At 49.1% G+C, this 69,876-nt stretch overlaps 6 protein-coding genes and 1 pseudogene across 10 annotated transcripts in view; 3 read left to right on the top strand and 4 right to left on the bottom strand.

Moving 5' to 3' along the window:
• Positions 1-11,430: 11,430 nt before the first annotated feature.
• Positions 11,431-17,937, bottom strand: LOC119101541 (spore coat protein SP87-like). Its single transcript, XM_037224891.1, has 5 exons — positions 17,923-17,937; positions 16,820-17,061; positions 16,403-16,753; positions 12,161-12,385; positions 11,431-12,094 (listed from the first exon to the last, which is right to left on the bottom strand). The coding sequence occupies exons 1-5, from the start codon at positions 17,935-17,937 to the stop codon at positions 11,431-11,433; spliced, it is 1,497 nt and encodes a 498-aa protein (XP_037080786.1).
• Positions 17,938-21,460: 3,523 nt separating this feature from the next.
• On the bottom strand, positions 21,461-22,606 carry LOC119101531 (prespore protein Dp87). The gene is made up of 2 exons (XM_037224881.1): positions 22,281-22,606; positions 21,461-22,214 (listed from the first exon to the last, which is right to left on the bottom strand). The coding sequence occupies exons 1-2, from the start codon at positions 22,604-22,606 to the stop codon at positions 21,461-21,463; spliced, it is 1,080 nt and encodes a 359-aa protein (XP_037080776.1).
• Positions 22,607-32,301: 9,695 nt separating this feature from the next.
• Positions 32,302-33,898, bottom strand: LOC119101520 (putative spore coat protein DDB_G0283555). The gene is made up of 3 exons (XM_037224872.1): positions 33,651-33,898; positions 33,263-33,334; positions 32,302-32,821 (listed from the first exon to the last, which is right to left on the bottom strand). The coding sequence occupies exons 1-3, from the start codon at positions 33,896-33,898 to the stop codon at positions 32,302-32,304; spliced, it is 840 nt and encodes a 279-aa protein (XP_037080767.1).
• A 19,960-nt stretch (positions 33,899-53,858) lies between these two features.
• On the top strand, positions 53,859-57,329 carry LOC119110215 (G patch domain-containing protein 3). 3 transcript variants are annotated; one of them, XM_037233971.1, is made up of 3 exons: positions 53,859-54,013; positions 54,886-54,953; positions 55,602-57,329. In XM_037233971.1, the coding sequence occupies exon 3, from the start codon at positions 55,602-55,604 to the stop codon at positions 57,084-57,086; it is 1,485 nt and encodes a 494-aa protein (XP_037089866.1). In that variant the 5' UTR covers positions 53,859-54,013; positions 54,886-54,953; the 3' UTR covers positions 57,087-57,329. The 3 variants fall into 3 exon arrangements, with proteins under 3 accessions (XP_037089866.1, XP_037089857.1, XP_037089849.1); XM_037233962.1 differs by lacking the exon at positions 54,886-54,953; XM_037233954.1 differs by lacking the exon at positions 54,886-54,953 and having other exon boundaries at positions 53,859-54,074.
• Positions 57,330-58,834: 1,505 nt separating this feature from the next.
• Positions 58,835-64,371, top strand: LOC119104897 (uncharacterized). 3 transcript variants are annotated; one of them, XM_037228644.1, is made up of 4 exons: positions 58,835-58,924; positions 60,032-60,251; positions 62,693-62,965; positions 63,254-64,371. In XM_037228644.1, the coding sequence occupies exons 3-4, from the start codon at positions 62,912-62,914 to the stop codon at positions 63,941-63,943; spliced, it is 744 nt and encodes a 247-aa protein (XP_037084539.1). In that variant the 5' UTR covers positions 58,835-58,924; positions 60,032-60,251; positions 62,693-62,911; the 3' UTR covers positions 63,944-64,371. The 3 variants fall into 3 exon arrangements, with proteins under 3 accessions (XP_037084539.1, XP_037084547.1, XP_037084535.1); XM_037228652.1 differs by lacking the exon at positions 58,835-58,924 and having other exon boundaries at positions 59,878-60,251; positions 62,760-62,965; XM_037228640.1 differs by lacking the exon at positions 58,835-58,924 and having other exon boundaries at positions 59,878-60,251.
• A 1,732-nt stretch (positions 64,372-66,103) lies between these two features.
• On the bottom strand, positions 66,104-66,424 carry LOC119104889 (DNA-directed RNA polymerase II subunit RPB11-like; annotated as a pseudogene).
• A 407-nt stretch (positions 66,425-66,831) lies between these two features.
• The window catches only part of LOC119104867 (uncharacterized), a 6,521-nt gene continuing 3,476 nt past the window's right edge, over positions 66,832-69,876 (top strand). Inside the window, exons 1-4 of the mRNA XM_037228601.1 lie at positions 66,832-66,961; positions 68,501-68,727; positions 69,374-69,486; positions 69,838-69,876. The exon at positions 69,838-69,876 is cut by the window's right edge and continues 76 nt beyond it. Of these exons, the coding sequence (XP_037084496.1) occupies positions 66,879-66,961; positions 68,501-68,727; positions 69,374-69,486; positions 69,838-69,876 (462 nt within the window). The 5' untranslated portion in view covers positions 66,832-66,878. The remainder of the gene's footprint in view (positions 66,962-68,500; positions 68,728-69,373; positions 69,487-69,837) is intronic.

Here is a 69,876-nt window from a genome sequence, read left to right as displayed (position 1 = left end):
GATAATTTTGCTCCTGATATTTCTGTTATCTGAAGAAACTTGAGGACTAATTCCCGTCACTCCCGAAATGTTGGAGTGAAAAATTCAAGAAATGTCCTCTAAATACAAGTTACAGGATGAATATCACAATTTGAGCACTTATTTTAGCAGATTTAATTCAAATCAGCTGATAACAAAACTTTCCAAAAAGGTATCAGTCTTTATATGTATCCAAATGCTTTTGCTTTTTTGGTATCATACGAGTGTGATACCACTTTATTCCTCCTTCCTTTCCCATTGCCTTTAGAGGTGTCATCTGTTGCTTAAAATGTTGACCAATTTCTGTGCAAGATGCTCCAACTGCAAACTTGCACGTATCTTGTACACAAATTGGATTAATTCATCAGCCGCCCAAGCATGTTTGATTGCACCCAAGAGTGAACAATTCACAGGGAATGAAGGAGACAATTTAAAGCACGAAACTTATTTTTACCGCCATTTTTGCATTTTTAAACCTTCGGTTAACCGTTTTCTTGGTTCATGGCGGTGCTCAATAATGATAAATCTAAGCCTTTCGAGTGTCTAGCTCACCGGGCTACCTGACAAGGCTATCTTCATGCTACCATATAGAGCTTTGGGATTAACCTGGCGCAGCTAATACAGAAGTGTTTGATGGCGAAATTCTGCCCGCCGGATATGTTTACCATGCACACCTCTTATTTGTTTCGCATTTTAGTCTCGTAGGTTGGTGGTCGTTATTGATATTTATTTGGGGGGTGAGTTGGATCACTGTCTGGTTTATTTTGTTCCATATTCTTGAATATTTGCCCCAAATGCCATGAAGTGTTCCCTCATGGTCGCTTTGACCAGATGTTTTTGATAGTTGTCATGGTTTGCTGACTGGCAGATGACTGTACTGCATATATGCACTATATCTTTAACACAGGGATACTCCAAGCTGCATAGCAATTATGATATGAGGTTAATATCGGTATGTAGCAAATAGACCAACTCATTTAAAATGCGAGGCCAATATCTCAAACTTTGTCATTTAATATGAATAAACAAGCCTAAAAAGAGGCCTTTGATGAAGCTGAAAAGGAAATCGGCAAAACTGGTCATCTAAAAGCTACGTTTCTTTTGGAGAAGAGAGATTATTTTGTGGACCATACCCATTATTGTCCTTGACATAGGTTAACCATGGCAATCACAATAAGTTGTTCAAAGTGACTTAAAGTGTTTTGATTTGTGTGTTGTCAACTTTGTCTTATGTCAATAAGCATACACAAATGAAATGAATAAAAATGCAAGTTGAAACCAGCCAAAAATAAGCTTTATCATGTTTTATCACAAGTGCTGCTGTCAACAGTTAGGTGAGTTGGGACGGTGTTCAACATATGGGCTACTCTAAGTCAGGTTAAGTTGATAAAGCGCATGGCAAGTGGCAATAGGAATTGTGTTAGAATCAGTAACTCACAGCTGCTGCTGTGATACAAACAGGTTAGACAGGATGAGATGAAGTAAGGCCTCTTTAAGTTAGGCATAGTTAGGCTACTTTCATGGAAATAAGCATTGTGTTTTTTTTTGCAAGAAACGTAGACAAATGTTTGTTTTCCCTGACCCCATCTTGATAAAAGCCAGAGGTATGTGTATTGTGCTTGACTTGGTGATAACCTGATGGGCATTAGTCCAAGGCCTTTTTGTTCGAGCGCTTTATCCTTGTTGAATTTCTGTTGTTATTTTGTTCTTGACTTCCTTTGCTTTGTTTTGTGTTGAAAATGCTGTGGAAGGAAAGCGCAAAGTGCAGCATCAAGCTAATGGTGTTACTGAATATTTTATGTTCATTACACTGTAATGAAGTTGCGATGCTTTAATGTATCCTGTTTCACTTCAATGGCTTAAGATGTTAAGAAACAAAACAATCTTGTCAGGTTTATGATATTACATCCATGCTTTCTTGAAATAAATATATGTTTGCTGAGGCTTCAGTCACTAGCTCATCTGTTGTTAATTTAATTTTTCACTCCCACACGGGCTCTTTGCGATGGAATTTTTCACTCCCACTCTAGTTGAAAAGTAACTCTAGCTCACTAGGATTTTCGTGGAGGATAATTTTTTGCTCCGAGCTTTATAAAACTCGGAGGAGGAAAATCTGAGAAACATTCCCTCCGCTAAGCGAATTTTTTATAACACTGGCCTCTGGACGTAGGCTGATGAGGATTTTGAAAGTGAAATGATGGCTAACGGTGCGACATATTTTTTCATGCGTCTTCATTTCGTTGGCTGGGTTTCAAGAGATAATATTTGTCCAGCATTTAAGGCGGAAACAAATTCGGAAACCTGAAACCGCCAAAAGCAATGTGGCCAAAGCCATAAAACTGGAGAGTTTCCACTAAAAATTAAACCACAGAACGATGGTTCTTTTGTTACATATTCCTTACATGGGCCCTGCTCCTGTCCGCCGTGAGTGACCACTGTCCTGGCCCGGCTGTCTCCTGCATGACTGACTACGAAGTGATCGTGTGGATGCTTTGTTGCATGTTTCTGAACCAGCATTGCTACCAGTTGGTGTGAAAAACGTGGTGAACTCTTACAACAGAACCTTTTCCCGAATTGTCTTTCCGTACACCACAGCACCGCGTTATGAACTGGCCCAACGGACACTTAATTGCTCATCATTCAGTGTAGACGACTTGATCTGCAGGCAGGGCGTCGACGGTGCCTTGCCAAGGAGAGCACAGAGTTGACAACAAAACCCCTCATGGTGACACCCCCCCCCCCCCAAAAAAAAATCCCAGGACATAGCTTACTTGTTAACAGTGGACACAGCTGTCTTCGTTTCACTGCTGTTTTACCTTGCTACAAGAACAAAAACCAGAAGCTACGGTGAGATCAATATTTTGTGCATTTTGAAGTCAATAAGAAGCCAGATGTTAAACGGCTGCACGGATTAAATCACCGGCGCCCTTAATGCACAATGGTTTAGCGGACTCTTTCTTAGTTGAGAGAATTCGGAAGCTTTGTCAGATGTTTTGTTAAGGTTCTACACATTTTAAGAACATTGCGAAGGTACGATGCAGATCGATGTGTTTGATCGAAATTGGGAGATGAAAGTTTAAGTGTAGATCGAGTGGCGAATGATGTGTATTCACGTGGCCAAGCCATGCTTGTCTGGAAATGTTCAACATTCAGTGATAATCGATTGGCAATACAATTTATGTAACGTGGCCTTTCAACACGCGCGCTCGCAAACCTTAGCAACAAAAACTTCGACACCAGGCGCTTCAGTCTCCATAGTTAGTAGCAGTGGCCGACGCCGTTCGATTTTACGGAAGCTGCAACCCAGGTCATCGCTGTCCTTGCTCTCGAGACTGCGGACGGGCATGTTCAAACCTTTTGATGTAATTTGTTCCACTAGTGCATTTTGAAAAAAAATGAACGTTTTCAGGCAAACATCGGACGGCCTTGCGTTTTTTGCTGACTTCTTTCGACCCACTCGATTCGACAATAATGAGACCCCCACTCCACTCAGCAATGAGACTTCTTATTTTCTTGCGGCAAGGGGCCCCTTGAGTAGAACACTAGGGGCACATTTACGTTTCCGTTCAGGGGCTGAAGGGCCATTCCATCCCATCGCGAAGTGTTGTCTGGCTGTCATTCTTTGGGCATGGGGCGGGACCTCCTGGTCGATCCGGAGGCCATTGGGAGGACAGATCATGCCACATTGTTCCCTTCCCTGATATGGGAGGCCTTCTGGCCCGCGCAGTTGGCCCCAGATCAGCACAGGAACCCTCATTGACGCAACAACATTCCTGACCGCCGCAGGTGGTCTAATAATTGTCACATTGACCCCGGCTCCATGTTTTTCTGTGTTCTTCAGATATGTCGGGGACTCCTTGAACGTAGATTGTAGATGAAATGGGGTCCCAAATTTGTATTAACACGCCTAATCCATGTTCGTCTTAACACGCCCAAGATCGAGTCAGAATTGATTGCTGATACAGAACATTGTAATTTGGTTTTGGAAGTGCGCGTTCCCAAGTCATAGCAACAACAGCCTCGACGCCCGGCGTTGCAGTCTCCATGGACTGCACGGTGTCGATCCTACGGCTGTGACATTAAGTGATGGCCAGTGAGCAAACAAAAAAGATGCTGCATCTTGAGGAAGATATCTGGTGAACAAGGTAAATCGGAAGGTATGTTTAATGTAGTGCAAAAGTAAGATAACACAACCTTAATCTGAAAAGTAGAGGGACGGTAGCTAACACTGATTCTGCCTCCCCCCTCCACCTTGGAAAAAGGGGCCATGGCCCATGGCCACCTATTTCTACACCCATGCCACGGAGGTCAGAACTGTAAGTGGGCACCTTGTAGCAAGTCCCCCACCGATACATTCGTCAGATATCCACTTCAGTACTAAAGCTTCAACGCAAAGTGTAATATAATACAAGTGACGCTCGGTGAGGGTTCTAGTGCTAGCAGGTGCACAGCTACGTACGAGAAAATGCGTTCCTGTGGGGAGGAAAAATCCGGCCACATTAACGGATTTAGCTACAGGGCTTAGCGAAAAATTATAGGGGAAAATTACTCACCCTCCTTCAATTTTCTTTTTGCCCTTGAGTTTGGGCACAGCTCCCCATCTCCTGCAAAATAGTGCTGCTTTATTGAAGTAAAGATGTTCTGCGACGTGCGAGTGACACACGAAAAACTCAATCCTCAATCAAGGGCCGCAGCATATCTTTAGCTGTACGCTTTGCCATGACACTAGTTACATCGACAAGCACTTATTTAGTACTTGATATTGACAAGTACTTATTTAGACAAGCACGCTGTCTCAGCCAAAAGCAACCTCTTTCATTAGATCACTAATGGAATGCGCCGCAAAAAAGATGAGGATGAGTTTATTGTAACTGTGGTGTAGAAAATGTGTGTGCTTGTAACAGAATTCCCACATGGCTAGTTATCTTTAACGCGCTCGGGTCGGAGATCAATTTGACCCATCCCCCTCCCAAAGGTTTTCAAGTGATTTCTGGTTGGTGCAGCGCAGCCATTCTAACGTTGGTAGGTGCGCAGCTGTAGACGACAATCATACGTTTCGATGGTGAGGTAAACATCCGGCTATATCAACAACGACGTTTAGGCGTCGAGATGCCGCGCACAATTTTGCATAGCTGTAGACGACGCACAAACAAACTACATCTCATTAGATAGGTTGTGATAAAACGCGCATCCAAAATCACTCAAATCAAGAAACGTCAGATAACAAGTCTGCCAAAAAGGTGATTAAATTTGAATACAGTTTGCTCCGGCAAGAAACAGACTTGATGTGGCTAAGCTGGTTGATAGCTAAAATCGACGGCGTAAAGTGCGCATAATAGAAACCGCGGCGCAAAGTCAGGTGAAATACGCAACTAAATAATAAGCGCGATGCGGTAACAGGCCTCGAGCACCACGCTGGAGCAGCCACTGCTGGCTAGAGTCATCCGTCCGTTGCAGTCTCCGTGGGCGTCACCCCTGCGCATGGAGAGTCACAGGAGATTACAGAGCCCCGAGCATCATCACCAAACCAGACAGGTATCCATTGCCACAACTTCAGAGCCCGTCCATGTGCCTGCATGGGAACACCGTCTTAAGGGAGATCGACCTGCTGCTGGTTTACCACCAGGTCCCAATAAGTCAACAGGACACGGAGAAGACGGCCGCGACAATCCCGTTTGCCACGTCCGAGTACATGTACGTGCTACTAGGACTCCGGAACAGCAGGGTAACGTTCCAGCAGGTGATGAAGACATATTCAGGCGGGTCAGTTGTGTCCCTGTGTACCTAGAAGACATCTTGATATCCTCAGAGGATGAAAATCAGCATCGCTAAGTCCTGGAGACTGTGTTCCATTTTCTGCACCAGTACCGGCCCGCATCTCTCTCGACAAGTGTGATTTTGTTTGTGCCGAGGTGGACTTCTTGGGGCTACCAAGGACCTCCAGCCACCGGACACCATGGTCAATGAGATTTCAGACCTGGCAAAGCCGGCCGACTCTTCCAGTCTTCGCCGCTTCCCCGGCATGGCATGCTTGTACAGTCGGACGGTGCCACACTTCGCTGACCTCGTCCACCCACTGACAGCGCTGATCCGGCTGCGCCAGAATACCACCGACCTGCCGTGGACGGAGACGGAACTGGCTACCCTTGGAGCCACCCAGGTAGCCTTACAGGACGCCTGCAGCATCTGCCACCCGCTACCACCCTGTGACACATACCACCATACCTGTGACACTTTGAATGACGTCGTGAGAGCCAAGATGACTTTGAAATATCTCCCTCATACCTTTCCCAGGCGTCTAACTCACAAACTAGAGGGCCTTAAGCTGTGTTGGGTGGCCTCGGTGCTGCTGCGGCTGGCGCTGCTCAGCTGGGGCAGTCATGTAGCTGGTCTGCAGGAACGGCATCAACTCATCTGCTAGCTTCCATAGGTGATGCAGGGTGAGGTCCTGTTGCGCGGCAAGAACAGCACCTAGTGTGGCCGGCAAGGACTGAATTAGCTTTTGGCGGATGGGGGTCTTCCCTTTTTCCTAAATTGCTGGCCAGCTCCTGCAGCCCCTTCACATTGACGGATGGCCGACCTGTAAGCTTCACCTGTGAAATAAGCTGGTCGGAAAGCCCGTGCTTACATTTCTCGTACAGATCCATTGCTCCTTGCGAAGTGGTGAAGCTCTTAGAGAGCAGGAATACAGCGTCCAACTCTGTGATCGTGTTAGGTGGCAGGGAGGCAAGAACATTGTAAAATTTTGTGATGTCCGAGGTTATTCTTGATATGTGCAATTAAGTGTTCATAATTGTAAACCATCCCCGTATTGCACATTCCATTAATGCAAGCGGTTTGCTTGCCACGTGGTGGGCTGGTTCCACTGCTAAAACACCGGCACCCACAGACTTAGCTTCGTCATCAGTAATGACAAGCAAGGCACGGGTAAGTCAAACAGCAAACAAGGCAAGACGAAGATATGGCAGCAAAAATCAGGACAGATCACGGCGGAGTTATTAGTTTGTGGAGTTGCGTGCAAAAAAGGTTCAAACGGAGGGGCGACCTGATGATTTGGAGCAGGGACTTCGGGAGCAGTATGAAAATAAAGATGAGCAAAACGCAGGCACAAACCCGGAATAAGCACGGGGAACACATGGCTTCTTGATGTCGTTTCGATCAGCCAGGAAAACAAGTAAGGTCACTCTTGATTTTCATTAGGCTAGTTTTGACTCGTGTTGACATCGGGAAGCCAGTAACCAGAATGGATGTTTGCAACAGTATGGCAACAAATTAAAAGACTTCATAATTGGGCAAAACATGGTGTACAAGGCACATACGGATTGCATTGTTAACAAATAGGCTGCAGTAAAACACGCGTCCAAAATTTATCTCATCCAGAAACATAAGCCAAGAAGTCTGCCAAAACAGGTGAAGATTTAACATAAGTTACTCCGGCAACAGGCAGACTCGACACGACTTCGCTGATTGATAGCTACAATCAACGGCATAAGGTGCGCACAACAAACAAAAACCGCGGCGCAGTCAGGTGAAATGCGCAACCAAATGATGAGCGCGATGCAGTAACAAGTCCCGGGCTCCGCTCTGCTGCCCCTTTAGCGCGGAACGCGGAAAATGTAGGTGTCAGTTTTAGGTGCCGAGGGTTTTCAGAGATGGTTTCCGAAAAGCGCAGCAAAGCCCCGCCGAATTTCGCGCAGCTGTAGATGATGGAATAACGGATCGTTTGGTATAACAAGTCAGGGCGTTAATTCAGCGAAGACGATTTCTAGGGAACGTTCAATCCGATGTAACAACGAAGTGTTAAAAGGAGCAGCACATCTCTGAAGTGATTCATTAGGCAATACAGCAATTGAATGAATAAATTCCATCGACCCAGTGGCAGGTATAAAGGTCAGACTTAGGCCGAAAACCTCTTTTGTTACTCTAGAGCGTGCTTTATGGCATCGTTTCTGGTACTTATTTTATATTTATTGATAGCAGGAACTACATAGCATATCTTTCATAGGCTGCTTAAAGGTCGGGATAACTCACTGACTTTAAATGACACAATTTCGTTCTAAGAAACATTTGTCGAGGGGTAAAAAAGCCTCTGATTTACCGGATATGATCGGTGACAAAGGCTGTCACTTCTGCAAACCAATTGATGACGAAAGTGCAAAACCGGAAACGAATTCAACAGACAAGACAACATTTTAACAGATAATCCCAGCTCGGCAAAATTCAAGGCTTGGCATTGGTCTGTACTCGCTAACGCTTGCAGCGTGAGCACATGTCGAAATGTTGACGTTTCGCTGTACGAGCAAGTTGAGCCATAAAATGCCTGCCAAACGCAGTAGCTTGCATCAGGATAGTCTTAGCAGGCGCCAGAGACACACACTACAGCCTATACTAGTGCTGTGTGCTGACGTCACAGATCAGTGGTGGCACGGTGTTTTTCCAATCCCCCTTGGACCAGTACTTTTCAGATTTTTTCAGCCAGAAGTCATTCCGCATACTAAACAGTATAACATACTAAACAACCAAGCTTATTACTAGTGGTAAGAATCGTGCCTGGCCACAGCATCTTGCGACGAACGTGACCTGTTTGCTACGCAGCGTTTTATAGTGTTGTGCCATTTGAGACAGATGGGCTTTATTGCTCGCCACGCAGTGATGCGCTGGGTTCAGTGCGAGACTGTGGGCTGCTGGTAGTTGTGTTCAGATCGTGGGAAGCTGACAGGCTAGAAGAACGTAGCTTATTGTCAGTTTTTGAGGCAATAGCGTTAAAAAGCCTACCTATCTAGGATTGCTGTTTGTGGATATCAGGGCTGTAGCTTGTGAGGTAAACTGAGTTCGTTGCTGCGGCGCATGTCGGGGAATAATTCGGGGCTTCCTGCTACTGAGAGGAACGGCGGCTTTGGAGTAAGAGGCCGAGCACCGCTGATGTAGGCCTCGCACATCGCCCGTTGCACCTCAGACTTAGCGAACTGAATGTTGAACAGGCGTGACATCAAACGCTTTAAGTCGTCATGGCATTGCATATCAAGCTAAATAACGGTGCTAGATGTATTCAAAATGTCGTTTGCATCTGTTGATACCAATAGAGTACGGGCTTTTCTCTAAAGAGTTGGGATCATGTTAGAAAGCGCGAGTTCTGCATCGGCAATGACAATCAAAATGATGTAGGTCGCCAACGCTTTCAGCTGATCGTGCGGTGACGTCACGAGAACAAAAGTGGTCATTTTCAGGTGCTTGTAGAACCATGCTATTGGTTAATGTAAGGCCACAGGGACGCAGTTTTGTTAAGTGCGTAGGGGTGAAGGGTGGAAGGGGAAGAGGAGAGGGTGCAGGAAGAAAAAATTGGCTGAGCCTGCCCCGGAACTGCATTTAAAATAGTTTTCTGCCCAGATTTGACGCAATGTCTCGCAATTGGCAGCAAGGATGTAGCTCCTAGCAACTACTTTCTGGTAGCTGAATCTTAACTTATGATAAATGTAAAATAATGAGTGAAAAGTTTAACTATAACAGAAAACTTCATCCCTGTTTAGGAGGCACAATCCAGCCTCCCGTCCCCCACCTCAAACCGAATAGGAAACTACATGCCTTTAGGCTGGTAATGTTAAGTATGCCTTCATCTGATAATGTTAAGTATGCCTTCATCCGATAATGTTGTTAAGTAAGTCCCAGCCTCCATTCAGTGTTTGTTGGCCAGTAAACGAAACCTTAGTGCAAATGAACCCTCGAAAAAGTGTTTGATGGATATGCCGCGTTGCATTTAGTTTGGCTTTGCCTTTTGTGGTTCATTGCATTTAGAGATACATTGCAATGGTTTCTGAAAGATTTGTCCCTAGGGGACAATTAAGACGGCTCAAAATTTATTCGGTGACAGAAAAGGCACTTTTCGCTTACACCCTGCATTTGCCTAGTGTAATCTTTGACACTTATTCAAATGCAAAACTCAAAGCCGTCTTGCATCATTCTGTTGACCATGACCTCTGAAAAGCCAAACAAGGTCACTGACCCTAAGTGAGCACTATTCATTGTTTGCTTATGTGTGTCACTGGGGCTTTACGACGCACTTTTCATCCCGGGCTCACCGGCCATCAAGCCCAACAAACTGAACGAGTAAAGAAGCGGGCACTCAAACTCATTACCGAGTATGACAAGGGTTATCAAGGGCTTCTACAAATTCTGAAAGTGGAAACCCTTGCAGGAAGGTGGGAGAAGCTGTGTTTATGGTTTTGACAGCAAACTCTGAGATCTCCATGGAATTGAAACATGCTGCCACCAACAAGGAAGACGATTTCGGGAACGAGCTCCAGCTACAACGACACGCTGCAGACTGCAGACTTGCCGTGGCGCAAGATTGCGAATATCCTGTGCACCATCCATCACAACCCTCATAAGCGTGGATATTATTGCATTTAGTTAAGCGGCACACCCTCCACCACACTCACCACCGCACCCAATGAAGAGGTTTAATGCATGTTAAATGGTTACTCTGCTTACATACAATGTTTACCACCTGTGTGCTATATGAGCTGATGCTCGAAGCCGTGTTATTATTTTAAATCGTTCCTTCCTCTCCGTCTCAGTGGGAGATATTTCCATTTTGCAGATAATTTAGAACACCGTGCATAGAGGATCATGTTTCGAGACGTTCCGCGATATCAGTTGTTTCGAGCGACTAAAAAAGTTGCACAGATGCTTACAAAAATGTAGTGAGATTAAAACTGTTACCCGCAACTCTGTAAAATAAATTTTGCATGCAACTCAAATTGTTTTAAAGCATTACTAGCAACACATCTCTGTGAGAACAGTCGTTAAATTACTTGGATTTGATTTGTCACTCCGCTTTGATACTGTGCTGCGTTACGTGAAAGTATACACTGGTCTCTTGGGTATACGTGTCCAGAGCAGTATCGCCATGGAGCTGTCGTAACTGAAGCATTCGAATCAATCATGTTCAGTGATGCACTCACGTACGCTTTCACGTGGAATGGTCTATCTGGGGTCCCCTGCCAATTGAAGGCTTGTCTTTTCGGTCGTACTTTGCATCATGCGACCAGACTAGTAGATATGACCAACATAATGTAGAACATGTATTTCAACAATATCGTTGACAATGCATGACACGATAAAACACGTTCAACACAGATCACAAAAAGGACGATCAGCGCTCATCCTATGTCATTATTACGCTTGTTGCTGCATTCTGTCCACGATTTCCAACCACCGTTAAAATATTTGAATGTTACATCTACGAGTCCGTGGGTTTGTTAGTCGACCACCTGTTCCAGATGTTTCGTGTGAGTCCATCCCTGCTCGTCCAACCTGCTAGCTTACAACATAAGCCTGCAGCGGACCATGATGAGCAGGGGTCGACAGCGGACGTCCCAGGCGGTGATGAGCTGATGGCCGCCAGTACGGGCCTCAGTACATAATAAGCCCCAGCTCTGCGCCGGTGCCGAGCCGGACGCAGCGCGGCTGCGCGCCGGTGAGGAGGAGGCTTCGGGGGTCGTATGGGCCGATCATGTGGCAGACGCGACCCGGCGGGCACCTCAGGTTGCAGTTCCCGCACGTGGCTACGTCGCCCTGCACGGTGCACGAGTTTTCCGGGCAGCCGATGCTCTTGCAGGAGGCCACGCAGCGGGGCGCGGCGCCAGCCCTCGAGCAGGCCTGGCCACGCTGGCAGCGCGCGAGCCCGCAGAAGTCGTCGGGGATGTCCTGACAGCGTGCACGGCCACCCGAGACCGAGCATGTCTGACCAGCGCTGCACCGCAGCTCCGAGCCCGTCGCCGGCGGAGCGGTGACACAGCGCGCCTTCCCGTCCGACATGGAGCACTTCTGACCGCTGCTGCAGCGCAGTGTGGCGCAGGTCGGCTTGGGCGGGATCGGCGTGTAGCAGCGCGCCTCGCCGCTGCTCTCGGAACACTTCTGACCCAGGCCGCAGCTGAGCGTGGCGCAGGTCGGCTTGGGCGTGAAGCAGCGCGCCCCACCGCCGCTCTCAGTGCAGGCCTGGCCCCTACCGCACTTCAACGTGACGCAGGTTGGCTTGGGCGTGACGCAGCGCGCCTTGCCGCCCTCCTCCGAGCAGCTCTGGCCGCGGCCGCAGCGCAGAGTGCGGCAGGTGGGCGGCGGCGGCGGCGACGCCAGGCCGCACTTGGCACGACCTTCCTGCACGGAGCAGGCACGCAACTTGCCGCAGACCACGTCGTCGCAGGTGTACGACAACAGCCGCTCGCAGCGCGCCAGGTTGCGCTCGATGACGCAGCGCTGGTCCTCCCGGCACGAGGCGTTGGCGCACGTGGTCCTTTTCACGCATTTTGGCTCGCCGGCGTACATCTGACAGAGATAGTCAGAGCCGGAGCAGGCGAAGTTATCACAGCTGGGCGCACGGGCCGACTGCCGGGGGGCGGCCGTCCGCTGGCCGGCGGCGGCCGCCGCCAAGGCGGCTACCAGGAACACGCGAAGGGTAGAAGTGCTCATGGTGGCTGGGTAACAGCAGCGCGTGAGTGTGACAACGGCAGGCCGCGGACCGTTTATATAGTCCCCGTCCGATCCCCTGAACACGACGGACGCTGGTTTGGCACGGATGCGGCGAGGGCGCGGGTTCAGGTCCGCCGGGAAACAGGATGCGTCGGCCAGACCGAACTGCAGGTGTGGTGATAAGCAGCCTGGTAATGGTGCCGGTCCTGGCAACCCGAGCGGCAGCCGCTCGGGGCCAGTGGCTGGCTGTTGCAGAGTAGACAAATTGTTGGTCCAGATTTTTGGTGTATCTTAATGTCTAAATTAATTATATTTATAAATAAATGACCATAAATGATGAGGCTTAATTCTGCCTCCCCGCCCCCGGGTTTGCCGGCCGCGCCAACAGTTGTAGAAGGATAACTTTAAAATTTAGTGTTTTTCCTCACTTTTTATTGAGCACTGGGTCAAATTTGCATTGCTTAATCTTGACTTAATTCGGATCCAGGACATGTTTTGGGCCAAATTTTACCATTTTTACGCTTTCGCACGCACGTTATCTAATGTGAAATTACTCAAATGAACTCCTTTCTTGCGGAGTATTGATTTGGGGCATCTCGTGACGGTTGGAAACAGTCATCAAGCAACATAGCCGAAACAGATTGATACGACTGTTTGCTGCTGTTTTGGTTGCAGCAGCTGCTAAGGTTCATACTGCGTATGAGCAGCGATATTAGGTATACTTAATGAATAGATATACCAATTTTACAAGCGCGATGCCAGGGTAATGAAATGAGGAAGGCTATTTCCGAATGGAAATGCCCTACTGCAAACTGCAATAAGGCCAGAAACTTTTAAGATCAATATATCTGGTGGACCTGGACGCGTCATTAACTTCGCTTTGACAAAATACATAACACAGCATGACATACACATCATGCGTCGAATATCGCAAAATGCTAAACGTCGGGCAGACATTGCCGCGCAGCAAACGGAATTGATGCTTTCCCAAATTCTTACTAGGTGCATCCGCCACGGCAAAATTTTAACTTTTTAGTTCACAAACTTTTGGCCGGAATGTACAATGCACTGACAGCAATTAAATGTCTTTGGAGAGCAAATCGGTTGGTTGGTTCCCAAGGCATGACAGGAGCCGCCTGAGTGTTTCATTTTCGTGATCAGCTGTCCCGTGGTCTGACGAGCGGGTGCTCAGCGGCGCAGCATCCGGTGATCGGCCGGTCAGGAGAGTGGGGTTTGACGATCACTTGTTTAAGGGTGCAGGATATTATGGCCAGTTATTCAAAGGTGCGATATGACGGTCGAGTGTCACGAGGTGCAGAATATGACTCTTCATGTCAGGTGGGTGGCACTGACTTCCCCGCGGTGCTTCTTTAAAGTTACGTTGCAAACTTTGACAACTGGCTTTCTGAACTTAGCTGACTTTACTAGGATTCGATCCGACACAAACTGTCAGAATTCAATCTCCTGATATGCTCCAGAGGGGACTTCAGGGCCCGTCCTGCGAGATATGTCAGGGCGCATCAGGCCCCGATGAAGGTAAATGTTAGGGATTATCAAGCCCTATGCAGGGCAAATGCGGCCAATCCAACAAGTTTGGCAGCTTGCTGTTTACGTAGGCCAACCTAAAGGACTTAAGACACATTAAAAATACTGGCAGAGGCCAAAAGAGCCGCAGCAATGAAAAGCATGCAGACACCATACACTACATACATAATGAGTGTTTGAGCAGACTGTTCCAGACAGCTGTATTGGACTGCTGCGACGGTCATTTACCTATTTTGAAATCAACCGTTGGGCAATATGGTTAGTAAGACTTTCTGTGTGATGCATTTGGCACCACACAAAAACACTGATGATAGATCTTCCGAAAGGTATACTTTTTCATCCGTCAACGATACAAAAATGTCTGATGTTCATGACACCAAAGTCTTTGTGACCTCAGGATTTCTTCCTAAAATACACATGTTATTTTAAAGCAATACAACACCGAGACTTCTCAATGCATTTCACCTCATTTTTTCTTAACCTCAAGGCGCCTATGACAAGTTCATAACATATTATGCCTCAAAAAAGTCTACGCTTCGTCAGTCACCTTTAGTCATTTAAGGCAGAATCGTCTAAGTGGATTGCTAGATCTTGCCTGGTCAAGTGACGTAAATCTCAAACGAATGTAATTCAACCAGAATTCACCAAGAACGCGTGCAAATATGGCTTAAGCGACTTTCGCTTGCTTCGCTGCGGAGAGAGCCTACGCCGTTGTTGTCGGTGCTTAACATTAATGGATCAGCTGAACGCTTTGTCGCGCAGCGCTGTGCACGCCAGACATCAAACATATGCTATTTCATTTATGGCCTCCGCTTCTTTAGCTGGGTCAAAAGCGTTGACGCCGGCATCGCAACGCAACCACTCACATGACATTGGTTTTATGTTGGTTATCCACAGGGTGTCTTACTTCGTTTTTCTAAGACTTCAGTGGCTTTGTTCATTTGTAGTCCTCTGCTAGAAGAGACACTACATGCACCGTTGCCCAAGATTTGCAACGTGATTACGATGGCTTGGCTTTTGCACAACTTGTTTCTACTGCGCATACGAAAAAATGTCCGCTAAATGTCAAAGCACAGCCCATCTGGGCTTTGCTGTGAGTGACACCGATATCGGACAGGTGTGAAGTTATGTCCTGGGTGGTCACAAAGGTTAACCCCATCGTATTTGCGCATTTCACAGCAGTTTGTGCATCCGTCTATGCCTCTGACTGGCTAAATAAATCTGAAGAAACAGACGAACAGACAGCCGTACAGACAGATGGTCGGGAAGCAGTGAGTTTTGTGTTTACTGTACTTTTTATCAAAATCATAGAAAAGCTAAAATGTATATTCCACAACGACGACAGATCACAGACCGCCCAATGCTCTTGGAGACGTGCATTCAAATGACAGCAGGGTATATTACAGCTATGCGTGCGGAAATGACGTGGCAACAAATAGGTGCCACATATTGCGTAGTCTACAAGGCGCGTCGTGCGAAGTTTGAGCCAACAGCTGACCAGAAAGTAGATTAGCCAGATTTTCCACGATGCCGCGCCACGAGGCGAGGTAAGCTGGGTCGAGGCGAGGTGAGCTGGGTCGAGGCAGGGTGAGCTGGGTCGAGGCGGGGTGAGCTGGGTCGAGACGAGGTGAGCCGGGTCCCCTGCCAAATGAAGGCCTGTCTTTCCGGTCGTACTTTGCATCATGCGACCAGACAGTAGTAGATATGACCAACATAATGTAAAACATGTATTTCAACAATATCGTTGACAATGCATGACACGATAAAACACGTTCAACACAGATCACAAAAAGGACGATCAGCGCTCATCCTATGTCATTATTACGCTTGTTGCTGCATTCTGTCCATGGTTTCCAAACACCGCTGAAATATTTGGATGTTACATCTACGAGTCCGTGGGTTGTTAGTCGACCACCTGTTCCAGATGTTTCGTGTGAGTCCATCCCTGCTCGTCCAACCTGCTAGCTTACAACATAAGCCTGCAGCGGACCATGATGAGCAGGGGTCGACAGCAGACGTCTCAGGCCGTGATGAGCCGATGGCCGCCAGTAAGGGCCTCAGTACATAATAAGCCCCCGCTCCGCGCCGGTGCCGAGCCGGACGCAGCGCGGCTGCGCGCCGGTGAGGAGGAGGCTTCGGGGGTCGTATGGGCCGATCATGTGGCAGACGCGACCCGGCGGGCACTCCAGGTTGCATTTCCCGCACGTAGCTACGTTGCCCTCCACGGTGCACGAGTTTTCCGGGCAGCCGATGCTCTTGCAGGAGGCCACGCAACGGGGCGCGGCGCCAGCCCTCGAGCAGGCCTGGCCGCGCTGGCAGCGCGCGAGCCCGCAGAAGTCGTCGGGGATGTCCTGACAGCGCGCACGCCCACCCGAGACCGAGCATGTCTGGCCAGGCGCTGCACCGCAGCTCCGAGCACGTCGCCGGCGGAGCGGTGACACAGCGCGCCTTCCCGTCCGACATGGAGCACTTCTGACCGCTGCTGCAGCGCAGTGTGGCGCAGGTCGGCTTGGGCGGGATCGGCGTGTAGCAGCGCGCCTCGCCGCTGCTCTCGGAACACTTCTGACCCAGGCCGCAGCTGAGCGTGGCGCAGGTCGGCTTGGGCGTGAAGCAGCGCGCCCCACCGCCGCTCTCAGTGCAGGCCTGGCCCCTACCGCACTTCAACGTGACGCAGGTCGGCTTGGGCGTGACGCAGCGCGCCTTGCCGCCCTCCTCCGAGCAGCTCTGGCCGCGGCCGCAGCGCAGAGTACGGCAGGTGGGCGGCGGCGGCGGCGACGCCAGGCCGCACTTGGCACGACCTTCCTGCACGGAGCAGGCACGCAACTTGCCGCAGACCACGTCGTCGCAGGTGTACGACAACAGCCGCTCGCAGCGCGCCAGGTTGCGCTCGATGACGCAGCGCTGGTCCTCCCGGCACGAGGCGTTGGCGCACGTGGTCCTTTTCACGCATTTCGGCTCGCCGGCGTACATCTGACAGAGATAGTCGGAGCCGGGGCAGGCGAAGTTATCACAGCTGGGGGCACGGGCCGACTGCCGGGAGGAGGCCGTCCGCTGGCCGGCGGCGGCCGCCGCCAAGGCGGCTACCAGGAACACGCGAAGGGCAGAAGTGCTCATGGTGGCTGGGTAACAACAGCGTGTGAGTGTGACACCGGCAGGCCGCGGGCCGTTTATATAGTCCCCGTCCGATCCCCTGAACACGACGGACGCTGGTTTGGCCCGGATGCGGCGAGGGCGCGGGTTCAGGTCCGCCGGGAAACAGGATGCGTCGGCCAGACCGAACTGCAGGTGTGGTGATAAGCAGCCTGGTAATGGTGCCGTTCCTGGCAACCCGAGCGGAGCCTGCTCGGGGCCGGCGGCTGGCTGTTGCAGCGTACACGAATTATGCGTGCAGACTTTTCAGGGCCCTTAAATGTCTAAATTAATGATATTTAGGTAATGGATAGATACCTGACGTTACATAAATAATCAAACTATAATTCATGCTGAGCGCATTGGCCTAATTCTGCTTCCCCGCCCCCGGGTCTGCCGGCCGCGCCAATAATTGTAGAAAGATAACTTTGAAATTAAGTTTTCCTCCGAGCACCGCGTCAAATTTGCATTGCTTAATCTGAACTTAATTCGGATCTAGGACATGTTTTTGAGCCAAACGTTACCACTTTTACGCTTTCGCACACACGTTAACAAAGGTGAAATTACTCAAATGAACTCCTTCTTTGCGGAGAGGATTGCGGTACAGCAGCCAGTAAAATTGATATAATTGCTTTACTTGGTACGGAAAAATGACATAACTGGTAGAAATGGTGTCACAGCGAGAGCATGATGGCAGGTTGTGACTGTGCATGAAGAGATGTTTGCTAGTTTTCTGTGGAGATGCCCATTTTGTGGGCGCACCGCGTGTTGATGCATTTTTGCAGTACATCTGAATTTGAATTGCGTGTTGGGGTAGAGGCGGGTGCACGAAAGGATTTGGGGCTTCTCGTGGCGGTTGGAAACAGTCATCAAGCAATAGAGTCTGAACAGATTGATACGACTGTTTGCTGTTGTTTTGGTTGCAACAGCTGCTAAGGCTCATACTGCGTATGAGCAGCGATTTTAGGTATACTTAATGAATAGATACATCAAATTTACAAGGACGAGGTCAGGGTAATGAAATGGGGGAAGGCTATTTCCGAGTGGAAATGCCCTGCTGCAAACTGCGATTAGGCAAAAAACTTTTAATATCAATATATCTGGTGGACGTGGACGCGTCATTAATTTCGCTTTGACCAAATACATAACACAGCATGAAATATACATCATTCGTCGAATGTCGCAAAATGTTCAACTCGGTCAGACATTGCCGCGCAGCAAACGGAAATGATGCTTTTTCAAATTCTTACTAGATGTATCCGCCATTACAAAATTTTGAACATTTTAACTCACAAACTTTTGGCCGGAATGTACAACGTACTGCCAGCAATCAAATGTCGCTTTTGGAGAGCAAATCGGTTGCCTGGTTCTCGGGGCATGACGGGAGCCGCCTAAGTGTTTCATTTTCGTGATCAGCTGTCCCGTGGTCTGACGAGCGGGTGCTCAGCGGCGCAGCATCCGGTGATCGGCCGGTCAGGAGAGTGGGGTTTGACGATCACTTGTTTAAGGGTGCAGGATATTATGGCCAGTTATTCAAAGGTGCGATATGACGGTCGAGTGTCACGAGGTGCAGAGTATGACTCTTCATGTCAGGTGGGTGGCACTGACTTCCCCGCGGTGCTTTTTTAAAGTTACGTTGCAAACTTTGACAACTGGCTTTCTGAACTTAGCTGACTTTACTAGGATTCGATCCGACACAAACTGTCAGAATTCAATCTCCTGATATGCTCCAGAGGGGACTTCAGGGCCCGTCTTGCGAGATATGTCAGGGCGCATCAGGCCCCGATGAAGGTAAATGTTAGGGCTTATCAAGCCCTATGCAGGGCAAATGCGGCCAATCCAACAAGTTTGGCAGCTTGCTGTTTACGTAGGCCAACCTAAAGGACTTAAGACACATTAAAAATACTGGCAGAGGCCAAAAGAGACGCAGCAATGAAAAGCATGCAGACACCATACATTACATACATAATGAGTGTTTGAACAGACTGTTCCAGACAGCTGTATTGGACTGCTGCGACGGTCATTTACCTATTTTGAAATCAACCGTTGGGCAATATGGTTAGTAAGACTTTCTGTGTGATGCATTTGGCACCACACAAAAACACTGATGATAGATCTTCCGAAAGGTATACTTTTTCATCCGTCAACGATACAAAAATATCTGATGTTCATGACACCAAAGTCTTTGTGACCTCAGGATTTCTTCCTAAAATACACATGTTATTTTAAAGCAATACAACACCGAGACTTCTCAATGCATTTCACCTCAATTTTTCTTAACCTCAAGGCGCCTATGACAAGTTCATAACTTATTATGCCTCAAAAAAGTCTACGCTTCGTCAGTCACCTTTAGTCATTTAAGGCAGAATCGTCTAAGTGGATTGCTAGATCTTGCCTGGTCAAGTGACGTAAATCTCAAACGAATGTAATTCAACCAGAATTCACCGCGTGCAAATATGGCTTAAGCGACTTTCGCTTGCTTCGCTGCGGAGAGAGCCTACGCCGTTGTTGTCGGTGCTTAGCATTAATGGATCAGCTGAACGCTTTGTCGCGCAGCGCTGTGCACGCCAGACATCAAACATATGCTATTTCATTTGTGGCCTCCGCTTCTTTAGCTGGGTCAGAAGCGTTGACGCCGGCATCGTAACGCAACCACTCACATGACATTGGTTTTATGTTGGTTATCCACAGGGTGTCTTACTTCGTTTTTCTAAGACTTCAGTGGCTTTGTTCATTTGTAGTCCTTTGCTAAAAGAGACACTACATGCACCGTTGCTCAAGATTTGCAACGTGATTACGATGGCTTAGCTTTTGCACAACTTGTTTCTACTGCGCATACGAAAAAATGTCCGCTAAATGTCAAAGCACAGCCCATCCGGGCTTTGCTGTGAGTGACACCGATATCGGACAGGTGTGAAGTTATGTCCTGGGTGGTCACAAAGGTTAACCCCATCGTATTTGCGCATTTCACAGCAGTTTGTGCATCCGTCTATGCCTCTGACTGGCTAAATAAATCTGAAGAAACAGACGAACAGACAGCCGTACAGACAGATGGTCGGGAAGCAGTGAGTTTTGTGTTTACTGTACTTTTTATCAAAATCATAGAAAAGCTAAAATGTATATTCCACAACGACGACAGATCACAGACCGCCCAATGCTCTTGGAGACGTGCATTCAAATGACAGCAGGGTATATTACAGCTATGCGTGCGGAAATGACGTGGCAACAAATAGGTGCCACGTGATGCGCAGTCTACAAGGCGCGTCGTGCGAAGTTTGAGCCAACAGCTGACCAGAAAGTAGATTAGCCAGATTTTCCACGATGCCGCGCCACGAGGCGAGGTAAGCTGGGCCGAGGCGAGGTGAGCTGGGTCGAGGCAGGGTGAGCTGGGTCGAGGCGGGGTGAGCTGGGTCGAGACGAGGTGAGCCGGGCAGAGGCGAAGTGAGCTGGGCCGAGGCGGGGTGAGCTGGGTCGAGGCGGGGTGAGCTGGGTCGAGGCGAAGTGAGCCGGGTCGAGGCGGGGTGAGCCGGGCCGAGGCGGGGTAAGGCGGTCCGAATTGTCACTCACGGACCGAGAGAGAGGAGAGTTTATGTTGCTCAACTCAAATTGTTTTAAAGCATTACTAGCAACATATCTCTGTGGGAACGGTCGTTAAATTACTGGGACTTGATTTGTCACTCCGCTTTGATACTGTGCTCCGTTACGTGATAGTATGCACTGGATCCCTTGGGTATACGTGTCCAGAGCAGTATCGCCATGGAGCTGTCTTCACTGAAGCATTCGAATCAATCATGTTCAGTGATGCACTCACGTACGCTTTCACGTGGAATGGTCTATCTGGAGTCTCCTGCCAATTGAAGGCTTGTCTTTTCGGTCGTACTTTGCATCATGCGACCAGACAATAGTAGATATGATCAACATAATGTAGAACATGTATTTTAACAACATCGCTGACAATGCATGACACGGTAAAACATTTTCAACACAGATCACAAAAAGGACGATCAGCGCTCATCCTATGTCATCATTACGCTTGTTGCTGCATTCTGTCCACGATTTCCGACCACCGTTAAAACATTTGAATGTTACATCTACGAGTCCGTGGGTTTGTTAGTCGACCACCTGTTCCAGATGTTTCGTGTGAGTCCATCCCTGCTCGTCCAACCTGCTAGCTTACAACATAAGCCTGCAGCGGACCATGATGAGCCGGGGTCGACAGCGGACGTCTCAGGCCATGATGAGCCGCGGTCAACAGCGGACGTTTCAGGCTGTGATGAGCCGATGGCCGCCAGTAGAGGCCTCAGTACATGATGAGCCCCCGCTCTGCGCCGGTGCCGAGCCGGACGCAGCGCGGCTGCGCGCCGGTGAGGAGGAGGCTTCGGGGGTCGTATGGGCCGATCATGTGGCAGACGCGACCCGGCGGGCACTCCAGGTTGCAGTTCCCGCACGTGGCTACGTTGCCCTCCACGGTGCACGAGTTTTCCGGGCAGCCGATGCTCTTGCAGGAGGCCACGCAGCGGGGCGCGGCGCCAGCCCTCGAGCAGGCCTGGCCACGCTGGCAGCGCGCGAGCCCGCAGAAGTCGTCGGGGATGTCCTGACAGCGCGCACGGCCACCCAAGACCGAGCATGTCTGGCCAGCGCTGCACCGCAGCTCCGAGCATGTCGCCGGCGGAGCGGTGACACAGCGCGCCTTCCCGTCCGACATGGAGCACTTCTGACCGCTTCTGCAGCGCAGTGTGGCGCAGGTCGGCTTGGGCGGGATCGGCGTGTAGCAGCGCGCCTCGCCGCTGCTCTCGGAACACTTCTGACCCAGGCCGCAGCTGAGCGTGGCGCAGGTCGGCTTGGGCGGGGCAATGGTCTTACAACTAGCGCCCTCAGCGCTCTCAAAACAGGCTTGGCTCTCACCACATATCAGTGTAGCGCAGGTCGGCTTGGGCGTGAAGCAGCGCGCCGCACCGCCGCTCTCAGTGCAGGCCTGGCCCCTACCACACTTCAACGTGGCGCAGGTCGGCTTGGGCGTGACACAGCGCGCCTTGCCGCCCCCCTCCGAGCAGCTCTGGCCGCGGCCGCAGCGCAGAGTGCGGCAGGTGGGCGGCGGCGGCGGCGACGCCAGGCCGCACTTGGCACGACCTTCCTGCACGGAGCAGGCACGCAACTTGCCGCAGACCACGTCGTCACAGGTGTACGACAACAGCCGCTCGCAGTGCGCCAGGTTGCGCTCGATGACGCAGCGCTGGTCCTCCCGGCACGAGGCGTCGGCGCACGTGGTCCTTTTCACGCATTTCGGCTCGCCGGCGTACATCTGACAGAGATAGTCGGAGCCGGGGCAGGCGAAGTTATCACAGCTGGGGGCACCGGCCGACTGTCGGGAGGCGGCCGTGCGCTGGCCGGCGGCGGCCGCCGCCAAGGCGGCTACCAGGAACACGCGAAGGGCAGAAGTGCTCATGGTGGCTGGGTAACAGCAGCGCGTGAGTGTGACACCGGCAGGCCGCGGGCCGTTTATATAGTCCCCGTCCGATCCCCTGAACACGACGGACGCTGGTTTGGGCCGGATGCGGCGAGGGCGCGGGTTCAGGTCCGCCGGGAAACAGGATGCGTCTGCCGGACCGAACCGAAGGTGTGGTGATAAGCAGCCTGGTAATGGCGCCGGTCCTGGCAACCCGAGCGGCAGCCGCTCGGGGCTGGCTGTTGCAGAGTACACGAGTTGTTAGTCCAGGCTTGTGATGTATCTTGATGTCTAAATTAATGATATTTAGATAATAGATAAATGCCTAAAATTGCATAAATAATCCAATTATAATTCATGTTGAGCGCATTGGCTTAATTCTGCTTCCCCGCCTCCGGGTCTGCCGGCCGCGCCAACAGTTGTAGAAGGATAACTTTGAAATTAAGTGTTTTCACTCACTTTTCATTGAACACCGCGTGAAATTTGCATTGGTTAGTCTGGACTTAAGTCGCATCCAGGACATGTTTTGTGGGCAAATTTTACCATTTTTGCGCTTTTGCACACACGTTAACCAAGGTGAAAGTACTCAAATGAACTCCTTCCTTGCGGAGGAGATTGTGGTACAGCAGCCCGTAAAATTGATATAATTGCTTTACTTGGTACGGAAAAATGACAACTGGTAGAAATGGTGTCACAGCGAGAGCATGATGGCAGGTTGTGAGTGCATGAGGAGATGTTTGCTAGTTTTCTGTGGAGATGCCCATTTTGTGGGCGCACCACGTGTTGATGCATTTTTGCAGTACATCTGAATTTGAATTGGGGTAGAATATTTGAATGAATTGGGAATACGTATTGGGGTAGAAGCGGATGCACGAAAGGATTTGTGGCTTCTCGTGGCGGTTGGAAGCAGTCATCAAGCGACATAGTCTAAACAGAGTGATACGACTGTTTGCTGCTGTTTTGGTCGCAACAGCTGCTAAAGTTCGTACTGCGTATAAGTAGCGATATTAGGTATACTAAATGAATAGATATGAAAAATTTACAAGGGCGATCTTAGAGTAATGAAATGGGGAAGGCTGTTTCCGAAAGGAAATAACCTACTGCAAACTGCAATAAGGCCAAACACTTTTAAGATCAATGTATCTGGTGGACTTGGAGGCGTCATTAATTTCGCTTTGACAAGGTATACACCACAGCATGAAGTATTATACATTATGCGTCGAATATCGCAAAATGGTGCAGCAAACGGAATTGATGCTTTTCCAAATTCGTACTAGGTGTATCCGCTATGACAAAATTTTGAGCTTTTCAATTCACAAACTTTTGGCCGGAATGTACAATGTACTGCCAGCAATCAAATGTCGTTTTTGGAGAGCAAATCGGTCGCCTGGTTCTCGAGGCATGACAGGAGCCGCTTAAGTGTTTCATTTTCGTGATCAGCTGTCCCGTGGTCTGACGAGCGGGTGCTCAGCGGCGCAGCATCCAGTGACTGGCCGGTCGGGAGAGTGCGGTTTGACGATCACTTGTTTAAGGGTGCAGGATATTATGGCCAGTTGTTCAAAGGTGCTACATGACGATAGAGCGTCAAGAGGTGCAGAATATGATTCTTCATGTGAGGTGGGTAGCACTGACTTCCCCGCGGTGTTTTTTAAAGTTGCATTGAAAACGAGGCGGGGTGAGGCGGTCCGAATCGTCACTCACGGACCGAGAGAGGAGAGTTTATGTTGCATCTGATACCACAACGGACACAGAGCGCCGCGGCGACCTCGCTCAGCTCCTGCAGTTGGGGCTGGGGGTTAGAGGCAACGGTACTGAGCGTTCCGCAACGACTGTCTTCCTCCGACATTGAAACCTTCTTCTTCCGCCGCGGTATCCACCTCGATAGCATCACGCAAAACATTATCCCAGGGCTTACACAGGAGCACCTCGGCTATGAGATAGGGGCACCTGGTTATGATGGAGTACTTTACGTGCATTACAAAAATAAGACACAGTAACATTTTGCTTACAACGTTTGCATGTGAACTTCTCAAATGACGACATCAGGCAAATATAGGTTTCACGATTAACTAATATGGTGAAAAACATGTTGAAAGTGCTGGTTATCACTGTTCCACACACATGTAACACCAAAACCGATACTATACACGGCAGCAGCATCACTGAATGCGCCACCATGCATTTAGCATTATGCTAACTAGTAAAAATGAGAGACAACAAACACCTGGCATAAATGCCATGTACGAGTTGTGATGTGAACTGCCTGCAAGTTTTGTTAATTTAGCCACATACGAATGGTAGACTTGAAACACATATCTAAGAAAAAGCACCACGTACCAACCGTATAGATGACATTGCCTGTATCCCAAAGCCACCTTATTTGTGCTGCGGAGCTTGAGAATGCCCTGGTCGCAAAGTGTATCTTGCATACTCAGCCATTTACTGCAATCTCATTCATCTTGAATGTGCGAATCCACTGTTAAAGATAGCTCTCTTGACCTGGGAATCTGAAACGATTGATGTTATAAGGATATCTTATCGTAATTTGAAATGCTGAGCATCTGCTACTCACGATAAAAAATGTGAAATGTAAATCACTTCCAACCGAATGTCCTGCAACAATGGTGCTAAGAAACATTTGAGTGGGAGCATTAACAACAGAAAATGCCTATTCTGCCAGACATATTCAAGGTATATTGACATGCTTTATGTGGCCCCAACGTTGAGAAAAACATATCTAGCCCATGTTCATCTGCAATCTGCGAACCCTGAATAAGGCGCATAGCCAACACAAATTTAAGTTGTCAGTGAGCAAATACAGTGACTTTTATTACTCTGAATACAGCATGAGTCAAGGAGTATTGACATCTTGGTTTTAATTTAGCCATCAACATTGAAATAATCCAACATGAAGCCTCCACCATTATGCTGATATGATGTACTGTAACATCGAATGCCACTGTCCAGACTGCAAAAAGAAAGAAGATACTGAGCGTGTCCGGTATATCAGCAACATCACATCACCAATTATAGTGCATGGACACCATAACTTTTAAGTCTCAAGTTGGCGCGCATCCAGTTTCAATATGTGCAGTTGAGCGATAGCCGAAGCGCACTGGTAATAGCCAAGGATCTGGCGCAGTGGGTGAATTTTTAGCGGGCATCGCTGGCCCCACTTGATTGGCATCATTCATACTGAAATACAGAGATCTGGATAGGCAAGTGGTTACATCATATGGTCAGGGTGTAGATTTACAGCCTAATTTGGAGAAACAGGAGGCTAAGCAGGCAAAAACGGCTAAACGTTTTCCAAAACGTACCTAGACCTAGCTGAACGAGCCAAACTGTGAGCGCACATATTGAATGCATGCTCAAATTTGCCATGGTGTTATTTGCTGTTACCATCGGACAGCCCCGGCCTAGCATGTGCTAGCCATACTTTTGACAATTGTATGTTTTTATTTACAGTTTGGCTGCTTACCACAGGGGGGCATTTCAAATAATCAGTCTCTTAGTCAGGTGAAATGTGAAATTCGGATATACACATAACGAGGCACCTGAACTAGGCTTGTTTGCAAAAACAGTCCATCTACAGCACTGGCTATCTACACATTGGAGCGCTGAACCTGCCGCACGGATGAACTGAATGCAGGTAGTTCCAAAATGCGTCTACTTTTCAATTGTTTTGGTCTGGAAAAAGTTTAAAGAATTTTCCGTATATGACTTCGAAAAGAACTGGAAAAACATACCTTTTTAAACTTGGGATCTACGCGCTGAAACTGGTGGCAACCGGTGACAATTGGTGGTATTTTTGCAGTCTGAGAGTGAAGTACTTACGTGAACACAGCCATATGGCTCCACCTCACCCGGTCACATCCACAAACGCGGCACTTGCGGTGCGCGCCATGCACACGCTATTCGCTAGAAAGGCCTCACATTGCCTCCTCGACAGCGGCACAACGCAAACGGAGCTTGTTCACGTTCGCGTCCAAAACATGCCTTCAGCAGCGAAAACTTGGTTTTAGCCAACAACGTTCCTAAAGTGTGAAGGAGAAGTGTAAATCATCTGTGCTGCATCAATGCTAATGCAAATGCTTGAGCGGTCATGCTGTTCTTTGATTGCGAGCAGAAAACAGCCAGTGAGGCGGCGGTATATGTGTGATATTTCTATAGTGTCATGCATGCCTGGGTGACCTTGAAATGGTCCACAAAGTGGTCTGCACATCTTTGCGACCGTCAGGCTCGGAAACAATAGGGTTTAGACCCGAAAAAGTGCATGGCCAGTAAATGCATTGAATGCGCGTTAATCTGGCTATCATAGTGCTAAACCCCATGATAAAGTAGAACACTCCCTTTAAAGGGAATGTTTCATTGTCGAATGTACTGAAGGAAGCATCAAATATGATGAAACAAGCTCAATTAGAACAACTGGTATGTTTTAATTGGAAAAGACTGCTCTATAAAGCCCATTTCTCTGTTTAGTTAAAAGGCTCTCCAATACGTCGTGGTTTGATTGCATCATCATACTTTGCACAGCATCGATTGAGGGCCAATTGACGGTCATCGTATCTGGAAATCATGTCCACGAACGCCAGATATGGACGCCTGGACAATTATATATTTCTTAGCCTGGAGAAATATACAATTGTCCAGGTAAATGACAGGTATATAAAACATAAGATTGTCAAAAGTATGGCTAGTACATGCTAGGCCGTGGCTGGACGCCTGGACAGTTATATATTATTTAGCCTGGAGCGTCGCATGTCTTATGCAATGGTAGGATCTGAATGACGCCGTTATGACGTCATGAACTTAAAGAACTTTGAAATACTCGCCTTGATATAATTTATTATTTTCGCGGGCGTGTAGCTCAGGAACCAGAACAGCTAAAGTCTCAAGAAGGACAGAATTGTAGTAAGCACCAAAAGGCCTTTAAGATGGCTATTTCAGTTCAAAATTCCATATTAACATGAAACACTCCCCTTTAAAGTTGGCTACTGGGTGTTATTTAATCAGTCAACCATCTACCACTATAGGGGAATCAAGTTATCAACATGTCAAGCTTCGATTTTTTTTCCATTCCGCTTATGTATCTAGCGCCGGGCACGTGGCGTCGAAAAGAACAGTAGAACGTGTTACGGCGTTCTCGAAAAGGTGACGCATGGAGATAATTTCTGAAAGGCTGTTGTGTGCGTGAAATAAGAATCCGTCTGTTAGCAAAAGCTTTTTTAATTTAGTCTGTTTGCGCTCAAACTGCTTTCTCATAATTATATGCGTCCTAGAATACTACGGGTATTTGAACCCTCTTGTACCAAAGTCACCAACAAAAACGCCCCTGGAGATATTCATGCGAACAACGTTCAGTCAACTTCGGAAAAAGATGCAAATCTGAGAAGCCTACAGAGCCCCGTTGCGATCCATCATTGACAATTACAAGGCCCAAAATGAAAATTTCAGCACAAGCTTGGTGTAACCTACCGTGGCCTGACCTGACCGTGTACAAGTGCAGGTCTTCTCAGGTATGGATGCTACAAATCGCGTAGCTGTCAAAGGGAGCAGTGATAAGGATACACATTGCCTTTAGCTTTGCTTTGCATCTAAGCATGCACGAGTACGTTATTTCGGAAAATATGCAAATCAGCCTATTTCATCATACCTAAACGATTGAACGCTTTCACATTACCATGGCCTTTTGAACTGAACTCGCCATTTTGAAGATTATTAGGAGCAGTTCATAACTCTCCCATTCTTCAGGCCTAAAACCCCCTAGTTTCTGAGCTACAGGTCCGCTACAATGTGCAGACTTTTTCGTGGCAGACTTTTTCAGGGTTAACAAGGCATCCATGACGCCATAATAACATCGTTTACATCCTGGCATTCCACTGGTCATCCGCCATTCATAGTCAACTAGGATCATCAATTATCGAACTGTTCATATCTGACGTTCGTGAGCACAGCTTCCATTTATGATGGCCGTCCATTGGCTCTCAACCATTGTTGTACAAGCTATGCATGATTCTATCAGGACTTACGTTTTGTGCTTTATGATGCAAGAAGTTATGCATTCAAACTAGTTATTATGGAAACAAGACTTGCAATAGAATAGTTTAAAGGGAGTGTACCACATTTCTATGTGGTTTTGAACTAAAATAGCCAGTTTGAAGATTACTATTTGCAGTTCACAGGACTGCCTCTGTCAAGACCTAAAAGTTTCCAGCTTTTGGCTGCACGTCCTTTAAGATGTGCAGACTATATTAAGTCCATTCAGGCATACATGACGCCAACAGCAGCGCATCAACTTCGTCAACGCCAGTTTCAACGTCAGGCGAAGTTAGGCGTTACAGATCAAACACTGTCGAACACTCGGACTGTCGTCTTCGCGTTATGCGCCATCATGCACGCAGCGTTCCCCAGATTTACCTCGCGGCGGCCGTCAGGTGTCCGTTGGTCTTGAGAATGACCCACTGGTTTTTGGCTTTCAGCCATGCTTGTGTCACAGCCTCGGAAAGTTGTCTTGCGGGCATACTGGAATGGCACGTGTGCTTGCATGTCCCGGGACAGCGCTGACACGCATGCCCTTGTGAAGTAAAGTGACATTGTAGTGAAAATCACCATGGCAAAGTGGAAGTCTGCCGTCAAGGTTGTATGAAGCTGAAACCAGACCCTTCACGCAAGCATTGTTTGAAGCCGAAGCTGAAGCCAAGTGTTAAATAGGACACCAGCCTTAAGTCTTACGTGTAAATGTTGTCAAAACTGAACCTGAGCCATTGGGGGAAAGTAACGACTGGCAAAGCTGAGGCCGAAGACGGCCTCGTCTCCACAACTGCCCTAATGCAGCACATCCAAACACCTTCTGAGATTCAAAATTGGTTGCGAATTCCCATTTTCATCTAGCATGCGTGATTAGCGCAGAATATTTGAATGCTGCCAGTTTAGATACCACCACTCCAATATCTCCTGGCTGCAAGAAAACGAAAATGTTTAATGTGGAAAGAGCACTGCCAACACAAAAAAGGTAATCCTTCCAAGCGCAGCTGCGACCAGTAACACGAGTCTCGGGATTCCCTACAAACTTGGCACGAGCCAGGCAATGACTTCAACTTTTTTTCCGTTACCATTGTTGCAGATCTCATCGTAAGGAAGAGTTGCATAAAATTCTCTTAAAACTCCCTTATCGCAAGCACAGAGGCTGCAGGGACCGAGACTGGGGGTGCATTTCAGATGGCACGGGATGTACGCGCACCCAGCGCATTGGCCTGGCTACAGGCCTACCGATGGGAAGGTAAGGCTGGTAATTAGGAAGGGCCATCTGCTAGATCATGTTGAAGTGTTGCCACCCGGCTACTGCTCACTGGTAGCGTTTCCACAAGAAGTCGTTTTAAAGTGGGGCACGCAACGGAGGTGGTGATATCTGATAATTATTATCGTTATGAATTTTAGTAAAACTACATTGCGGTTTCTGTCCGAGGGCATAGACAATCTTAGAAAATTGTATTTCACTTATGATTTTAGTGTTGTGATTGACTTTCCGGCCAGAAACTGGACCACGAAGCACCTTTTAACCGCTCATAACGGAGGGAAGTATTTTTGCGGCTTGCTGTGATCTACGGCTGTGTGAAAACACACGGATGGAGCAATGCGGGTAATGTAGAACTGAAGCAACTCACAGGCAATCGAATTACTTTTTTACATTTCTTCTACCAAAGAGAAAGCCAGGCGGATTGTGCTCGCTGCTGACCGAAGCCCTACACTAGGTGTTGAAATATTTCGAGGGGATTTAGACAAAATTCGAAGTTTTGCATCTTTCTACCCTTTAACGAACTTTTCGCTGCGTGCCAGGCTGATCCTTTTGATGTACTGCGGAGCGCATCAAACAGGTCTATATGGTCAGTCTCATGGAAGACACCCAACTGATTCAAATCAAGTAAGCTGTAGAGTGAAATTTTCTTCTTCTTTTACAAGCTATCATGTTCTTGGACCCTGGGCTACATACGTACCAAGGTGAGAGGCAGTGTACGCCACATAGCTTCAGCAGCTGCGTGCGTCGCAAAACCCCAAATTACGACGACTGTAACAGCCGTTCTTTGATAGGCATTATTTCATACCAAGGCATAGTTTTAAGTATGTGATGAAATGTAGTTCTTTGTACAGCTGTGCGAGCTGGGAGTTACAGCCCCCCCCCCCCCCCGTTCAAAATTGGATTCACATCCCCCAGTTTTGAAGTCAGATCCAGATAGAACCCCATTTGTTGGCGTGCCTTGGGTTATTGTCGGTCCTTTTTTACATCTCAGCTTCCTCACACTTATTTTGCGAAACCATGTCCCTGATACGTGGAGTGGAGACAGACTGGCTACCTCACCACACCTCCGTTTCAAGAATTGGGGCAGTCATTTTATGTTCCACTACTATGGCGGACAGGAAAATGGCTAATGCTCAACAATTTAGCCACGCGCTCGCGTGCGCAGAAATATGCACGTTTTGCTCCGCTAAAATTTGTTGCATCCTACCCGGCGGGAGAATACTCCCTACTGGAGCAGTCATGGAAAAGTTGTTAAATTGGTGTTATGCTGAGCCTTTCAATTCCACAATCGAGAGAAACGTCTAGGGTGTATGCCGCACGTACTTCCAGGTTCAGACTTGCTTCGGGGTGATCTCCACTTACAACACAAAAATAATTGCTCGCCTTGCACCACGTCCCCCTGATATCCGTACAATATTCATTTCAATGCGGCGTAAAAATACCATAGCAATTTGCATCTCATTTCAGTGTAACATGCAAATTGCTCCGCGAGTACTTTGATGCAAATATAGTGTCTGAATTTGGCATACAAACTTGCTTCACTCCGTGATTAAGCGCTTTGACTAAATGCTGCAGTGAGGAATTTTCAGTTTTGAAATATTACAAACACCGTGCACAGAGTGGCGGGTTTCGCCATCTGATTTCTGTTTCGAGAAATCTTGAATAGTTTTACAGAAAGAATGTTCGAGCTGGAAACGATTTCTTACACCGCTATAATTAACATTATTCCAAAGGAAAATATATAAATGCTGTAAAACATTGCTACGAACAAGCGTCCGTGTTAACGGTCGTAACCATGATTGGATCCCATCTATCACATTGTATTGAGAATGTTATGTTATGTAAGAATATATGCTGGTACTCAGGGTATACGCATCGAAAGCAGTGTCAAGCGAAAATTAAATATTCAAGCTAAGAATGTTCGTCGGGACACGTGCGCTTTCAGATCACGTTATCTTATCCGGGGTCCCCTGTCAACTATGAGCTTTTCATTTTCGCTCATACCTTCCGAATGCGGTGCAATAGCTGTAGACATAAGCAACATGATATCGAACATGTATTTTAAGCATTCCGTGGAACATGCATGACACGATAAAGCACATTCAAAGCGGATCACAAAAAGGATGCTCAGCGGCCACCCTATGTCATTATTGTGCTTATTGCTGCGTTACCTTAATTATCCGAGCACTATTAAAGGTTCCAATGCTACAATACACGGCCGTGTATTTGTTAATCGCGCACCGTTTCCCGATGTTTTGTTTGAGTGCATCCCTGCTCGCACCGGCGTACCCGCCTGCTTACTTCAGCAAGGGCCCGCAGAAGTCGTCTCAGACCATGACGAGCCGGGGGTCGACAGCAGACAACCATGATGAGCCGGGAGGCAGCAGTAGATGCCTCAGTACATGATGAGCCCCAGCTCTGCGCCGGTGCCGAGCCGGACGCAGCGGGGCTGCGCGCCGGTGAGGAGGAGGCTTCGGGGGTCGTATGGGCCGATCATGTGGCAGACGCGACCCGGCGGGCACTCCAGGTTGCAGTTCCCGCACGTAGCTACGTTGCCCTCCACGGTGCACGAGTTTTCCGGGCAGCCGATGCTCTTGCAGGAGGCCACGCAGCGGGGCGCGGCGCCAGCCCTCGAGCAGGCCTGGCCACGCTGGCAGCGCACGAGCCCGCAGACTTCGCCGGGGGTGTCCTTGCAGCGCGCACGGCCACCCGAGACCGCGCATGTCTGGCCAGCGTTGCACCGCACCTCCGAACACGTCGCCGGCGGGGCGGAGACACAGCGCGCCACGCCGCCCGACATGGAGCACTTCTGGCCGCTGCTGCAGCGCAGTGTGGCGCAGGTCGGCTTGGGCGGGATCGGCGTGTAGCAGCGTGCCTGGCCGCCGCTCTCGGAACACTTCTGACCCCGGCCGCACCTCAGCGTGGCGCAGGTTGGCTTAGGCGGGACAATGGTCTTGCAACTAGCGCCTTCATCGCTCTCAAAACAAGCTTGGCTCTTGCCGCACCTAAGCGTGGCGCAGGTCGGCTTGGGTGGGACAATGTTCTTACAACTAGCGCCTTCATCGCCCTCAACACAAGCTTGGCTCTTACCGCACCTCAGCGTGGCGCAGGTCGGCTTGGGCGGGACAATGGTTTTACAACTAGCGCCTTCATCGCTCTCAAAACAGGCCTGTTCCCTACCGCATCTCAGCGTGGCACAGGTCGGCTTGGGCGGGACTCTGATTTCACAAGTAGCACCTTCATCGCTTTCAACACAGGCTCGGTTCTCACCGCATCTCAGCGTGGCGCAGGTCGGCTTGGTCTTGACGCAGCGCGCCGTTCCGCCGCTCTCAGTGCAGGCTTGGTCCCTACCGCACCTCAGCGTGGCGCAGGTCGGCTTGGGCTTGACGCAGCGCGCCGCACCGCCGCTCTCAGTGCAAGCCTGGTCCCTACCGCATCTCAGCGTGGCGCACGTCGGCTTGGGCGGAACAACAGCCTTACAACTAGCGCCTTCATCGCTCTCATAACAGGCTTGGCTCTTACCGCACCTCAGCGTGGCGCAGGTCGGCTTGGGCGGACTGGTGGCCCTGCATCTCGCGTATCCATCGCTCTCAAAGCAGGCCTGGTTCTCACCGCACTTCAGAGTGAGGCAGGTCGGTGTTGGCTGCTCCGCGCTGACGCAGAGCGCCCGTCCACCTAAGATGCTGCAGGTGCGGCCCTTGCCACATCTGACGCCTTCACAGAAGGTGCCGGTCAGCAGCTCGCAAGCGCCCCAGGTTGCGCTCGATGACGCAGCGCTGGTCCTCGCGGCACGACGTGTCGGCGCACGTGGTGATGTGCACGCAGTGCGGCTCGCCGGCGTACATCTGGCACAGCAAGTCGGTCTCTGTGCAGACGAAGTTTTCGCAGCTGGGGGCGCCAGGCGACAGCCGGATGGCGGCGTCGCGACTCTGCTGGGCTGCGGCCACCGCCAGCAACGGCAGAAGAAGTAGGAGGACGCGAGCAACAGGCATGGCGGCTGAATAGGTGCGAGTGATTCCGAGGGGCCGGCGGCCGCTTTTATAGCGGCCGCAGAGTATCTCGATCCCTCACACACGACCCCGTCATTATTCATCCGGCTGCCGCCCCGGGGCGGGTCCGATAACGGCGGGAGCTGGGGCTAGACGTCTGCCTGGCTTCGTGCCGGGGTGCGGTTTTATGCGGCGAGCTGAGCTCTGCAGCGCCGCTGTTGGACTCTGTGACAAAAAGATGCGCAGCAATCAACATAGATAACTGTGCAGGACCGAAAACATGTCCTAGGGTCAACCAAAACACAAAGCAAGTGAGTTTGATGACATGATTGCATGTCATTATATCGTATAGTCTGATTTCATGTCTGGCCTAAAACAAGCCCAGGCAGCGTTATCCCAATTCGGGCACGGTCACTATTATTAGCGCGCCGGCCGCCAACCAAACGCAGAACATATGTTTGAAAGCATAGCCAATTTGTGACAGTGCGCTGCGGCCAGCCTTCGAGCTTGCCGAGTAACCTAAAACATTTGTTATGCGCCAAATCTTGGTCTGTACATGGTTCGCTACATCGTAACCGATTGAACAACGCCCTATATATGGTATAAATCGTACATTGCGTGATAGCATGTATTTTGTTGCAAAAACGAGCGGTGTTCTTAAAGATCAATATTTTGGCCGCAGGCCGGTCGAGACGATGTAATCTTTTTGAATATTCAGTCCTGGACGTTTTGGATAAATGGATTTCTGGGCTTAGCGTGCACGCTGAGCGGTGCTTGTCGCGCCGACCCTGGTCCCTGACGTCCTGTTGTGAAATTCAGGGTGAAGGGCAGAATTTTTTTGGTGAAAGCGTAAAGTATCGCGATGCTTGGTACGGTCCGCGCTGCCCCGACGTCGCGTCTCCTTTGACGCGGCGGCTGCCACCGGCCGCAGGTCACGCCAATCAGGGGCAAACAGAGGGCTTCTTAAGCGATTCGAACCCATCCCGCCACAGGTGGGTGCATCGGAGGCGTTCCAACTACCTACAACTTCATTCGGCACGGACAGTGTAGTCGGACTAATAAAGATAGATAAGGATATTTATCAGCTCTGCAGAGTGGATAAAGGATAATTTTTTCCGTTAAGAAAATCTTAACTCCTTAGAAAACATTGTGGAAGGCAAATTCGCGCTGGTCACGATATATTTATTGTCTAAATAATTGTGTGCTGGAATTTTAGTCGGTGTCTTCATGTTTTTTTTTTATTTTTCCATTTCGGCTATGGCGGGATGTCATCTCTTGCATGTCAATGTGCAAAAGTTGTCACCAGCGTTTTACGAAATTCCATAATTTTGCAGTGCAAACACAGTAGTTTTGTTTTATGGTTAGTAGCGTACCTCAGGCTTTCTGGTCACTCCATTCACTGAAATGTGTTTGCTTCGTTTGCCGCACTTTGAGGTACACCTGATCATGAAAACCACCTAGACGGGCCATTCCGACTGAACATGGCGCTCACTCGAAGTGTTTGACCCATGGCTGATCTTTGAATGTTCTTGGTTTAGAAATCAAGCATTCAAATTAACCGCAGAATACCTGTCCCTGCTTTCTTTATGTGGTTTGATGTTCAATATATATATATATATATATATATATATATATATATATATATATATATATATGTGTGTGTGTGTGTGTGTGTGTACAGGAAATGTTTCTAAGTTGAGATTTCTCGTGAATTACACATCGGCATGCAATTTATTCCTCTAAATCTCACCGACGCTCCCATGACTCTCCTACTGGCAGTTGCCCCTCCTGGAGTTTCTGAATAACTTGAGAAGTGTCCCAGGGCGATCCAGCAAGCTTTCAAAACATGTCAGACAACACATTCACATCATGAAGGGAAACATATTCAACGCTAGGCCAGTTCAGTGAGTAATGACATCATCGCCTTTGCCTCTATGTGCCGTAGTTTGGCAAATCGCTTTATTGCTTGGGATTGCTTTCAGTACTTGATCGACTCGCTTGACTGTTTGATAGTCAACCCTCTTATGGCAGACTTTTGCTTGCCAGTTGGAGAGTTTAAGATGCGGACTTTTAGCCCCCGGCGGACGCGGTTGGTGGCTTGGTGCCGGTTTAACGGGATCTCAAAGCATTCTCCCAGGAGTATGACAGCCTCAGCTGCATGTTCTCCAAATGTCAGTTATCCATTCGCGCCGTTAGAGGTCAGTATGGCTCATGAGAAAGCCGGGCGGTTACCTCGGCTCTTGCCCGCGGCACGGCGCGCTAATGAAGGATTAAGTGCAGCACCGCCATGGGCATGGCGATAAGTGTCCAGAATTCTACTTCGCCATGCTACTGACCAGCAGCCTCTAGCTCACAGGTCAGCCCCCTGATAAGGCGTTATCAATGTTCTGTTCTTCCCTTGTAAACATAGTGCCACACAGTTCTCGCTCACTTCTGAACACCAGGATCTTTATGCTTTGGTGTCCTTGTGGTTACTACACAGCATGGTTAGGAGGATGTGTTCGCATCGGCTAAACCACGAGCTACTAACCACAAAAGGGCATAACTGGGCGCGAGCGGCATAGCTGGTCTCTTGGCCCACACCTGGAAGTCACAAACCGAAAATATCAGTCGTTAATAATTTGTTGAAAACATCATGGTTTTGTCGCCACTTCAGCACACTTCTGTGGTGAAATTATCATCAAGCTCGCCAGGGCCTTCCAAGCATGATATTGCACACGAGTAGTAAGTGGGACCTTTCGCCACAAAACCCGCCAGCAGACAGCTCTCAGCAGCGTCATGACACGCCTTTGCGCCTCCTGTCGCCTGCCCTTCGCCATGATATCAATGCAGCGCTGACCCAGCTAGGAAACAGCACGCGACCGCGCTATCGCGGGCCCAGTGCAGACAGCTCGTTCTTCGGGCATCGCGAAGGCGCACGCGCACTGGGTCTGCGCTGTTACCGCTCGTCGACCACACCAGTCGCCGCACGGTGCCCTAGCGCCGGTCCCCTGCGGCGGGCCAGCGCGGCCATGGTGTCCTAAATTGTATCCGTGTTGTCCATGGTGTCAGATATCCTAGCTCCGGCCCCAGCGGCGGACTGGTGCGGCCATTGTGTCCTAACGCCGGCCCCAGCGGCGGACCGGTGCGGTCATGGTGTCCAAGCGCCGGCCCCAGCGGCGGGCCCGCGCGGCCACGGTGTCCTAAATTGTATCCGCGTTGTCCATGGTGTCAGATATCCTAGCTCCGGCCCCAGCGGCGGGCCGGTGCGGTCATGGTGTCCTAGCGCCGGCCCCAGCGGCGGACCCGCGCGGCCATGGTGTCCTAAATTGTATCCGTGTTGTCCATGGTGTCAGATATCCTAACGCCGGCCCCAGCGGCGAACCCGTGCGGCCATGGTGTCCTGGCGCCGGCCCCAGCGGCGGACCCGTGCGGTTATGGTGTCCTAGCGCCGGCCCCAGCGGCGGACCCGTGCGGCCATGGTGTCCTAGCGCCGGCCCCAGCGGCGGGTCCGTGCGGCCACCCACGTACGGTGTCAGATGTCATCGATGGGTGCTTCGCATGCTGAACGAATGTCTGGTTTTCCCGCGCTTGGTCAGCATCACGGGCTAGTGCACCGCCGATTCGCAAAATGCGATAGGGCTGATGCGGGCCGGCTTTCACGCCGGCCTAGTGCACGGTCATCCGCGGGAACCACAGCATGGTGCAGAGAAAACAACGATAGCTTTTCGCCTGCATTGCATTTAGCCTCACTCAGATCTTGCTCAAACACCAGAAGCAACGGACCCTCTGGGATGTAGATGAAGATATAGATATAGATATAGATATAGATATAGATATAGATATAGATATAGATATATATATATATATATATATATATATATATATATATATATATATATATATATGTATATATATATATATATATCTATCTATCTATCTATCTATCTATCTATCTATCTATATATCTATATATCTATATATATATCTATATAAAAGTTTTTGTTCCGGTCGATTGGCATACCAAATAAGATAAATAAGAACCCGAATTAGGCGTGCGTTAACCATTGTAGTTTAGGTAAGATGATAATGGGCAGATGCTCTTTGGAATAATGCTGTTCGATTTCAGCATTGGGTGTGCTTTAGAAACGTATTTTCAGCGTTATCGGTCAATTGCCGGCTTTCGTATAGTTGGGGAAACGTCAAACATGCCGCACAATTCGTAGTATTATTAAGCGTCAGCGTTTCACAGAACAACGGCTGCATTATCAGGTAAAGTAACGCACACGCTCGATGTGGACCATCATGGCTTAAAACACTCAAACACAGCTCTTAAATGCCACACATGCACACGCAGTGACATGAAATCAAGCTAGCAATGCTTAAGGTATAATTATCGTATATATCATTATATATCAATAAATACCATTTTCATAATTTGATCCGCGTGCTAATGTCAGTCACTCGTACAAAGTTCATGTCAGTCACACCAAGTGTCTTATGTACAGGCTTGGCCCATACGCTTCCAAAAGATATAGACTGGAAAAAGTACAGTGAAAAGCAACTATGATAATAAATGGGATTGGTGACTTTATATATATATATATATATATATATATATATATATATATATATATATAGGTAGGCGTAGGGTCTTGGATTTGTATTCATTGAAATATCGTAGGCTTAGAAGCGATCAGATAGAAGTATCAGGTAGCTTATGACAGGGTCAGACAAGATACATCTGCATAAAGCATTAGAAATGAGCCTGAGACACGGAGAAAACCAGTTATGGTTAGGAAAAGGTAGGAGTAGAGCTATGAGGAGGCAGATGCCATTAAGTCAAAGAATAGTAAACCGTTGGAAGGGGCTGTCAAATGAAGTTGTAAGAAGTCTCTTTCAAGCAATACTTAAAGACGGTTTGGACAAGTTCTATCGTTCTAAATATTTCATTCATAGCTAAAGGTTTTCAGGCCTGGTGGTAAGATAAGTTTTGAGGATGCGCACGAAACTTTAGGTGGACGAACCTCGATGGGCCCCTGTGGCTCTTTATTGGCCAGATGTCTTTATGTTTTTATGTCTTTATTTTTTGGTAATGAAGCCAGACTACGTATTTATGCGTAAATATAGTACAATGATCTATGCATGTAGGTGCTTGCTCAACATATCCGCTATCAACATATTAACACAACAACACAACGCCCACCGTTCCTCGTGTTAAATCCTTTGACGATCGATCAAATGCCTGCTGATTAATAAAATTCGCATAGTTGGTTGGCAAAGGATGTGCCAAAAACCCCATGTCCTTGTACACACCAATCCAGTGTAATTCGTTGTTCCTTATTTCATTAAACGGTTGTTGAATTCGTGGTCCCCACTGGGTCGATAGCTGTCGAGCAATTCGTTGGCATCATTTAATTCGCTCGTCCTTTACTTAATTTAATTCAAACTGCTAGCAAACTACCGGTAGAGACGGCCTGATTCTTACAACAAAGGAGGCAGTGGTATATTCTGCATTTTTTTTTTTAAAGAAAACAACTCATTTCAGTCCTGCAAACTGCGCTGCTTACGTCTAAATCTGGGAAAGCGACGCAGGCTGATGCAGTATTGGAATGCGTTACGTGCGTATGCATTGTATCTCCACTCTATTTACGTCACGCATGGAGGTAGGATACCTTCCGCGGACAAACCTGACGGAGCGAAAATTTGCCCGATTTCATCGAAAGCATGACAATTTCAGACAACACTGATGTCTGCAAAACATTTATACATATAAACACGCACTTCAGGTTGCATTGCTGGGCAGAGTCTTAGCTCCACCATCGGAGACGTTCACTCCGCCGGCCTACGGCCAGGAGGCATGGTGTGCATTGAGATGCAACGTTCTTGTTATATCCAACGGTCGATGGCCGGTGTCCCATCGGGTCGAGGCGATACCCAATGGTCGATGGCCGGTGTCCCATCGGGTCGAGGCGATATCCAACGGTCGATGGCCGGTGTCCCATCGGGTCGAGGCGATACCCAACGGTCGATGGCCGGTGTCCCATCGGGTTGAGACGATATCCAATGGTCGATGGCCGGTGTCCCATCGGGTCGAGGCGATACCCAACGGTCGATGGCCGGTGTCCCATCGGGTTGAGGCGATATCCAACGGTCGATGGCCGGTGTCCCATCGGGTCGAGGCGATACCCAACGGTCGATGGCCGGTGTCCCATCGGGTTGAGGCGATATCCAACGGTCGATGGCCGGCGTCCCATCGGGTCGAGCGATAGTGAACTCGTCGAGTTACCGGTAGTCGAATCAAGTCCCTACCACATACAGCTGATTTAATGTCGGTCTGATCTGGCTACCGAGGTCTGACGCAAACGTGCAGCACGACTCTGAGCCATGCCAATTATTAGCCCTGCGTGCTGAACGTTAGCCGTGCCGAGCTTAATATTAGCACGGCTCGGCGACAGATAACCCTGGCTTCTACACTGATGACGTACCGCACACAAGCGCGGACACGCACGCAAATGAGACTGGGTGGTCTGCCTGCAGTGAAATTGCTTTTTTCTGTCCCCGTGACTCAAGATTGCTTTGCTATGTACCCAGGCTTGATATGCTTGTAGATTATTTCCCCGAAAAATGCAATAGAATGTTCTTACGTTACATAAATCAAACGCCTCAACTGTTTGCTTTGAAAAATAGACGGCAACAGGCAGCGACATGTTAGCACTAGACGGTCAAAGGTCACCTAAAAACTATTTCTTAGCAAACTGGTACGATGAGAACGATTTAGCGGCGCAAACCGCGACTTCTTGCCCAAGCAAGTGCCGATATTCTGGTGCGAAAAGATACACACAATTCACGTACATGTGCTGAGGTGGAAGCTGTCAAATTGGCGACATAAAAGATTGAAGTTAACTTGCGTGGCATTCCTCAATACATCGGATTTAGCATCGTGCCCATGCGGCCGCTGGATGCTCTTAGCTTTAGCAAAATGTTAATATGAGGCCAGCAATCGCTGGAACTCGTAAGCCTGCCAACTGGCATCTCTCCAGACTCCGAAAGGCAGATAATTGCGCCTAGAGGGCGCCATTCCAAGCACGCGCTTAAAACTCGCAGCAAGGGAAGTTCTCAATCAGGTTTTATTTAATGTAAAAAATCAGCTCCGCATTCATACCCTGGCAAGCCATCGATGCACAGAAAACGGCAGACAGGTATGTTGTTTACGTGTGGGGATACTTGATTTTGATATAATATAGCGACTTGTCTTTGGCTCTCGGCCGAAGCGAGCTGCAGTGACAATATCTTGGTAGTTTAATCACTCGTTGTATGGTGATGATAGGGTACTGGTCTGCCCGCTCTTTTTAGCCTCTAAAGCCCATAAGCATTTATGAAAACGCATGAAAAACGCGGTGCCTTCTGTGGTATGGAGAAGACGGCGAGTCTTGCGGCACTGTCCAAGATGTGTTTTAAGATGACGTTACCGACGTTAACGTTTTAAAACTGCACTTTGATGTACGTTTGCGATTTCGCAAATATTTGTTTGCACATTTTTGCATAAATTTGCATATGTATGCATATATTTCATTCTTCTTGCGCAATAAAGACATGCATTCCGCTGATACCCCTCAAATGTACACACCAGAGGAGGAGGACAATCCGAGAAAAAATATTTTGTCCGCGTTACTAACGCCTCGTGTCAATGCTTCTGTGAAACTGCATTGTGTTTATATATGGCATTCGTCTCGTTCGTTTTTGCGTGGGTAAATAGGGCGAACGTGTGTACTCCGCTGCGTTCAAAGGCGACGTACCACGCATTCCTTGTACTGTCTTTGCGCTTGAAACGATCGTAGCATGTCGTTTGTGAACGTAACATTATGGGAGTTCTTAGTGAGGAAGGCAGGGATAAAATACCTCACACCAGAATTATGGCAGCTGATAGCAGAGTGTTCGTCGCTCATGGACCAGGCCTCTATGTAGCATTTATTTTTTCTATCCCTCTCTTCGTTTCTGCATCTTATGATTGACATCAAACTAGGTAAAACGTGCTCAAATTACTTTTTCTGGCTGTGCATGGATTTGCTTTAAGCCGCCTTGTGAAGCTGACACAAACTCACAAGGGGCTACACGAGGTCGCCTGAAGTCATAAGAGTACCTGCCGTGACCTTGATCTTCCGTGACGTTCTATAAACGACTTTGATGTGCGACTGATAATATTGGTTTATGGAAGGTCCGCTGAAACCACTTCCGGTGGTCTTGGAAACTTCACCAGGTCCGACCATGACCTTCAGTGAGTCTTGTATCCCCGCTGACAATGTCTGATCAGTGCGTATCGTAACAGCCAAGACAGGCGGACGGCAAGTTTCAAAAACTTGACCTGACCTAACCTGAGATGACAAAAAGTATTGACCTGGAACGACCTTAAAGAAGGTCACCAGGGCAGTGGTTAGGTTCATGCTGTGTTCACTGAACTTCGTCAGAACCGATGTACAATAGGTCTTTTGCACGCAGGGTCAGAAGGGCCAGTCGTTGAGCGCTCATTTACTCATTTTCAACGCGCAGACTTATGAGGATTATGACATGCCGCGGTGTCCTGGTATGGTAGCAATTTTACCTGACATCGATCGAGGAGGGGTATCTACCCCCTCTCCAATATTTGCGATAATCCAAAGGCTGCTTGAAATATGGCTGCGAAATTTTATGTAGCTGCCATTTGATGAGTTCTACGCCTTTCGGTAAAATGACAATTCAGAGACCAAAACAGATCGCGCATGAGTGACATCAGAGTGACGTCATGTTTATCCATTTTTTGGCAGAAGCACATAACCGTAGGCAAATTAACACACAAGGCGAACGAAAGAAGATATGTTGCATGTTTAAACGAAAAATGTGAGCCAATAGGTCCATCATTTATGTGCCTTGTCGTTGTGTTGTTTCGATGTTACATATTTAAAAATTGGCACGTAAAATAACATCAATGCTGAGGGCTATCAAAAGTACGGCTAACAGTTTGGTCTCAAAGTCAAAATTAAGAGAACTGTAAAAATCGATCCTACATACGACTATGACGGATTTCCGCACCAACTTTCAAGCGATTATCTGCAGCGATGACTGAGTAATGGCTCGAAATGCATCACAGCGCACGTTGCCCGTCCCCAAGTGGCCTGGGCCTCGCGGCAGCGGACGGCGGGGCTCCGGTCTGCCGCAGCGGCGCTGTGACGGAGCGGTGGAAACCGTTCATCCGTTTCACACACAAATCAACGACCACGGAGCTGGAAAAGGGTTGAAGGGTATCGGGTTGCGGTGTCGGCAGGACTAAACCGTCGCAAACAACGCGAAAATCGATCCACCCGCGTATTTGCCACCAAGGTCATCCATGTGACTGACTTTGGACGGTTTATCAACAAGTAATAGTCTGCGTTAACTACTGCGCGCCTGGGAAACCAAAGGTGCGGCGTTCGATTCCCTGCGGTGTCCGCTCTTCCTGCCAGGGTGAGAGACAGGCGACGCCATATAGCCTCAGCAGCTGAATGTGTTGTAAAGCCCTTATGACACAGCTCTGGCTAGCCTGTTTGGTACCGATAATTGCGGCTAAGCTCTTCCACTTTGCTTTTAGATTGTTCAGATATGACGGAAATATATACACCAAAAATAGACGTGCAGTACCGAGGTTTCAGCTCTCATTTTCACACCCCGTGATCTTGAATCGAAGCCTGATGCGGCGCACATAGCATTGGACGCTTTCCTATGTGATCGCTGCTTGATCAGGGCGCAATGATATCACACCCTAAGATACTCTTCTAGAGTATCTAGAGTGCGTTGTGGGAGCGGTGAGATATCTCAATTTTTTTAGAATGTGAACCTTGACCTGTGACTTTAACGCACGCTTGAACTAAAGTTTGCTGTGAGGTATAAGACTGCATGCCACGGCGCTATCTATTGAGATTTGTATTTTTGAATTCGGCCCGACCGTTCTTGACATAAGGAGAGGAGCGAACCTGCCCCCTCCGGTCAATGGCGTGCCCCTGAGGAGCTCGGTCGATGTCGGGTCAATACATGCAGCTCACGTGTGAAGTGGCTCAAAGATCAGTTAAACCAGGTTTAAATGCAGGTGATGTCTTCCGGTCTGAAAGTCTTGCCACGGTTCTAGAAGTGTTAATAAAGGGAGGGAGCTTGACCGCGATGCCGTCAACGCTTGAACAAGTTTGGGGATGATAGTGGTGTATTTGCGCAATAACCTCTCAAAAGGTAAATCGATTGGCAGCAAAGCTGAGAAGTGTGTTCATGATCACGCGGAGAACGATGATCTTATGGATTATTAAAGTATGCTCACACCGGGCCCACGTTTCGCGGTGACGGCTTCCTCAGAGTCATTTTTTCCTCATTTTTGTCTCAACAAGCTGCTCGTGTTGAGAAACTGACACTGATAAAGCCGTTAATGTGAAACTATGTTTTGCTTCTGAGCCTATTTGAATATGCCAAGAGACTTTTGGCTATTGTTATTTGCATATCCTTCTGAAAATGTTAGCTTTCTCCAACTTGTTTCACATGTCCTGTCATGGCATGAGCACATCTCGGTGCCAGCGAGCTATTGTCAAGGTTCGCGGTCCGGCTTTACACAGATAACGCATGGACCAACATTCGAGGCAAACATAAAAATAGCGGATTTTTCTTTTTTCCACCAGGCATCTATTGTCAGCTGGCAATGCGCTTAAGTTGTAACAGGCTTCAGTGACGCTGACTCCTGTCTTCGCTGCACCCCAGATGTGACCAGAGGTGACCAAAGGTGATCTATGCTGCCACCCAGAGGTGACCAGAGGTGATCAGCCTCCACAGATCAGGCACTGTACGGTGAACATCCCAATAATCTGTCTCCATCCCCTCCGTGCGACATCGGTTCGATCCACGAAGACTCGTTAACGACTTCAGCATCCACTGCACCACTACGCCAATGCACAACATGCGGCACGCACGCAGTGCTCACACATCACATCTCGTGTCTGTCGCACCCTTGCGCGAATCAGCGACGGTCATCCCCCCCCCCCCCGTGTCACGTGTAGATACACGCGGCCGGCGGCGCCGCCGCTGCCAGCCGTCTGCGGTCGGCCTGGGACGGCCCCTCCACTCCGGCGGCACCTTAGATCCGGGCGCCGACTAATACGGGGCTCAGACGGCTGGCCGCCCCCGGTAGCAGTCGGCGCGGCGCGTGCCAGCGCCGGCCCGTTCCGGGACAGGGCCCGACCGGACCCCGGCGCAGGGTCCGGCCCGCACCGTCGGCGGGCGCGGCACGGCGCGACGCTCAGCCGTTCTCCCCAATGACCCGGAGTGGGGGCGTCTCCGGCTGATGCTGAGACAGAACGTTCCACATTTGAAGACACTGAACCAAACATCAGATATGATGAAACAAGCTCACTTATAACTTTTGGTACGCTTTCGAGCGGAAAGAACTGTTCTAGACAACGTTATTTCTTGGCTTAGTGAATTTGCTCCTCAGTGCATCGTTGTTTGATTACGTCATCACACCTTGCACAGCATTGATTGAGAGCCAATTGACGGCCGTTATATCTGGGATCGTCCTCACGAATGCCAGGTATGAAAGACTCAACAATTATATTTTTGTTTGCCTTGATCGCCGCATGGTAAACGGAATGGCACGATTTGAATGACGTTGTGAGGGGATCACGGATGACTGGATGACCTCGAAATAATTTTGAAATAGTCTGCAGACCTTCTCGCACGTATAGGTCAGAACCTAGAACGGTTCAGGTCTTAGGAAGGGCAGAGCTGTGCACTGCACCCAATTATCTTCAAGATGACCATTTCAGTTCAAAACCCCATACAAATTTGAAACACTCCCTTAAACTCGAGGCCTTTAACGCCTGTGGCCTGACAGCACCTGAGCCGTAGCCGTCCGGCCTCAGCACACACTTAACAGACCAAAAACCCTCTTTAGTAAATATGCTTCTCAATTTTCTTATTATCCGATTGCGTTATGGGAAGTTTGTATGACGTTGAGGTGCTGCCAAACTAGCCATGCGAAATCTTCACCCTAACACGGAATTGTTGAACTTCAAAATCGCCGGGAAATGGCAGCGGTGGTGCTGAAAGTGTCCGCTTCGCCAGGTATCGTTATGCGTTCCCTTTCGCGTGGTGTTCTTGCATATTTCTCCGTGAGTTCTTGCATATTTCTCCCAATCGCTTTTTACGCACAAAGAGTAAGGGAATGCTGGATATATTCCCAATTATGAAAGGTCCCCAAAGTTCACAACACCACACGGACAAAAGTGAATAGCAATTTTAGGAAAGTGGAGGGATTTTTGATGCCACTTTTCCTAGCATTATGGCATTGCGATAGCCGTAAAGTCATCACCCGAGTCCAAAGACGAAATTCAGGCTCTTATGTGGCGTTTGCCGTCTTAAAGCAGTTGCATCATACAGCAACGCAGCAGAAATGCTGCGCGACAGCTTTGAAATAATTCCCATTTCAGTCTTGCCACTAACCTTGTTTCTTTTCAGCACGATCACGCCCGCGGAATTTGTTATACTACTTATGGGGAAAGGGTTGACATGCTCACCCAAGAATACTTTATTCACTCAAATCCATTATAGTCATTCGCTTATGGCCATTCGGAAAACCATAAGCTATTTTAAGACATTTATGAAAAATTTCTGCGTGACCAGCCTAAGCAGAGCATTAAAGCCGGCTATCCATATGGCCCTATTATTGCAACTTTCAAACTAAAGGTAAGGTCGCATAAGGACATAAAGAAATAATACGTTTGTGCCTTATATATAAGATGATGTGTCAAACACAGTCAAGGCGAAAGTTATCAAACGTTAGAGCCCCTGCTATTGCAGTCGTCATTTATCTGTTCAAGTATATATGGAAAGCACAAAGACAAATAGACGGACCTCGCAGCCCCACTATTAGGACTTAGATATATGCTGCGCATGTGACGTATCTAGACATGTGGGGGCAACCAACAACGTTTTCCTTGCCTGGCAAGTGAGTAAGGCAAGGGTAACGCAATCAACAGCATTTCTCAGTCATTTCATCAGCCGTCGACATTGGTTCGGAGGTAATATTTCTTTATGAACCCGGGTTCCTTGCTGCGCTTTCCCTCACAGCAACACCCAAGCGCACGGCGTCCTTCGTGTATATAAATGACCCACCTGACTAAGGTTGAACGAAATCAGACCAAATCTTGATGATTTCGGTGTTATTCTTGACGATTTCGGTGAGGCGTGTGCATATAATTGCTCAGTATGTGAACCCTTGTCTACTGGTGTGTCATAAATGTGCCATGGATTTTCTGTCACGAAAGGCCCTTGCTAGAGAAGTGAAAATATAATTTTGCTTGTTAATGCTTTCAATCTGCCAAAAAACGCATAGACCGCCTGCGGCCCAGTCAAATGCCGATGGGTTCCTGCCAGTCACGTGTGGCGAATTGGCGGGATAAAAAGTTGCGTCTCTAGTCGAAACCTCCTTGATGTTCAAAGTATCTATGTCATAGGCACGATACCAATTGGTTGGCATTCACTGGGTGCCCCGGCCCGAGGCTCCGCAGTCCGGGCAATGTAATTAATCCTCTTAATTTGCCTCAGCAGGGCCTGCGATTGGGTTACGATTTAGCTGGTGGTCACGTTGCGGCTGAGGGGTGGGACTAGGCCGCCAAACAAGGCACAGAATTTCTAAGACTTGAACCGGACTTACTGGCTGTGAAAAGGCTATACTTCAGGGATCAAAAAGCTTTGCAACGAATATTTGGTCAGAGTGGTATCTGCTTAAAACTTATGAATTCTCGCGGCCTTTGCGCTGAAGTCGTAAGACTGTCATGGTTAATTGGCCAGAGAGGATTCTCTGATGCTCATGATGCGTAAGGCTCTGTGGTCAAACACCATCGCTCTAAGTCATATGCTTGGTCCTGTAGGAATGTTGGAGATCCGTGAAGAGTTTTAACACGTTCTAGTAGAGCTGTTTGAATGCACACAAAAGCTGACATAAGCTCATGCCGGCCGCACCCACCAGTTTTTCGAAGGGAAAATTAAAATGAATAATGCTGATGCCACCACATAGATGGAAAAACATTGAGATCTGTCCCTTGCATAATGTCGACATAGGCTGAATGAAGTCACCGACTGATTTCATCGGCACTCATCGGCAGTCACCAGCTCATTTCATATCCTTCCTGATTGTGAGGAAGGAGCACTCCTGAAGGTACACAGAGACATGCATCTCATGCTTCCTTATTATAACGTCGTACTCGCGCCTCAGTCGCTTGTTTGTGCCCAAAGTCGAAACAGATACGAAACATTGCTTTGGTCACATGACGCTAGATGGCTGTATGGTATTTGGCCTGCGTGATGGCACCATAACGCAAAGTATTCAAAGCGTTTGACGGTTTCAGGCCATAGCGCTCGCAACACAGCGCACTGAATGCGGAATGGACGTAGTCTGTATGTGCAGCTGGTACAGCTGCCAGCTGCAATTACAGAACAGAGCTATGTAACAGAGCTGCTACCAGTGCCACAGCTCTGAACTTTACCGATCGAACCACAAAGAAGGACGCATACCCATGGAAGGATGATTGCTCACCGACTCGGCAGTGGCCGACGGCAGCGACCGACAGTGACCAACAGTGACCGACAGTGACCGACAGTGACCGACGGCAGCGAATTACGCATACCACGATCGGGAAACGAATGCTCTGTGGCTATTGAAACACAACGAGACGTTTCGGATATCGTCCCTTTAATGGTCATGGTGGTGAAAAGCTGGCTTACTTGTTGTGCCTTTTGCCCAAAACAGTCGAGCAAAATGCGCAGCAACTAAGCGCTGTCGCCCTTCACCCAAAGCATTTGGCCTGAATCCAGCTCCGGAGACAATCAGCTGATTCGGTGTCACTTCGGTCTAGTGTACGGTCGTCCTTCCAGTTGCAGACGGTCGGCCCGGTCGTGTTCTAAATGGAGGCTCGCCTCCCGTCTAGAATCCGTCGACGTGTCTCCTCGGCGGGGTCGTGTGATCTCGTGATGGCGACGTGCATCGCTCGGCTCTGGTGTTTATGCACGGCTGACCTGTGGCCATGCACTGGCATCCCCTGTGGCGGCGGGACGTCAGGCCCGTGGTATCGTCGCGGACCGCTGGTGCATGGGCATGCCAACGCGTATGGTCAGCACTGGGCCGTGGGCGACGGCGATAGTTAAGACATTCGTGAAATTTGTCCCATCGTCAATACGACAAGGAGAGCACCAAAATCATCACAGAACGCATCACACTCTTACTGAGTCTGGGTCGGGCTGGAATAGGCTCTGACATACACCAGCTTTTTGATGAGTCAAGATGAAAAAAATCAGATTGCCATGTCGGCCAAAGCCGGAGTCAAGTCAACCAGGCCATTGTTCAGTTGGCTCAAGAATAAATGTAAGCAACTAGATGCACTGACTTTGATGGCTGACATGTGCACTGAACGAAAACAGCATTATTTAACGGCTCTGTTACAAAACAACAAAAGCATTTTTAGGTTTGCACGCAGCCCGCAGCATGGATAATTATCTAGACTGTTGTTACCGGCATCAACTTCCTTGGGAACATTCCAACATCGATCCATATTCGATCAAACGAAATCGGAATCGACTTAAAGTCGCACCACACTGCTCGATAAGTCAAAGAAGGAAAGAACTTCGCTGAAGTGGGTCAAGCACAAGCTTGCATGTTGGATGTCTTTCCATTTCCTTTTTTACCCCGCGTCGATTTTCCTCCAGTTGCGATATTGTTACCATTGCAGACGCTGCTGCAATTTTGGTGTCCGTGTCATCCAGGGGTGTCGGAACAATTGCAAACTCGGGGAGCAGCAAAGAAAAAATGACTAGAAATCACTCCCCCTTTTTGTGTCCAAATTTTGACCACTTCATTTTCGGGGTTGGCAAAACGTGCGTGGTGTGCGTTGTGTGATTAAGTCACACTAAAAAAAAAACATGTTGTCTGTGACGCCATCTCGTGCACCCTTCATGATCCTGAAACTTTTAGAGCTCCGTCGTTTTCCACTCAGTCGTTTTCCGTCTGCGATGACGTCAGAAAATGACGGGCGAAAGTTCGTTAGATGAAATGTTAATAACCTCGCAACCATAACCTATTTTTGTCACACCGGAATTACGCAGGCAATACTATCCCGAAGTTGCGATATAAAGAAGAACGGAATTGTTGGTATTATCATCAAATTGCCATACTTTCCATCTTTTCTGCACCAAAGCGTAATTTTGTAAGTTTATGACAGCTTTGATTCGTTAGAGACCCTCATTTTCGAAGTTGTTGTATAAATTCGATACCTGACACCATCGACCGAACAGTGGGGTCCTGCCATACACTCTCAAAGTGCTAATACGATCATAACCGGGCAGGTTGGCGCGGTGTGGCGGCCTCGACTGGCCGGCCTCGCGCGCTACCCAGTCCCCTGCAGGTTGGCCCCGGTCCATTTTGTCGTCATAAGTAGTTGTCGGCGGCTCCCTTCCACCCCTCCCCCCCTCCCCCCTTGTTCCATGCTGGCCGAGGAAGACGGATCCAGTCGGCTTGAGTCATTATCTGAGAGGTGGCAGCCTCGCGGTATTAGCCTTGTCCCCAACATAAGGGCATCGATCATCTCAGCTGGAGCTCGGTTGGTGTTAGCTTTGTCTGGATTGGCGATCAAAAGTGTGCGGTGATAATGAAGCGTTCATGCACTTCAAAATGCACGGTTTGTTTTTACCAGCCTAACCCGAAGCAAAGAATTTCCAGTAAAAGGCTGCACACCAAAAGGCTCATTGTGTTTACATTCACTTTGAAGGGACCATTTCAACTTTGACGACCTTCAGAGAACCATGTGGTATGAGGAAATAAGCCCACTCATAAGTGTGAAAAGGATGTCCCAGGGAAGGCAATTTTTATTTTTAGCAGACATGCTCCTAAATGCGTCATCGTTTGAGTGTGGCATCGTAACTTGCACATTATTTATTGATAGACAATCGAGTCCCATCATGCCTGGAAATAATGGTCACAAACGCCAGGAATGAACGATTCGACAATTATATCTTCCTTGGCTTTGATCGCCGCATGGCCAATGGAACGACAGGATTTGAATGACGTTTTATGGCGTCATGGATGAATGGGTGACCTTCAATAATCTACACGAAATAGTCTTCACGTCTTCGCATTCATATAGCTCAGAAACTGGCGTGGTTTGGGTCTCCGGAATGACAGGGCTGTGAAGTGCAACGAATGATCGTCAAGATGGCTATTTTAGTTCAAAACCTCATTCAAGAGTTGAGCACTCCCTTCCTTAAATCTTAACGTGAAAGCCTCTATTGTATAGCTACACCCCCGCAATGGTGTGCAGAATGTTTCGTGCAGGCTTTTTCAAGGTCATTCAGGCATGCTTAGCGCTAATGAAAACCTGCCACTGCATTGGCGATGTGGCGTTCATGGCCAAGAAAAACATAATCGTCGAACCAATCACATCTAGCGCTCGTGAGCACGCTTTCGAGATACAATGGACGCCAATTGAGTCAACCGCTGTCGAGCAGACTGCAAGTTCCATTCACTAATCACGTTGTATGCTACATAATATAAGCAGCTACACATGACAGCCAGCTTGTACGGAAGTAAGACTTTTAATACAGTAAACTAGGAATAGCGCCACAACTAAGCGAATACAAGCAAACACCGTAAACTCACAGATAAAGAAGCGAGAACGCTATGAGGACGGGCCAAAACACGAGCACGTAACGATATTTGGTTCAGCAAATACGCAACACCGGCGCCACCACCTATCGAGGGACTGAAGTACTGCAAGTGGGTGCTAGCACGCGCTCGGCGGGATCAAATTGAACCCCAAAGGTTTTTCCAACATGGTTTCCGAATGGCGCGGCGCAGCCACGCCAAATTTTGCATGGTTATAGACAGTTAAATAGCGGATGGTTTGATACTAAAAATTTGGATGTACCTTCTAAGGCCGCTGACCTACGGCAGGTCAAAGTAAGGCCATGGATTTTGCGAAGTCAATTTCTAGGAAATCGTTCAACCTGATGCATGAACGGGGTGTTAGACGGGACCATACATTTCTGAAATACTTTCCTACTTAACACAACAATTGGATGAACGAACTCAGCTGCCTTAAGGTCACTTTTAAAGGCCAGACCAAGGTCAACACCAACCTGTTTTAGTACTCTAGGGCTTGGCGTACGGAGTAGTTTCTGGACCTCATTTCGAATTCATGATAATAGGAATCGCATTATACGTCTTCCGTGCACTTCTGAAAGGTCAGAATAGGTCACTGACCTGAAATGATCCAGGTCAAAATTTTGCTTTTAGGAACATACCGCCTAGCGTAGTCTTTGTCTATTATTCAAATGCAAAACTCAAAGCCGTCTTGTGTGGTTTTGCTCACGATGACCTTAGAAAGGTCAAAAAAGCTCACTGACTTAAAATTATCATATGACCTTTTCCTAGGAACAGGTATCTAGGTTCTGGGGGCACTTTGAAGACCAACCTGGATATTGACCTTGTTTGACCTTGCCTGACCCCAAGGTTATGTTCTAGGACATTCAAACTTTGACCTGAGTTAGCTCATGTACAGGCAAACACACTGTAAATTTTGTGTCTCTAGCTCCCTTAGTTTCTGCAGTTTTAGGGGGGCCGAATTAACCCCCACCGGAGCGAAGGGTATCCAACCAGCCACCCGGGCGCGTGCTAGGGTCGCAATTTTGCTCGGCCAGGTTGACAGTGCCTCAACGGCATGCAACCGTTCCACGCCTCATTCAAACAACGACGTATTGAGGGGCAGATTTAGTATGCATATGCATTTTTTTTTTTTGGAAGCTTTTCCACTTGAAGTTTACGAAATACGAATGGTTGCAAGTGAGCCCATTGCACCAATCAGATGCCTGCTTCGATGTTTTCCAATGTGGGACATTTATTTTAAGGTGGTTGTAGCGCTGATATTCTCTGAGCCATCCCATCCGAATTCTTGCAAATACCCTGGTCTTTTTCGTTACTGGAAAAAACATTGTTTTACCTAAAGCGATGTTTCACAACGACGGTGACGTAGCCAAGGGGGACATGAGCGCATGAGCGTGGAAACTATTTTCAAGTTGGGCCGAGGGAAACCTGAAAGATGCCAAAAGTGACCCTCTTAGGTTAGATTGTGAGCCTCTACAGCCAGGGTGGCCTCTCTACAAGTCAGTTGAGTTAAACCCCCTGAGTGAATGATGAAACTTCTATATGTCATAGTGGGCATGGTGGTCAGGAATGTCTTAAAGGGCTATCTATAGACCAGAATGGATCCTCTTGAGGCCAGAATGACTCCGCTCTTAAGGCCAAAAAGGGCCCTCCATCTTAGGCCATTTGGTAGATTGGCCAATTGGCCAATAGGCCATATTGAGCCATGTACAGGTCAGAATGGGCCTTTATAGCCCAGGATGGGTCCTCTGCAGGCTCAGCATTGCTTTTTTTAGTCAGGAGGAACCCTAAATAGCCCAGAATGAGCCATTGAAAGGCCAAAATGGAACGACCCTAGCTTTCAAATGGGGGGGGGGGGGTGAGCTGCCCCCTGCCCCCCCCCCCCCCGGTCACCGTGTCCTTGTTTGGGTGCCATTTCCCCCTCTTAGAGGTGACGTATGCTCCGGGAGCCGAAGGTGTTGTTAAAAAAAAAACAACTAACATTGCTTGTGATGTGAACCCGTGCCTCGTTCGGGTCTACTTATATGCCTATGCGACCCAGGTGTACTAGCCATGCCATTTCCGTGCTCGACACGCGCATTTGTTTTGTGTGTCAATCGTGTGTACGACAGAGGGTTCTGGGAGCGTGGGTAAAGTCTTTCTTCTTTTGGTAGCTTGGTGGCAAATTTTTGTCTGGAGTGGAATTTCCTTACATGCCGGAAGGAATACGGTTTCAGCGAGTAGCATCTTGAAGACGAAATATGGCGCAGTACAGACAAATCTGGATGATGGGATCGCCGTACAAACGTATCGCCTTGATGTAAACTCATCTAGAGGAACTGTGCACAGAATTGGGTCGTTCGAGATTGTCGGAATCTGGAATCAAGCATATACCGCTGCCGTCGGACTTGCTGACTAGCGGAAGTAGACATAGGTTACCTGGGAACATTGGTGGTGATAAGGTTTGTGACTTCCATGTTTTGTGGTGAATTGAAAGCTGTTAATTATGGCCACCAAAAAATGGTGAGGTTATAATATGAGGAATTTCCTGGTTCTGTCATGTTTTGATGCCTTGAATTCATTTTTATTGTGTAAATCAGTTTTGCTTTATGTTTATGTGGAGCTTAATAAATCAACCTAGCCTTAAAATGATAAGAAGAAGGAAACATGTTTGATTGTACAATTTGTCATAGAAATGTCATTTTCTAGTGCACTGGCATAACTCAATGCAATGTTTTTTTTTCAAGTTGGGAAGTGTACCAAAGAGTTACCTCCTTTTAACTTACTCTTTATGCTCCTGTGCATTAGGTTATTTGCAAGATGTCTTAATTATGACAGCATTTCTCTAAATGGCCTTAATGGATGCAATGAAGTGCAGAAGTGGCAAGATGTATATTATGAATTTGTTGGGATTCAAGAGCTGTGATATGAATACAATTATCCCCCATTATGGGGAGGTATTCATAACTTTTTGGTCAATGTAATCCAATTGAGTAAATCAGTTATAAGTGTGATGCATAACTTGTCAGTCTGAAAAGTGAGGGCTGTGTGGTGCATGCACCTACTAGTTAAGTGGCAAGAACACATTTCCTGGCTCAATCTGGGATGTATTACCAGTATGCAAATGGTGCAATCTCTTCATCTGTGTAAGATTTCCTCCAATGGCATACAGTTCCATTGTCCTTGCCAATGACCTCAGTTATCTCACTGGGATGTCCCATGGTCATCACGTACTTAAATCCTGCTCACTCCATTTGCTCTGGTTTGCTGTGGCTTGCATTTACTCCAAACAGTTTGGATGTATTCATGGAATCATTTTTTGTCTTTTTTGCAGTTTTGCTCTCAGGCTTCATCTGACCTTGACTGGCCTCTCCCACTGGTCATGGGTCATCCAGGTCAGGGGTAAATATCAGATGCTAGTGCAGCATGGATCCATCCCACCCACCTGTGCACCCTGTCACTAGTGGATTGGGAGGCAGACACTCCAATTGAGCTGTGGGGGGAGGCAGCCTCAGTTGGTTAGAGCACCTTGCTTCTGATTCACCCACCCTTCACAGGGTAGGTTCAAATAATCTCACCATTTGGCCCTGACTGGGATGATTTGAGACTCATGTCAGTGCCTGCACTAAAGGTCAGATGACTGGGGCCAGGACAGACTGTTCCAAGCATTGCTGCATATTGAATAATTGTCCAAAATGATAATGTTGATCTGAAATTTGATGATTGGCAGGTGAGGGCTGTGGCTCACATGACACTGCTTAACATGGATGCTAATTCCAAAAATTAATCCATTATATGGTCACAGAATTTGCAGATGAATGTTGAAAAACAAACATATTGCATCATATATATGTAATTTCTCAGGCATTGTGATGGGCCTGTAATTTTATCAATTAGAAGAATCACTGTCACTAAAATCTGGATATGTTGTCAATGGTCACTTCCATGATGTGTTCCAAGACAGTTCCATGGAGGCAGTATTTTGTTACACCACTCCCAAACAATTCCCTAGCACAGTGAGATGTCTAATGCAAAATTCTGTTTTTTCAGATGCTTGCATCTTCAAAACTGTCAGATATTGAAGATTCGGATGTAGTCTGCATCGTGCACAACATCCCAAAATCATTCCACTCCAGGGATCTGCGCAATTACTTTTCACAGTTCTTGGAAAAGGGCGGCTTCACATGCTTCCATTACCGGCACAGGCCCGAGGTGCAGGAGGTGGCAGGGGAGAGCGAAGTGCCGCCCGAGGTCGGGAGTCTCGCGCCGACCGCCAGCGTCAGGCCGGAGCCTGACGCTGCGGGTGGGTCGCCACGCCGCCGGCCGCACGCTGCCTGCTGCGCCACAGTCCGGCTCCGCCGGCAGCACCTGGCCGAGTTCGTGCGGCTGTACGACAAAAAGCACTGGGTGGACAGCGACGGCTGCTACCTGAGCAGGCGCTGCTTCGTGTCGCGTCTGCGGCTGGCGGCGGCCGCGGACCTGCGAGACATGATCGAGTTCCGGCCGCCAGCCGACATGCCGCGGGGCAATGTCGGCACGCCGACGGCCGTCTTTCTGCAGGCCATCCAGCGCTGCCAGCTGCCGGCCAGTCTGGTGCGCCGGCTAGGGCTGGTGTTCCCGCGGTCGGCTCGCCGCCGCCAGTACAGCAGCGTCCCGCACGACTACGGCACTGGAACACAGTCCGAGGACGAGGAGGAGGCCGCGAGTGAGGAGACGGCGAGGACGGCACGCGGCGCCGAGCTGCTGGACCGCCTGTCCGAGCGGATGCGGCCGCCGAGGCCGGAGACGCGGACGGAGCTGGGGCCGGAGTCTAGCGCGCCGCGAGCCTCCGACGAGCTGGACGCCGAAGAATGTGACCGCCACGAGAGCCTACACAACGACGTGACGTCGCAGGACCGTACGAAGGAGCGGCTCTACGAGGAGGAAATCGAGCTGGTCTGGGAGAAGGGTGGGCCCGGCCTTGTCTGGTATACAGACGCCGTCTATTGGGACCAGCTGCAGGGCGACTTTGACGAGCGCACCGCCGACGACTGGGATGTGGACATGGCCGTCTACGAGCCGGGCGCCGGACCGGGCGACATGGACGCCCGCGAGGCGCGCCAGATGCGGCTCGAGCGGTGCCTACGCGACGGCGCTCAGTCCGAGAGCGCGTTCACGCGCCGCCGGGACGGCAGCGGAGGCGCCAGGCGGTCGGACGATACACACAGCAGCGGTGTGGGTGCGTTCGAGCGGCACACGCGCGGCTTCGGGCGACGCGTGTTGTTGAACCTGGGCTGGACGGAGGGCCGCGGTCTGGGCACCGGCGCCGGCGGCATCGCCGAGCCGCTGGAGGCCGACGGCCAGACGGACCGGCGTGGCTTCGGCTTCGTGGGCGAACGGCTGGAGCGGAGGCCGGGCCGCAAGCGGCGCTGCTCCGGCGAGACCCGTATCACGAGCGCGTACGACGACCCGCGCCGCACTGAGATCGCCAAGGGCGTCGATCACTCGCTGCCGCCCACGCACATGAAGTTCCGCCGACCGGCGCCGCCCGCCTGAGCCGGGATAACCGAGGAATGTTGGGACGTTAGGCGCGGAATCCGACGTTGGCCGGTGTCCTGTGAGATTCGCTAACAGCTAGCGGCCCCCACCGTGTGACCATAGCTCTTTCAGTCAGTGGATGTGGTCGATTCGCTACGCATGCAGCAGGGTAGATATGTGCTGAGGTGAAAAAGCGATGTGTTGCGGCACATGGAGCTGCGGCCGTCCATGGATGATGGACGGCCGCGGGAGACGAGCGGTCGTATGTAATTGATCTTATTTTTTAAATCGTAATACATACATATTTATGTATATCATCGTAATATACATGATTTCACAGCGAACATACCGCAACGCCCCTCATGTAATGTTTTGCCCGCAGGGAATTCACTTTCATTCAGAGCAAATTGGTTATCTGAATTCACGGGCGACTGGATATAAAATATAGTTGAAATGGCGTGCAAAGTACGACGAATCTAGTACGTTAAAAAAGTTACCAAACTTCCCAGCACCCAGGCTGTTTAAATACCAAGTAATTGGCATGCGCGCACGGTCGTGCCAGTACTATGCTTCCGATTGACCGAGAGCAGTCCTGTGCTCACCATGCTCACCCGCGATCGGGACTTCCATGCATCTTCCATTTGTGAGGTGAGCTCATCACCGTTACCAAGGCGCGGCGCGCATTTGCGAGGAGTGAGTGCATTGCTTCGATACGCGACTTTATGTGCACTGACCTAGGTGACGGCATTAACAAACTCAGCAGTGCGACGTGTACCGCTCTTACCATGTTGAGATCTGTCAGGCACACATGCCAGGCGTCAGCGGTGTCGCTGCCGACCAAAAGGTAGGAGATGGAGACAGCTGGGCGCTGGAAGCCTTTCTCTCCACTGAGCGTCACATCCGCGTAACTCTGAGCATATCACCGCATGTCAAGTAGGTGGCGGCACTGGCGGTTGAGATACGGCATTCAAGGTCATTGTCACGCCGGCTGGTGTGGTGGAGGGTGAAGTGTGCGTTTGCTTGCTTTTCTGTGTGGAATTGTGCAAGCATTGTGTGCCGTTGCTCTTTTATATCCAAGTTAGTACTTCATAGTCAAGATGGGTGCCTTTTGCACTGTAAGTGGCTGCAAAAACAGCGGAGGTCATGCATTCTCAAAGGACGAGAAATTAGGAAAGCTTGGATAGTTCGGGTTCAGGGAGTAGCCACCTGGCATCCTAGCCGCTACTCCAGAGTCTGCCATGCCCATTTTCTGCCAAGTGACTACCGTGAAGAAAATGTCTATGGTATGCGTTAATTTATTACTTAGTCGCTACAACGCAAGGCTTCTCTATTTCGTTTAGGTAGTCTTATCTCTGTGTAATGCGTGTCATCAATTTACCCATCCTTAGATCGGGATGCTTTTTATGTTATAAGCACTACGTCTTGTTAAATCCACCGATGGGTTAACAACTTGTGTCATGGTTAGGAAAGCATGACGGGTTCACCCATGCTAACACATTAAAAGCATAGCGCATTTTGTAACACACGTATGTAAGACGGCAATTTAGTCATCCTTCTAGTCACATTTGTCACCAAAACTTTGCATGTTCTTGCATCTTAATGCCTAGTGGGTTATGCTAAGAGCTGAAGTACTTCTTGTTAGTACAGAGCGGGTGTCCTTAACTACAGGTGTCAGGTGCCTGAAGAAGGAGCTGAAGAAAGGTGTACTGCCATGCGTCTTCAAGTGGAAATCGCCCCGCTCTGAAGAAGTTGCACGTAGCCGGCATCAAGAGATGTACAGGGGAAAGAGGCGAGCAGGGATTGCTTTGAAAGAACAACTTAATAAGCGGCTAGCGTTAGGAACTGGTAGTAGTGAGGTGAGACTAAACAGAGGGCTTCAGGTGTTTTCCCTTAATTAAGGTATTCTCAGCAGGTGTGTTGACCTGTACGTGATCTTAGGTCAAAGTTTGAGGATCATGACCATCAGGCCAAATAAGGTCAAACAAGGTCAAATTTCAGGTTGGTCTCGAAAGTGTCCCAGAACCTAGACAACTGTTTCTAGGCAAAAGGTCACAAGCTCATTTAAGGCCAATGACCTTGCTTGACCTTTTTAAGGTCATGGTGACCAAAATCATGCAAGACTGCCCTGGGTTTTACATTTGAATAAGGGACAAAGATTACGCTTGGCAGAATGTTTTTTAAAGAATGTTGACTCGAGACATCTTAGGCCAATGACCTGTTATGACCTCTAAGAAGTCAAATGAAGATGTATGATGCGGTTCCTGCTATCAATGACTTCAAAATGGGCTCCGGAAAATACCCCATCTAGCAAGCCCTACAGCAATAAAACAGGTTGGTTTTGACCTTGGTCTGGCCTTTATACGTGACCCTAGGTCAACTTAATTTGCTCATTCAATGCTTGTGTTGCCTAATAAGGCATCACAGTATGTTTTCACTGAAAGATGCATAGCTTCATCAAACACTCCGTTGTTGCATCAGATTGAACGATTCCTTAGAAATTGACTTTGCTGAAACCATGCCCTGACTTTGACCTGCCATAGCTCAGTGACCTTACAAGGTACATCTAAATTTCTTACACCAAACAATTTGTTATTCAATTGTGAACAGCTAGGCAAAATTTGGCGCGGCTATGCCGCGCCGTTCGAAAACCATTGCGGAAAAACCTTCGGGGGAGGTCAGTTTGACTCCTCCCACCCGAGCGCGTGTTAGTGGGCCACGCTAAATATTTCCAAGAATTTCCCCGACAGGTGGCAGGTCAAACGTTGAAGTTCATCGGTCGGTAGCGCAGTTGTGACGAACGTTGGTTACATGTTAGTTTCGGTATGTATCGCCTTGGTAGTTTCTCACGATTCGTTACTGGAGTGCGAGTTGGTAGTGCTATCTGGTCTGGTGATAGCCTCTCGTTTTTACATTTCTGTATACGGGATTGGAATCCGTGGAGGAGTTTTGATTGTTTTTTACAGTCAGCAGGTAAAAGAACTGTCATGAAGTGTTGCTTCCCCTTCTGCACTGAGCCTGGTGGTCACAAGTTCCCTGCTGATAAAAAGCTGCGACAAGCATGGATAAATGCGATTAAGAGGGAAGATCCCAAGACAAAGAGGCCCTGGATTCCGAGCAAATATTCAGTGGTTTGCAAGAACCATTTTAATGCCAAGACTGACTTTGTTATGCTGGGACACTTTGGTAAGTTAAACAAGGTCAGAAAAGTGATTATTTCAGCAGCATCTTGGTAGCCAGGTTGTCCCCTTTCCAATCATTGCCTTCCCGGAGTACAACATTAATATTAATTTCACATTAACATCACATCCAAGCTCTGTGATGACCATACACATGTGTAAGCATAGGCCTTATTCCCTAAAAATGAAAACAACTATAGTGTACACATTGATATTATTGCACTTCACAAATGTTGTGTGCAATCCTTAATGATTAATTTTATGGGCAATGATTTGTCAGGAAAAACATCTAGACATCAGCTGGTGGCAAATGCCATTCCATCCATCTTTAAATGGACACCATCAGACAGTACGAATAGCAGCAGAACTTCACGGCTGAACAAGCGGGCATCAAGACAGGGGCAGAATAGAATCGGAGCTTCAGATTTGTTCAGTGAGAGCCAAACCAGTGCAGCCTCCAGCAGTGCTCATCAGCAATGTGTTGAAGCTGCTGTGGAAGTATAGATTAAGACTGTAAATGAGGATGACCTGACAGGCAGCTCTGATGATGAGCACACATTTAAAGCGCCTTGTGAAGCTGCCACACAAACGTGTTTTGTGACAGGAGTGCTTGATGTAGATGTATGCGCAAACATACCAGGGCGAATCAAAGCCCTGACTGGATTTGACGACATGGAGCATTTCAAGTTTGTGCTATCCATTGTCAAACCTGACGATGATGTGGCAACAGGTAGGGGGCTGTCTTCGGAGCAGCAGTTCTTTCTGGCGCTTGTAAAGCCGCACCACAATGTGACTGATGCTTTTCTGAGAATAATGTTTGAGCTGAGCAGGCAGGCTGTTGCTGCTATGTTTCAGAAGTGGATCTGTTTCATGCACAGGCGGTTTACAATGATTTATATTTGGCCATGTGACGGAGTGATTTCAAAGGATGAACCTATTGTGATCATTGACTACACTGAGTGCGAAATTCAGGTCTCTTTAAATCTCAGGGAGCAGCAGGCATCCTCCTCCCACTTCAAAAAGGCAATACCTGTAAAATTCTGCCCGGCATTTCATACAGCGGAGCTGTGACATTTTGTTCGGATGCATGCACAGGCTCAACAAGTGAGAGAGAGATTTTTGAGAGATGCGGCATTATGGACAGATTGCATGCTGCTGACACTGTTATGGCAGATAGGGGGTTTAATATGCAGGATATTTTGGCTCTTAGAGATGTAAAACTGGCCACACCTGCATACATGAAGCATCGTGCATAGCTGCCAAGTCATTCTGTGTAAATGCCAAGGAACGTCACCACAAAGCGCATCCATATGGAGTGGTTGATTGGACTTACAAAGAACTTACAAATTCTGCATGGTACACTACACAGACGCCGAGTCCCATTTGCGGCTGAGCTGATTTTTGTTTGTGCATTTATGTGCAATTTGAAGCGCCGCATAGTGTGGCATGGGTACGGAGCACACTTGGGTGGTGCGGTGTGCAGGAGTTGTACGAAGAATGCAGACCTCTGGTAAAGTTATTGATCATGTTACCATCGTGTTTTGTTGTGTTGAAAACGCCGTGTCGTATAGAGTTTGATGTAATGCAAACATGACTTGAACGCAATAGTTATAGCTGAACAGATGTACTAAGAAAACACAAATGTTTGAAAGCATGCTTTGGCCAGTCATCACCTATGAGCACGTGACCAACATCTGGCTTAACAGAAATATGAAGCATTGTGGGCTATTCACATCACTTATGCTGGTGATACAGCTTATTGCAGGGAAATGACCACCAGCTTTTTGTGCCACAAGTGTAATGAAAGCTACGCATTTTTTAAAATTTTTGGTCAGCCGATTGTTTTTCACCTCACTGCTGCGGAAAACATTGCAGAAATGGTCCCTGAATTACGATTTACACAACCAATAGCTTGATGCTTAAGTGGAAAGCAAAGCTCTTAGCAATCGTACATAGTTGAAACTGTAAGCGATCGATCGTACGATCGCCAGCAAAATATCATCAAGTTGTCAAGCACCCATCATGCCGTGACCACCTTCCCGCCCAGCCATGGCTAGCTGACGGCCCGGCCCAAGGCCGCACGGTCTGGCAGGAGGCGGAGCCAAGAGTTCGGCCCAAGCCCATCCTAGCTCTAGTCTCTTTCCCACGAACTACACCGTCTCCCTTGCGTTTCTAGCATTACGGTCTGTGCACAAATCTGTGATTTGTCATCAGATCATGACCAATCTTTTCACGAATTAGTCTTTGGTAGCTGTTGGCTGTTTCTAAACCTGCATGCAACTGAGCAGTTGCATTAGACCGACTATCGCGAAAAACGACGCGACTCGGGTCTTGGCGGCAGCTATTTTGCGCTGTCAAGCCCTGCACCGTCGTCTCTGATGCCTGATGCATCTCGCTGCACTTCTCCCCGCTGAGATCAGCGCTGACCCGGCGTCCATTGTTCGCCAGCTCCGACCTCACCACCCCTGCGCGAGCCCAGAACCGGCGACTCGCTAACTGCGGTGCCACGCTCCAGCACGCCGTGCGGCCTGTGCGATGAACCCCGCGCCAGACTGCGCGCCGACGCCGAACTGGAGCACTCCGGGCTCACGCTCGCCGACCGGCTGATCGCCATGAGCCCGCGTCTGCGCCGCCTGCGCCAAGCTTGTGCGCGATTGGGACGACTTGATGACGCGGGCGCTCCGCGTGCGTGTGCTCATCGAGTCCATTATCAGTCGCAAGGTCAGTGTTTGCAGTGTAGATCTCGAGGCCGTATTACATCATTTCACGGAGTGGATGTTGCAGTATGCCAACACTATCAAGCGATGCAATAAAACGCCCGCCCATTAAATGCGCATCTTTGGTAGATGTTTTACTGACGGCTACGCATGATCTCTGCCAGTGATGGGTTAGCCAGGTTCTCTGATATATCGTGCATACCATGTGAGGCCGACAGTCGATCACTGGGCACGTCGTCCAACATTCTGTTCTGCCTAGCTATTTTCTGATTGAATGTTCATTCCTCTGCAGACAGCTGCCGCCACCTGTCGGCAGGTCGAAGAGACAAACGATGCTCGCGCCACCACCATCTTGGACAACGCCACAAACTTAACGTACGCCATCGCGGACGGGACTGCAAATCCCGTAAACACTAGCGCCATCTACAGCTACTCTTCCGCTGAGGACGACACCATCTCCGAAACCATAGCGTACTCAGAGACGGGCTTCGCTGATGCTGTCGATCCTGAGCCGCCTGCCGCTGCGGAGGAGGACCCAGACGAAATAGGCGACGTTCAGGACGGAGAACCGAGCGTCGCGCCGGGCCCGTCGGCGGGCGGGGCGCTGCGTCGCTCGAGCCGGCTGCTCGTGCTCACGCTGCGCTCTGGGTGGAACAGCAGCCGCCGCCGGTGCTCGCCAAGCACCGCCAGGGACGCCCCAAGCCCGCAGGTCCGGCGAGCCTCGTTCAGACGAAAGCCCGGCCCAAGGCGGAACAAGCGCGCGCCGTTGAAAAAGAAGCCCGGACGGCAGAAGCGGGAGGCCGCGATCAACCTCGCCGAGTGTGTGCTAGGGCAGTTCGAATTCATCACCAAGGACGAAGAAGCCAAAGGCTTTGGAAAAACGCGAGGAACTGTCCGCGACACTTCGGAGCCGTATCACCAGGATTTATCCGGAGGCATTGCCTTCTGTGGCGCAAGTGGCTACCACCCCAGAGTCGGGTGACGGCGCCCCGGTTACGCCAGGGGACCATGATGGACTGTGCTTGCCTATACATGCTCTCCCTGTGCCGAGGATGTTGGTGAAGCAGTCAGACGGGTCGGCGGCTCTGGCCGTGCAAGCCGTGCTCAGGAGGTCAGGGAAGTCCGGCGCGCTCGAAGTGCATTTCGTGAGGCTCGACCCCGCCCGTTTGGCGGCCGGCGCGCACCCAGGCGATCCTCTCGTAGACGGCGAGGCGGCGCCGGACCCGCTTGGGCTGAGACCTGTCGGCGACGGCCTATCTCCGGCGCGCAGTGACCTGCGCCTTGCCGGCAGAGCCGCTCTGCGCCTCCGCAGAGCCAGCCTGGACGTGGCCTCCTCAGCGAGTGGCGCCCGGGCCGGATGGCGCCGGCGGGGCGGCCGGGGCGGGCCAGACGTCGGTCGGCTGGATGACGGCCTGCCTCGACCTGCAGCCGGGCCAGGTCGCGGCGTACGGCGGCGTCTCCCCTGCCGCCTCCGACGACGTCTGGGCGTCCGCGATCGGAGACTGGTCGCCGGCGGCGCCCGGGCTCGGCAGCCCGCTCAAGACCGAGCCGACCTCGCCCGCGGACTGGTCCGCAGCGCCGCCCGCCTGGATCAAGCCCGAGCCGCCGTAGTGCCGTCCACACCTGAACGTCGGTGTCGGCAGTGCTGACGCGTCTCGTGCGGGACGGCTTCTTGCCGTCCACGGTGGGATGGCGTGTTCGGTGGCGGGGCTTGATCGGCCCGGCGGCCCGCAGCCGCGCAGTACGCCTGGAGAGTGCCGCGCCGACAGGCTCGCGTGCAGCGTGATACAGAGCGCTTGACGAACCGGACCACGAGCCGGACTGCCGCAGGCCTTTCATCTGCAACTGAGTGCGTCAGTATCATACGTGGACGATGTCGGTTTTAGAGCAGCACTGGATTGCCCTATTTCCGACATGCCGCTGAAGGACGGGTTCCAGCTTACCTTGCGTCGCATGCGCACGGTCGTCATCATTGTGCTGGTCATGACGATCGGAGCGCTGGACTGTTTTCTATCTATGATGCGTTGTGCCATGTGCAATGCACCTATGCGTATCTATGTTGTGCGGTGCCAGGTGCCCCCTCCCCCTCCCCCAGTACAAAGCACATGAATGGGATCTTAAGTTCCCTTTCGATGCCCTGGAATGCTGAATGGAGACTGTTTGACTCATTGGGACACCCAGAGATGTGGCCATTTGGCCTTTTATAATTCTAATAAATGCAGCCTCTATATTTGATAAGCCTGTCCCTATAGCTAATAATTCTACCATTTAGGCTTGTACGACTTTAATGGATCCTGTCATGTCCTTATGATTTACATATCTTCAGTATCAGTGTTGTTCAATATGGTAGTGACGAAGCAAATCAGCATGAATGTCTTCATTTCTTTCGATACGGTACGCACAGTGCATCACTGATTGTAGGGCATCAACACACAGTGATAGCATGAGTGCGTCTCGCTAATCGGTGGCCACCCTCCATGCAGATACAAACACTCCTTTCAGCTGCGGGGCGAAAGGTTTTATAAATGTGGCATGTATTGCCGGAGATTGAAAGGTTCTGAACACAGTTGCGACGTGTCGCTTTCTTTGAATCTGGGGGTCACGAAGTACGTGAATGGTCTATAACTCATGATGGAGGCACCTTGTATCAACAAATGAACCCCAAAACACGCTTCCGAATGCTTAAGACGTCAAATAATGATCGCAACGCCCCTCATCGCCAAGAAAAGAATCAGGCAGTGTATGAAGTGGCTACAGGCACGCCGCAAAACGCATTGGGCACCGATCCATGGGGAGCACAAATGATCTGCGGCACGCTCCCACACAGAGCCCACCACGCAAGAGGCTACGGACGACCCAGGCGTGCCACGTGTCCGTCCTGTCGGTAATACCGCGCCTCCGTCGTCACGCCGCTCCTCTCAGCGTGGCCGTCGTCCGGAGACTGCGGAAGGCCCCAGCCTAGTGTCATACGCGTCCCGACACTCCGGTCACTCCGGTCCGCACGGTGTCGAGGCCCGGCCGTCGAGCGCCGCACCACCGACGAGCGGCGGCTGGGCCGTCAGCACGCCGCCGACAGCCGCTCTGACGCGCCGCGCCGCCTACGGGGAATGAACGATTCGCCGGATCGTCGGCCGTAGGTCCACTAGAATCGGTCGCTCTTGAAGTGCCGCGCCGCCACTTCGAACCGCTCCTCTAGCAGGCTGAGCTCCGAGAGCAGGTCGGTGATGGTGTTCATGAACGCCTCGTCGGGGGTGTAGTCGGACGTCGTCTGGGTACGCAGGATCACCGCAAATATGGCGTTGGGGTCCTTGAGAAGCTGGTTGCGGATCATGTTTCCCAGTGTGTGGTCCTCCTTGTTGAAGGTGTAGATGGCAGCATTTGGCACATTTGTGTCCTGCTCACGCACGATCTTCTTCTCACCGTCAAACAGCAAGAATGATTCGAATTATGGTGGCGCATTCATGATGCAGTTGTATGATAGCAATGGCTGAAACTCACTAGACTATCATGCAATTTCTAGACACTCAAAAGCAAATGCTCCCTTCAGGTGTTTGCGTATTTGTATTCACGCTACGAGACAACCTGTTTGCACGGCCTGGAACAAAAAACCGTTAGACCAACTCGAGCCGCAAAAACATTTTAAGTTTAACTGAAAAGCTGCAGCGCTGAAAAGCTGCAGGTGGCTGGCCAGCGAATGGCTTGGTTGTGAATTTCTGTCTTGGCACTGGTCGTAGAACAAGCTTTGGTGGGCGGTTTGACGTACGCAACCATTGACCTATAACAGACTAGACAAACTTCTCAACTTTACAAAACGCGCCGCCCGGCAGCGGTGCAGAAGGGCAAGCGTTGTTCTGCGGCGCTTACCGACCATCGGAGCTGATATACGCTGGTGTTTGGCGGTGCCGCGTGGGGCGAAGATGACGAGAAGCTGCTCTGCGTTCGGGTGTAGTAAGAGGCAGGGTGATCGGCCTAGATATGGAGATTGCTTATCATTCCACAAGTAAGTGTTTTCTAGCTTGATCGTGCATGAATGAATGATCTTGTTGTTTGCGGGTCCGCGCCATGACTGTCACCATGCGCTTTTGTTGGTAATCAAGGTGGAGATATGAAGTTGCCTCTTTAATTTTTTGCTCAGACACGCTGTGTGCTTTCCCACTATCATCTAGGTGTTTTATCACACCTGAGTCCAGTAGCATCCACCTGTAGGGTACTAAATATGCATGTTGGCATGTGGGAAGATGGAATACAAAACATCTGGGCGCCAAATGACCACCGCAGTCGGCGCACCCCTAAACTCCAATAAACAACAACAAAAAAGGAACGCAGAACATCTAAGAACCAGTTGGAAAATACCTTTCAATGATGGGCAATATCGATGTTTATCACTTCTGAAAGGCTGTCATGCGCTCTTCAGCAGTGGTGGGGTGCTGGTATGACATTGATATTGCAGTTGCTTCCTTTGAAGTGGAAAATAGCACATAAGCAGGCTATTTGCATGGTTGATAGAACTCATGGGACAAGACTAAGCTGGACAAGACAAGACTTAAGCTATACAGTGAAAATCGGTCCTTGTCATGTGATTTTAGGATAATGACTGACTCAAACCAGTATCTTGAAATTCCTGGATATTTTAGCTCTTTGCACTCTAAGAAATCTTTGCAACCTTTTGTAATCCATTGCAAGCTTAGCTAACAACTGAATTTGTGTTTACTTGGTAGAGTCCAGAATTTAGGCTTTGACCTAAGTCCTCACAGTAAAAAATTGTGTACAAAACACCAAAAAAAGGTATTGCTGAATTGGGCCCTGCATACTGCCTGCCACACCACAGATTTAGTGAATTGAATGGTTGACAGGTATGTGAAAAGATGTGTTTTATTGTCATCATATTGAATATAGAGCTAAATGAAAGTGCTAGAGGTGTTCACAAATGTCCTGTGTATCTGCTGATATCAAAATTGTATGACTTTTGTGCTAGATTCTGTTTATTGAGACCGTGCTGGGAAGTGAGATGCCCACACAGATGATTAGCAAATTTCAGCTCTGCACACACTGCCTAAGCATGCAAATTCACCTGGAACTTGTTAGCAAGTCACTTTGCTAGTGTCTCAAGGGGGTATGCGATGGAATTCCAGCTTGCAGCCCACTTACAGCCACACATTTTCTTTGGAGCACAAATACACAACCAAACATAACCTCATCTAAGGGACATGTTCTGTGCCATGGCATATGAATGCCACATAACTACCGCTCCAACTCATAAGATGTCTGTAAATTGTATTTGTGCCATGGTGAAAATGGTGGCAAAAACAGAAATGTGGCAAATTGTGGTATTATGACAATTGTGGTACATGATAAGCATTCGTCCCATAATGCAGGGCAGTGTTCAGATCATTAATGTGAGATGGTTATAATGTGCATCACACCTCTGCTAGGTGTAATGCTTCCAAAATGTGAACCAGATATAATCAGACTGGGATAAAAAATGCTGTGGAAGGTGCATGAGGTGCATTTTGAAGATGCATTTTTGTTTCTGTTCCAGGTACCCTCATCATGACCCGAGGCTGCTGAGGAAGTGGATTGCTGCCACAAGACGTCAGGGAGAAAAGCGAAGGACATGGGAGCCCTCTCAGAGTGCACTTCTGTGCAGTGACCACTTCATGGAGGCTGATTTTGAGCCATACCGTGAACGCAGAATGTTGCGTGAGGGAAGCATCCCATCACGGTTCATGTTCCCGGAGCAGACAAAAGCAGTGGCACGCATCTCAAGTAGGTGGCAGCACCGGCGGTTGAGATGCAGCATTCAAGGTCATTGTCACGCTGACCGGTGCGGTGGAACGTGAAGTGCACGTTTTGCGTGCTTTTCTGGGTGAAATTGTGCAAACAATGTGTGCCGTTGTGCTTTTATATCCATGTTAGCACTTCACAGTCATTTTTTAGCCACGATGGGTGCCTATTGCGCTGTAGGTGGCTTCAAAAACAGCAGAGGTCATGCATTTCCAAAGGACGAGAAATTGAGGAAACCTTGGATAGCTCGGGTTCAGAGAGAAGCCACCTGGCATCCAAGCCGCTACTCCCGAGTCTGCCATGTCCATTATCTACCATGTGACTACCGTGAAGGAAATGTCTATGGTATGCGTTAATTTATGACTTGGTCGGTGCAACGCGAAGCTGTTCTATTTCTTTTAGGTAACCTTATCTCTGTGTAATGTGAGTATCAGTTTGCCCATTTTTAGATCAGGATGCTTTTTATGCTATAAACACCGCATCTTGTCAAATCCACCAATGGTGTAGTTGTGCTGAATTATTTTGCTGGCTCTGGGCTGTTGTAGCAGGTGAAAGGATAAGTGCTTAGGGGTTATGCTAAGGGCTGAAGTATTTCTTATTAGTACAGAGCGTTTGTCCTTAACTACAGGTGTCAGGTGCGTGAAGAAGGAGCTGAAGAAAGGAGTCCTGCCATCCGTCTTCAGGTGGAAATCGCCCCGCTCTGAAGAAGTCGCGCGTAGCGGGCATAAAAAAATGTGCAGGGTAAAGAGGCGAGCAGGGATTGCTTTGAAAGAACAACTTCAGAAGCGACTAGCGTTACGAACTGCTAGTAGTGAGCTAGGACTAAACAAAGAGCCTCAGGTGTTTTTCCTTTAATTAAGGTATTCTCAGCAGGACCAAGCCCTGTAAATCTGCACTGTCCTCCATTCCAAATACCTTTCGCAGTTTTTTCGCTGGTACCTGTTTTGGGGCTCGTGAGCTGGTATCAGTATAACATGAGCCGATGTTGTTGGAAGGGTGACATGGAGAGGTGCCCCCGGCAGTGGTTGGTATGTGGTGTTGGTAAGTTGTGATTCTAGGGACTTCGTCTAACATTGCATTCATCTGATCCAGGTGAGGAAGCAGCGGCTGCATGCCGCTTTCAGACAGGGA

The sequence above is a fragment of the Pollicipes pollicipes genome, unplaced genomic scaffold (genome assembly GCF_011947565.3).
Source record: "Pollicipes pollicipes isolate AB1234 unplaced genomic scaffold, Ppol_2.1 Scaffold_2555;HRSCAF=2994_pilon_pilon_pilon, whole genome shotgun sequence".
Taxonomy (NCBI): domain Eukaryota; kingdom Metazoa; phylum Arthropoda; class Thecostraca; order Pollicipedomorpha; family Pollicipedidae; genus Pollicipes; species Pollicipes pollicipes.
This window is presented reverse-complemented; position numbering and strand designations above follow the sequence as displayed.

Coding starts and splice junctions, on each gene's coding strand:
- LOC119101541 (XM_037224891.1), bottom strand. Junction 16,754..16,819: donor GTGCAGGAAGGTCGTGCCAA/GTGCGGCCTGGC, acceptor CCGCGGCCAGAG/CTGCTCGGAGGAGGGCGGCA. Junction 12,386..16,402: donor CCAGACATGCTCGGTCTCGG/GTGGGCGTGCGC, acceptor CCGTGCGCCCAG/CTGTGATAACTTCGCCTGCT.
- LOC119101531 (XM_037224881.1), bottom strand. CDS start 22,606: ATGAGCACTTCTGCCCTTCGCGTGTTCCTGGTAGCCGCCTTGGCGGCG. Junction 22,215..22,280: donor GTGCAGGAAGGTCGTGCCAA/GTGCGGCCTGGC, acceptor CCGCGGCCAGAG/CTGCTCGGAGGGGGGCGGCA.
- LOC119101520 (XM_037224872.1), bottom strand. CDS start 33,898: ATGCCTGTTGCTCGCGTCCTCCTACTTCTTCTGCCGTTGCTGGCGGTG. Junction 33,335..33,650: donor GAGCGCAACCTGGGGCGCTT/GCGAGCTGCTGA, acceptor GAGATGCGGTAG/GGACCAGGCTTGCACTGAGA. Junction 32,822..33,262: donor CCGACCTGCGCCACGCTGAG/GTGCGGTAGGGA, acceptor CGCCACGCTGAG/GTGCGGCCGGGGTCAGAAGT.
- LOC119110215 (XM_037233954.1), top strand. CDS start 54,027: ATGTTTTGTGGTGAATTGAAAGCTGTTAATTATGGCCACCAAAAAATG. Junction 54,075..55,601: donor ATTATGGCCACCAAAAAATG/GTGAGGTTATAA, acceptor CTGTTTTTTCAG/ATGCTTGCATCTTCAAAACT.
- LOC119104897 (XM_037228644.1), top strand. CDS start 62,912: ATGACGCGGGCGCTCCGCGTGCGTGTGCTCATCGAGTCCATTATCAGT. Junction 62,966..63,253: donor AGTCCATTATCAGTCGCAAG/GTCAGTGTTTGC, acceptor ATTCCTCTGCAG/ACAGCTGCCGCCACCTGTCG.